This window comes from Schistocerca cancellata, chromosome 8 (assembly GCF_023864275.1).
Source record: "Schistocerca cancellata isolate TAMUIC-IGC-003103 chromosome 8, iqSchCanc2.1, whole genome shotgun sequence".
Taxonomy (NCBI): Eukaryota; Metazoa; Arthropoda; class Insecta; order Orthoptera; family Acrididae; genus Schistocerca; species Schistocerca cancellata.
In genome coordinates, this window is record NC_064633.1 from 400,694,648 (window position 1) to 400,766,736 (window position 72,089).

Genomic DNA, 72,089 nt, shown 5'->3' on the forward strand with positions numbered 1-72,089 from the left:
AGTTTCATAAATAGGCATGGCCAAAATATCGACTTAAATATATAACGAAAGGGCAGCACATAACCAGTGGTTTTTAGAACAGATGACTTTCAAATACGAGAGGTTAAGAAACACACAATTTAATAAACAAAAATGAAGTAGATTCATTCCGTATTATGATAGACTGGATTCCAACATCCGTGCCTGTCGGAATTTTATGCATCTCAATCTTCAGTTTCTTTCAGACAGTTGCCTTGTAGGTCATCAAAGGAATAACTAGTTTGCATCATGTCATCTTCTAATTCCGAAAGTGAGCTGACATTTTGTCGGCTCCAAGTGCAAACTGTGCCTCTCCTAAGTGTAGATAAACAGTAATAATTAGGCATCCTAGTGAACGCATGTGTTAACGAAATCCCTTAGAGTAAATTTGACAACGCCGCTGAACTAACATGCTGTATTCACAGTAGTAGACAAACATACACAGAACCACACGCTCGGTTCACGGAGGCGTGGGTCGTCCAGAATAATCAGTAAGCATTTACCCACGAGCAGCTACGCTGCTACAGTCGCGACTTTGTTTGTATACCACACGGCAAAACGTGCTGCACTAGTTGTCCATACTCACGTAGATCAAGGACTGTAAATACAAACTAATGACGTACTTTTTGTTCACGTAACTTACTAATTTCGCTACTAAACAGGCAGTATTTGTATATACCGAAATAACTAAATCGAAAATGTTACTTTAGTTGAATCACGTTATGAAAAAGAAAAGCGTAACTGTAACAGTTCATGGAGCAACAAATAAACCGAAATAGAAGCAATTCCGAATACACTGAGATGACTGCCAGCAATTTTAGTACTGGGTACAAGGAGCACATAAGAGCACTGGAGCTTGGGTATATCTACTCTATTTATTTAACAGAGGAAAAAATACATAAGCCACCTATAAACTGGAATAAAAAGGTACACATAATCTTATTCCCTAATAGCAGTAATACTATTATGAACACCGAATAAATTCTCAACTGCCAAGATCGCTAAAATCATTTATTCATACAGATGACCGGTTTCAGCAATTCTCTGTTGCCATCTTGTGATCTACTGTATGTTCAAAGCATTACGTAATCTCCCCCATCAGTACATTAAACTGTTCTATACAATGCATGTCCTTGTTGGGATCGTGAGCTACTCTTGAAGTTGGCATGGCAGTGTTTTGAATGTCAGCTATGTACACAACATTATTGCGCCGGTTACAATTACTAACATTGGCCACCACTGTCTGACAGCTGTAAACTGGTGGTGAATGTGAACACTTGTAATCGACGAAGTAATATGTGTATACTTACGTGTTATTTTAAAACTAACATGCCGAATTTATAGTAGCTCACGATACCAACATAGACATACATTGTGTAGCACTAATTACTGTACTGATGTAGGAGATTATGTGATGATGTTAACGTAGATCAGAAGATGGCAACAGAGAATTGCCGAAAGAGATCATTTATATGGATAAATAATTTTTAGCGATCTTGGAAGTTGACAATTAATTCAGTGTTCGTAATACTACAGCTAGTGCCGACGTTGATGATGTGAGAAGTGTATAGTAGTAACAGCGGTACAACCTTTCGGTTGTTAGGTCACGTCATATTTGTTCAATAAGATCGATGTTTCAACCACTCTACTGGGATCTTATTCAGGTTCTTGTGGTTACACGGTTTGGGACTCGATAAACTTTCTCTTGACTTGATGTGGCTTTCTACAAATAATTCCACGTGACGTAATAGAATGAGAGTACGCATAGTCTGCTACATATTTTACTTGTCACGTATGCGTCGTAACAATCATACTGTAAATATAGATTTCTTTAGGTGCTGCAACAGTTCTATGATATGCTCCCCCTCCCCCCCATTTGACTTCAATATCAATCTATAACACCAATAATTTAACACTTCCATGTTCTTGTATCTGCCATCACATTTTAGACATGTACTGGCAGAAAACTTCTTACAATTTCTAAGCTGTATGTAGTACGATTTTTTAAAGTTTAGTGATAAAGAATAGGCTAGGAATTATTTACTAATTTGTTGATGTATAGAACTTTTTGTTTCTGCGAAGCTGTCAGAATCATTGGAAAGTATACAAATTTTACAAAGATACAGTTATTTCTTAATAGCATGAATAACTCGTGAGTAGTAAAGTCATTTACTTGATTACTTTGAAGGGTTGGCTTATGTTCATAATTTTTTGTAAAAAGAGTGCCGTTTACATAGCAATCTGCTGCACCAATGTCAGTCAAATAGTCGTCTTCTAGATTTGAAATAGTGCTTTAAGAAGAAAGCAGCCCCTTCGTTCTCAGCTCAAAAACACTTGTTAGAATCTTTCCTGCAGTTAACCATCTGACTTCAGTATGAAAAATAGTAAAAGGTTGTACACTTAAAACGTACACTGTTTCAAGTTAACAGTTAGTGACAGAGTTCTTGTGAAGTTATTCACTTGGATGACCACATCAAAAGCTTTCTCAGTTTTTGAGTCATCAGTCTTTAGATCAGCTTGACGCGGCCCCTTACGAATTCCTCTCCTGTACCAACCTCTTCATCTCCGAATAGCACTCGCAACCAACGTCTAAGTTCCTCACCGGATGCATTCCAATCTCTGTTTTCCTCTACAGTTTTTACTCTCTACAGCTCCCTCTAGTATCAAGATGTCTCAACGGGTGTCCTATCATCCTACCCCTTCCTGTCAGTGTTTTCCACGCATTCCGTTCCTCGCCGATTTGGCGGAAAACCTCCTCATTCCTTTCCTTATCAGTCCATCTAAATTTCAACATACTCAGTTCTCGTCTTTTCCCGTTTCTCGACAGCCCATGTTTAACCACAATACAATGCTTTGCTTCTAACGTACATTCACAGAAATATCTTTCTCAAATTAAGGCCTATGTTTGATAGTAGTAGATTTCTCTTGGGCTGGAATGCCCTTTTTGACGGTGTTCGTCTACATTTTATGTCCTTTCTTTGTCTATCATTGATTATTTGGTTGCCTAGGTAGCAGAATTCCTTAACTTCATCATGTTAAGTTCCCCGCTGTTCTCATATCGGTTACTCCACACTCCTTTCGTCTTTCTTCGATTTACTCTCCATCCATCTACATCTACATCCATACTCGGCAAGCCACCTGACGATGTGTGGCGGAGGGTACTTTGAGTACCTCTATCGGTTCTCCCTTCTATTTCAGTCTCGTATGGTTCATGGAAAGAGGGATTGTCAGTGTTCCTCTGTGTGGGATCTGATTTTATCCTCATGGTCTCTTCACGAGATATACTTAGGAGGGAGCAATATACTACCTGACTCCTCGGTGAAGGTATGTTGTCCAAACTTCAACAAAAGCCCGTACCGAGCTACTGAGCGTCTCTCTTACAGAGTCTTCCACTGGAGTTTATCTACCATCTTCATTACGATTTCGTAGTTAATAAATGATCCTGTAATGAAGCGTGATGCTCTCCGTTGGATCTTCTCTATCTGTTCTATCAACCATACCTGGTACGGATCCCACACCGGTGAGCAGTATTCAAGCAGTGAGCGAACAAGTGTACTGTAACCTACTTCCTATGTTTTCGGACGGCATTTCCTTAGGAATCTTCCAATGACTCACAGTCTGGCATCTGCTTTACCGACGATTAATTTTATATGGTCATTCCATTTTAAATCACTCCAAATGCCTACTCCCAGGTAATTTATGGAATTATATGCTTCCAGTTGCTGACCTGCTACATTGTAGCTAAATGATAAAGAATATTTATTTCTATGCATTCGCAGCGCATTACACTTGTCTACATTGAGATTCAATTGCTATTCCTTGCACCACGCGTCAATTCGTTGCAGATCCTCCTGAATTTCAGTACAATCTTCCATTGTTACTACCTTTCGTTATATTGTGAAAACAGCAGCGGTCCTACGACATTCCCCTGCGGAAAACCTAAAATCGCTCTTACTTCGGAAGACTTCTCTCCATTGAGAAAGACATGCTGCGTTCTGTTATCTAGGAACTCTTCAATCCAATCACACAATTGGTCTGATAGTCCATATTCTCTTACTTTGTTCATTAAGTGACTGTAGGGAGCTGTATCAAACGCCTTGCGGAAGTCAAGAAACACGGCATCTACCTGGGAACATGTGTCTATGGCCCTCTGAGTCTCGCGGACGAATAGCGCGAGCTGAGTTTCACACGATCGTCTTTTCTGAAACCCATGCTGATTCCTGCAGAGCAGGTTTCTAGCCTCCAGAAAAGTCATTATACTCTAACATAATACGTGTTCCAAAATTCTACAACTGATCGACGTTAGAGGTAAAGGTCTATAGTTCTGCACATCTGTTCAACGTCCCTCCTTGAAAACGGGGATGACCTGTGCCGTTTTCCAATCTTTTGGAATGCTACGCTCTTCTAGAGACCTACGGTACACCGCTGTAAGGGGGGGGGGGGGGGGTCAAGTTCCTTCGCGTACTCTGTGTAAAATAGAACTGGTACCCCATCAGGTCCAGCGGCCTTTCCTATTTTGAGCGATTTTAATTGTTTTTCTCTCCCTCTGTCATCTGCCGGCCGCGGTGGTCTAGTGGTTCTAGGCGCGCAGTCCGGAACCGCGGGACTGCTACGGTCGCAGGTTCGAATCCTGCCTCGGGCATAGATGTGTGTGATGTCCTTAGATTAGTTAGGTTTAAGTAGTTCTAAGTTCTAGGGGACTGATGACCTCAGATGTTAAGTCCCATAGTGCTCAGAGCCATTTGAACCATTTGAACCTCTGTCATCTATTTCGATATCTACCATTTTGTCATCTGTGCTACAATCTAGAGTAGACACTATAGTTCTGTCTTCCTCTGTGAAACAACTTTGGGAAAAGACACTTAGTATTTCTTCCTTTAGTCTGTCATCTTCTGTTTCTGTACCATTTTGGTCACAGAGTGTCTGGACATTTTGTTTTGATCCACCTACCGCTTAGACATAACACCAAAATTTCTTATGATTTTCTCCCAAGTCAGTACATAGAACTTTACTTTCGAATCCGTTGAATGCCTCTCGCATATTGCTCATCACACTACATTTCGCTTCACGTAATTTTTGTTTATTTGCAAGGATTTGGCTGTGTTTATGTTTGCTGTGAGGTTCCCTTTGCTCCTGTAGCAGTTTTCTAACTCGGTTATTGCACCACTGTGGCCCTTTTCCATCCCTTACGATATTGCTTGGCACATACTCATCTAATGCATACTGTCCGATGGTTTTGAACTTTGCCCACTGATCCTCAACACTATCTATACTTGAAACAAAACTTTTTTGTTGAGCTGTCAAGTACTGTGAAATCTGCTTTTTGTCACTTTTGCTACACAGAAAAATCTTCCTACCTTTTTTAATATTTCTATTTACTGCTGAAATCACCGATGCTGTAACCGATTTATGATCGTTAATTCCCTGTTCTGCGTTAACTGTTTCAAATAGTTCGGGTCAGTTTGTCACCAGTTGGTTGCCACGAGTTGGTTTTCTGTTTAACTGCTAAAGGTAGTTTTCAAATAATACACTTAAAAAATTTCACTGGATTCTTTGTCCCTAATACCCGCCATAAACGTTTGAGTCTCCCAGTCTGTATCTGGAAAATTAAAATCTCCACCTAGAACTGTAACATGGTGGGGAAATCGACTCGAAATATTTTCCAAATTTTCCTTCAGGTGCTTTGCCACAAACGCTGCTGAACCAGTGAGCCTATAGAGACATCCAATTGTCATCTTTGAGCCTGCTTTAACCGTCACCTTCACCCAAATTATTTCCATTCGGATCTCCGTCAATTTCTTTCGATACTGCTGCACGTTTTATCGCTATAAGCACGCCTCCCCCTTCACTGTCCAGCCTGTCTCTGCGGTATACATTCCATTCTGAGTTTAGAATTTCTTTACTGTTACATCTGGTTTCAGCCAACTTCCCGTCCCTAGTACTATGTGGGCATTGTGACCGTTTATTAATGAGAGCAGTTCTGGGACCTTTCTATAGACGCTGCTGCAGTTTACTATTAGCAGATTAATATTGTTATTCCCTGTTGCGTTTTGCCTACTACCACCTTGCCGCGTCTCAGGAGGCGTCTTGTCGGACCTATGGAGGGAATTCTCTAACCTAAAAAAACCCGCATGTGCACTCCACAAGTACTCCGCTAGCCTTGTAGCCGCTTCCTGCGTGTAGTGCACGCCTGACCTATTCAGGGGGACCCTACATTTCTCCACCCGATAGCGGAGGTCGAGAAATTTGCACCCCGGATCTATCGGTTCTGGGAACGATACTACAAATTGTTTGCTCAGATTCCACCCCGCGAGCGAGGCTTTCCGCCTTCACCAATTCCGGCAACCACCTGTATGAACTGAGGATGACCTCTGAACTCAGACGGTAGGAGTCATTGGTGGCGACATAAGCAACAACTTGCAGTCGGGTGCAACCAGTGCTCTCTATCGCCGCCGGCAGGGTCTCCACCACATCTCGGATGAGACCCCCCGGCAAGCAGACAGAGTCAACACTGGCCTTCTTCCGAGACCTTTCCGCTATTTCCCTAAGGAGCTTCATCAACCGCCCAACTTTAGAGCTCCCAATCACTAATAAACCCCTCCCCCCATGTGCCTGCTCGGACCTTGTTGAAGGAGCGGCCACATGTCCACTCAGAGGCAGAGCGGGCGATGCCACACAACCAGCCTCCACACTGAACCATCGCCTCGTGCGACGCGAAAGCCGTCGAACCGGCCACTCCCCTTGGGGAGAGGGTGGCCCAACCGCGCCCGGTACCCGCGAAGATATTTCGACTGCAGGGACGGTGGGTGAAGCATGTAACACCTGGGGTGTACCATGCGACGTACCAGACTGCCGCTACACTGCGAGGCAGCAGCCTGAAGACGGCTGACCGCGGCCATCAGCACGTTCAGCTGATCGCGAACAGTGGCCAGCTCCTTTTGCGTCCGTACACAGCAGTCACACATCCTATCCATCCTAAGATATCAACAATTTACTGTAGAGTGTTAAGCAAACAACTTTTAACTAGACTACTAATTCACTAAAGGCAGTTTCTGTGGTCACTAGACATTTCTCGTTGGAAACAATGAAAATAAGCACTAACTGTCTCTGGACTGTATTCAAAACAAACACGAAATCAATGGAACACTATTACTAATACTCGAAAACTAAAGCTTCCTAAAAGGAAAAACACACGGAAAAAGAAGTGACAAGTTAGAAAAACCTAGTTAATACTTAAATTTACTTAGCTTGCTGCACAGGATTGCTTCTTCGTTATACGGATTGAACAGTACGGGTGAAAGGCAACATCCCTGCCTTAAACCTTTTGCAATCCGAGCACTTTGTTTCTGGCCTTTCTGTCTTATTGTTCCCTCTTGGCTCTTGTACATTTTGTTTATTACCAGTGTCCCAATTTTACTTGCCCTGGTTTTCTCATAATTTTGAACATCTTGACCATTTGACATTGTCGAACGGTTTCTCCAGGTTGAAAAAGCCTATGAACGTGTCTTGATTTTTATTCCCTATTCCAAAGCGAAGCTTCTCATCGTCTAGCGTATCCTCAATTTTCTTAATTCTCATGATAGTGGATATATTTTTTGCAGATCATACCTATCTATCAATCATCCAGTGGCTATAATAGTACACGGTGCACATAAAGTCCGGGAACACTTTCAATTATTTATTGCACAAGAACCAAATATTGTACAGATATCATGTATATGTAATTTTTAAGAGAAAGCCTGATTTTTTTTTCAGGCATACCACCACAGCGTAGTTTAGTAATTCGCCGATAGTCAGCGCTAGTCGCAAACATGGCGAGTTCAGGTGCGGAGCGAGTTTTCTCTGCGTTGGAGTGCGACAAAAACAAGTGTGCTACAGCTGTTCAACGGATGTTTAGAACCAAGTACGGTAAGAAGCCACCAACAAGGTAGGCCATTTACCATTGGCACAACAAATTCGTTACGACGGGTTCTTGTGGCCGGCGAGGAGAAGCGGACGTCCCAGTGTGAGTGAAGTGAATGTGGAGCGCGTACGAGAAACATTCATAAGGAGTCCAAAGAAATCGGTGCGTCGTGCATCCCTGCATCTCATAAACTAGAAATGGCTCCAATGACAGTGTGGAAAGTACTGCGACAGGAGCTGTCTATGAAACCATTCAAATTGGAGGACAACGACAAAGACAATCGTTTTGAGTTTTGTTCGCAGTTGCAACAACTGAATGGGGATGGGGATGGCATTGTTGATAGCTTAATTTTTAGCGACGAAACCTCTTTTCGCATTAATGGGAAAGTGAACAGACATAATTCTTAAATCTGGGGTGCAAAGAATCCACGCGAATACATTGAATATGAGCGTGATTCCCCGAAGGTAAATGTTCTTTGTGCCTTATCACGTCGAAAACTGTACGGCCTATTCTTCTTCGCCGAGAGCACTGTCACTGGATATTCCTACTTGGGCATGTTGCAGCAATAGCTATGGAAAGAATTCGATTACCGTATTGACATCTCTCGGGTCACTAATGGTTCCCATGTCGAATGTCCATAAAAAAAATCTTTCAGAATTTCTCTTGAAAATGCAATATTTATGACGTCTGTACAATGTTTAGTTCTTGTGCAATATATAATTGAAAGTGTTCCCAGACTTTATGTACGCCTTGTATTTGTTTCCGACATTTTCAATACACTTAACAACCTCATTACTTGTGGCACTCTTTACCTTTTCTCTGTCGATACGCTTATCGATAGAGTTGTTCATGGTGTTTTACCCTCCGCTAGAAAAAAAAATTAAGAAACGAAATATTTCAACGCTAATACCATTTGTTAGCAGGGACACGAGTGTAATAAAACGGATTTTTGTGCTGGTACCTACTGCAATTAAAACTGCGAGTCCCACTACCTCATTAGAATAATGTTTCTGACGTAACGTTGAGAGAATTGAAATGAAAAGTAACTTTGTTCTTTATACTTGTTGGTAAGCCTCTGATAGGCTGAGCTACCGTTTCGCTCGAAAGTGTGATCTCAACAATTTATTTTGTTGTTTCCTTTTTTCGTGAGAGCTTTGGCGGAATATTTAATAAGATTATTCGCAATCTCAACTGTGTGGTTTTCACAGTACGTAGTGAGTTACCTGATAGCTGACAAAGTAAGTAAAAAACGCATTTGCTTTTCCGTTCACTGCTTATGTAGTTTATTTTTAACGGTTCATCGAGTCTTCAAATGAAGAATTTAATGTTATTTAAATTCGCCGTGGACAGAGACCAAATAAGTATTTAATTGGAGCCGTAGTATTTTAAGGGGAAATTATGAAGAAAATAACTCACAGAGAATTGCCATTATCGTTCATGAGTCCTAAACATTTCTAAGGTCCATCATGCTTCCTACGCTTTTTAGTGATTGGCCTGGGTTAATTTCTTCCATTAACTGGTCTAACTTCTTTTGAGGCGATTTCATTGGTATGAATCTCATTAGTAGCATAACATCTTTAATGAAACAGATAGTTTCTGAGTGCGATTCAGAAGAATCAAAGTCTGTTGTAGAACGTTCCAGAGCGTCTTTCAAAGCCAGCTCTCCATCTCGCAACAAAATATCAGAAATAATTTTAGGATAAGAAATTCAGTGGCAGCTTCCTTTTGAAACTTAACGACACAAACGAATGTCCCCTTTTACAAAATTTGCGACGGAAGCCGAGCGGGAATCATTCGAATATATTTTAGGCAGTGAAGTATACAACGTTTATGAAGTTACGAATAAAACAGTCGATTTCTGTGTCAAACATATAGATACTCTTTTTTATGTATGCAGATTAAAATTACCAAGCATAATGTGGCTCGCCTTTCTGATAATTGTCATAGTAATAGGACTGCTGTGATATAAAAGCAGTGTGAGGGGGCGGAGAGTGTGGTTCGAATGGCCTACTACAGTTATGCCTTTTTCTGTCGTTCTATATTGCTTAATATGCTGTCTGCAAGGCTGCGTGCCATCGGGTATGTGGTAAATAGAACTCGCGCTGCGTAACTTGGCGCTTGCGCAGAAAAACATTATCGTTCTCAGCGCTCTTTGTTCCGAAGGTGTGGTCCATTTAGTTTACTGACACCTGCTGAGCTGTGTACTCTGTCTGTTAGAAGCGGTCGTCTCAGTTGTTTATGCATTGATTTTCTTATTCAGTATTCTAGTCAGAGACTATTTACTAGTAGTATTATTGGTCGTACGACCATAACCTCTTAGTAACAACATTTGCAAATTCGGAAGCTGTGGTTCATTTCTGCTTCGGAGAGGACTGTTAAACTCCACTTTTCGTACTTTATTATAGATGAATGCAAGTTATGCACCAATACCACTGTCCTCTCCCCTAGAATGCCATCTCCGCACTTACATGCGAAGTTATTTTGTGAGCTGTCTGTAGCCTTATTCACTGTCAGTGTTAAATCCGTATCAACATTCCAAATTTTTAAATGGACGCGAGGATTGTTAGTACATTTTTTTGTTTTTCGTGGCGGTGCTGTTTTTCTTAACTTGCTTCATTCGATGTTACGAAAAAGGCACATAAGTTTCGCAAAACCCCTGAGTCACCTGCATAGAAACACAAGGTACAGTGGAACACAGATTAAGAACCCTGTCCTAGTTCATTCCCCATAGGATGCATTTACCCATGGTACTTTATTGGGAAAGCAAATTTTACCTCACCAACTGTAATCTTTTGATGTGGTCCTCCTGTAAATTCCTCCACTTCCCTGAATGGAGAAACCGTTGTATTGCAATCACTGTCAGAGTGACGACGATATGATTTTTGAGCTGGAACAATTCCTGAACAGCCAATATACAGACTTTTAAAACAGAGGTCTCCAAAAAAAGTCATTCATCACATGGAAATACGTGTTGCATCGATGTGAGAATATACAGAAAAGGACTAACACCATACGAAGCTTCGTTGTATGGAGCTTGATTTGTCTCGTGATGATTTGTTAATCTTTATAAATATTCCTTGTATATACACTAGGACTGTCGATATTTTTAACAATGTCGTGAACACGATACGTCGTTTTTAAAAAGAATTGCTGTCGGCCATCGATACATCGAAAGAGGTATCGATGCACCGACGTAAAAATGTATCGACGTACCGTCCTGTAAAAATATAGTCTACACATTGTAAATATACTGCCGGTCTTAGAGCTGTATAATTAAGTTCTGCTTTATTATTACATATTCCGTACATGAAGCAGCTAGCTAGCAGCCTGCTTGTCGTCATTAGAGCGAGAACTGAAAGGAAAATGGTGCAAGTTCAGCCTTGGCGATAACCACTTTGCTAACGGTAACTAGATGGAAGTGGCACTATAAAAGGTGTTATATGGGTCCGTCCTTCAGTTTCGTCACATATCGTATTTGTCCAGATTATTTCACGTCTAATTCTCAGCTTTTTCATTTCTATAAACGCCAGCGACCTAGCAGTAGCAGTGTCACAGTTGCGTGGTGAAGTTAAACGTTGCAGTTTCTGTTGCTAGTGAGGAACGCCGAATACGTCGGCATTTCCCTTCACACGTCTCCACCCAAAGACCAGTCTTGTCATTTTTGTTCGTCACTTTCAGCATCTGTTTTTGAGGAATGCCGCGTTCGAGTTTCGGTCCGGCACACAGTTTTAATCAGCCATGGAGTTTCATATTAAGGCACACTCAACAGCAGAGTGAAAATTTCATTCTGAATAGCATACTAGTTGCGTTAAAAATTATTGTTTGACGCAGCTGGTGTGCTCTTACTTCACATTCTCCCCATTGGAATGTTTGTTATTCTATTCACATTTTCTCATTTTCCTTCCGCACCCCACCATCTCTCCCTCCCAGCCCTTCCCCCCCCCCCCTCCCCCCACCAGTGGAATCGGACTTCTTTGTGCCAAATATACTTGCTTCATGCAGTCAAAGAGAAAGATTGGACATGACGAAAGCTCGAAAACCATGAAGACAATAAAAGTAAAATTACGTTCTGCTACAATTTCGAAAGAGCAACTGAAATATTTACCGAAAAGTGGGGAAAAAATTTAATGTAAAATAAAAACATCGGCACTCGATATTCTCATTTCGACATCGATGTATCGGGTAAAAATGTATTTATTGGAAATTATTCATATTTTATTAACAGCTCTAATACACCAATGAACCAAATCATTACACCACCGCTTGAAAGCGTGACTGTCGTAAACTATGCACTACTTGTGCTTTCATATGAATTGAGTGATCTTACTGCGGGAAACAGAAATTATCTCTCTAACCTCTTCAGTCCGGAGCACATATTAAAATTCCAAGTGAGCTAAATTTGTGTTAACTGCAATCTGTTAATGCCAGTTAACAATGAATGATCCTCAAAAAATTTTTAACCATTCACAATTTTTTATAGATACCTTGGGACTCAAGCAGGGCATTTATACACACAACTATACAGTATCATTTTGGTTTATTCCAAAAAAGTTCCAGTCATAAATATTACACACATTGTTCATATTTTCTGTAGATAGCATGATAGGTGGAAACAGAAATTTGCTATCAAAATTTTTAACTATATTATGTATACAATTAAAACTATGTAAACAAAATTACCATAGCAAAATGTGTCAAATTATTGTTCCTCTTTTGGTATTATCACAAGTATCAAATGTAAATTAACAACACTTATACTAAATTTATTTTATTTTTTGTGGAATTAGTTAAAACAATTTGTGTCAGCAGTGAAGCAAAGGAACACTTTGCACAGCTCACATCGTACAAAAGTGAGACCTCTACATCCTTCTCCCCAGCATTTTGACCTGTTCTTCTGAACATGGTTCATCATTTGAGGCAAATGAAGCTTGCTTGCTTTTCTTTTTCCATTGGTGGTAGTGGGTTGAGACGTCTTGGCCTATTCCTATCTTGCAAATAATCTTCATCTTCGGAGTCTAGATCTTGCTCCACAGGTTCGATCAGTAAACTTGACCGTTGGTGAAAATATATCAAATTTTCTGCAATATCAAGCTTGAACTGATAGTATGGCACTGTATGTTTCTTTGCAATACCACTCTGCATTGTAGTCTGTATTCCAACCATGCAGCAGCAATTGCAAAATCAATAAAGTGATGTATCACTCTGATGGTCCAATTGTGGGTTTAGGCTCTCATGCCATACTTTCCTGCCATCCTATCTAACAGGTCAACACCTCCCATGTAAGTATTGCATGCCTATACTACACCTGGGTGAGGAACTTCGATGTACTTTTTCTCTTTTTTAGACCACCGAGTGCATTTTTCAATTGGCTCAATACCTGATTCTGTTGAAGCCAAATAAATTGCTCAGTTGTCAAACCATTTGATAATTGCTAGGTTCCCGTCATTCCTGCCTCTTGTTTTTCTCATTGTTGCATCTTCCTCAAACCGTATACTTCTGGGGATGCGACTCAGCATTATTGTGCCAGTGGCAGTAATGTTCCTGTCTCTCAGTAACTTGTCAAGGAGGGGAACAGAAGTAAAATATCTGTCAACATAAATTGACGACTTCTCTGTCAATGTATCACTAAATTTCAATACTAGTCTGCCTCCTACATCTAACTTCTGAGGAGGGGGCACTTTTTCAGACTGAATTTCTTTCCCTTTCCCTTCATACATACAGAAATCAAGGGGTATGCCATTAGGGTTTGCCATGACAAAATTCTTCAAACCTTCTGGGTTAGGTTTTCCCTTTACAGTCTGCTTCATTTTCACTTGTCCATGAAACGGAATCATCTGCCCATCTATAGATAGTTCTGTTCACAGATGGTTTTCTAAACATCCCTTTCTAACAGTCTCCAATATTGGTTTTATTTTCCAAAAGTAACATTGATTTTCCTGTTCACTAACGGCATTGTCGTTATCAAATTTTATATTGTTCCTCAGTACGTAAAATCTGTCTCTTGAAACATTGTCTGAAATTAGTGGGTACCTACTTTTCCTCTCCCAGCACATTCTTAGACGTGGTACACCTATAAGTGCTGCAACAATATTCACTCCCCAAAACATGTGCATTTCTTCCACAGTACAATTTAGTGATATCCTGTTTTACTGACATACCTATAATTTGTGAATTGAGACATATCCTCAAAAAATGAACCATGAAAGTATTTGCAAAAGTATTCAAATAGTTTCTTGAGTTCATCTGTGGCTACTGATGTGCTGGCAGCAATGTTGGATCGGAGGTTTTTGGAAGTGCTAAGCACCTGAAAACTAAAAAAAAAGGCAAATTAATTTTCTTAAGTAAATATCTAGTAATAGACCGTAATTTCTTTAATAACAAACTTATTCTTACACATCCGAATGCCTCCAAAACTGGTTTCTTTCTCAGATTTTAGCAAGAGGTACAGTTTCTTCATCTGATGAACTTTCGTCACTTTGATTTCTTTGTATCAAAGCGTCATCTTCATCATCAAACTTATCAAACTCTACGGCAGACTCATCTGGATCAATTCTGTTAACCAACTCAGTGATCTCTTCATCAGTCAAGCCTGAGAATCAAGCGGAAAACTAATATAACCTCACTTCCACTGACGTGAACAAAATCGGCATTGAGTCCCAGGGTATAGTATATGATACCCAAAACATTAACTTTTATAAATCCCGTATAACGTTAATTTATAGTTGACTATTGAGTGAGTATTGTCTGTAGAGCTTTCCTAAGCTGTTATAGCACGTGAAAGCACATGTAATTGATAAAATTTATGTCTTTACCTTATTTCGCCAAGACATGCTGTGCAGTTCCAGAATCCGTATTTTCCCTGTGCTGTCACCTAGTGACGCTTGGCAGAAGCACGAACAAGTGAGCTGCGGCAATCGCGGTATCTATCGTGTATGATACCACAGGCAGAAAAAGATTCCGCTGCGTACGCGCCCCAGAAAAAAAATAATACCTGGAGGTATCATATACGATACCTGGGGACTGAAGAGGCTAAACAGTTATTGGGAAAGCAAGAATACCTTTCTCTATTATGAACTTCTCTTCCTAGATTTAATAATGGAAATTGCACTTCAAATATATCCTTTATGGAATGTGAATATATTGTGACGTTAGGAATTATTATTATGAGATCATAGATATATACTACTGCTTCGGAAAATTACCTCTTGTGTGGATATTAAATATTTTTCTTTATGACTCGAAATAAATTGGAAAGTCTTTCATTCCTGAAATATTACTTCGGCGACCCGAAGTGAAAGTTAATGGAAGCTTCTGATAGTGTGGTTTTACATTAAGATAAATTTTCAATAATCAGAGATAATCGTGCTATGTTAACTGAAAATCGCACTTCGTAAATAACTTCAAAATGCAAGTTGTTCAGAATGCATAGCGCGAGAAATGAAAGAAAACTAATTTTAAGCTAGTTTTGCAATTAAATTAGAATGAAACGCGAGCTTTCACCCTCACGAAGCATTGACCACATTTACGTAAATGATAAGTGGAAGAAAATGTTTCCGTTTCAAAGTAAGAACAAATTTTTAAAATTCAACGCTGATAATTATCATTTAACGGTAATTCAACTTGCATGAATAGGCTGCAAATCTCCATTCATCGAATGACATACAGAGCCACGAGCGCGAGATACGACAAGAGCTAACTCACGAGACCTAACAAGCAAGGAAAAAGAGAGAGATAATATGATGTCTTTCCTCTATACAGTAATTCATGGCGTCTATATATGTCTACGAGAAATCTAAAGTTTCAGTACACGACTTGTGTTAAATTTTCTTTGTTAATCTCATACAACTATAATTACTTTTACTACTAATTGAAGACGTCACAGTCCACATTTGGAGCGCAATACAGAAGCAATTCTTTGTGAGATGCATACGACAAGTCTGATTTCGGTAGTTTATAGAGCCGGATCTCTGTACAAAACGCCAGTATGTTAATGGCTGATGACTGATGGTCTTTGGAGCTGGCTTCTGACAATGCGCCAAAAGTGCTCCCTCAGCTTCAGAACAGGAGAACTGGTGTCAGCTCTTCAACATTAGTTCACTGTCTTGCACTCAGACCAATGTAGTAAGGTAGTGTGGTTCTGGCATTGTGACATTCCTGCCTATGTGGAACACATAAGGATGAACAGGATAATTACGTCGACGCTTCTGAACTTGAAAATACCGGCATAGACCAATCGTGCAAGATGTAATAAATGGGAATACTTGCGAAAAACACATAGGGGTTGTCTGCTGTGGAGCCATGTGTTCACTATTTGATCTGAACGATGTGTTCCGAAACCCTTTTGCCTGTACCGGAATATGTCGTCAGACCTGTCACAGATCTCCGTCTACCCTGCCATACGAACGTGCAATTCTCCGACCTCCTACACGTTCTGCGATGGAATGTTGATGTCTATGCGTGGTTTCTCCATCCTTGAACCGAGTTTCTTACCTTGATGAAAGACGACCAGGATCACCGTGTCCGAGGTACTTCTTCCCAGGCACTGGGCGATATGAAAACTGCTAATTTCAATGGGTTTCCCCAATTTGCTGCGCATTTTTCACTAGAAATATTTCCCATTTGTCTCTGCTCCATTATGCTGAACAATTATTGAACTATATGAAAAAAACATAAATTAGTTACAAATTACGGCGTGCACACTCTTTATTCAATATGTAAACGTCACTACAGATATTCGGATTTAGGTTATGACATGTTTGATATGACTCCCATCATTGGTGATGATGTGGCGCAGACGAATAGCGAAATTCTGACTGAGCCGCTGAAGTGTCAGAACATAGATGCCGTCGATGACCTCCTGAATGGTTGTTTTCAGCTCCGCAATGTTTTTGGAGTTATTTCTGTACATCTTTTCTTCAATAAAGCCCCACAAAAACGAGTCGCATATTTTCAGATCCTGAGAATATAGTGGCCAGTCGAGGAACATGCCAGTGGCTATCCCCAAAGCGCTCCTCCAGGACATCAAACACTCCCCTGCTTCGATGGAGTCGAGCTCCGTCTTCCATGAATAACATTTTGTCGAAATCGGGGTCACTATAGATAAAGGGGATGAAAACTTCTTCCAAAACCTTTATGTACCGTTCGGAAGTCACCGTGCCGTCAATGAACATCGCACTTATTTTTCTGTGAACGGACATTGCACACAACACAGTCACCCGTTGAGCGTGAAGAGACTTCTCGATCGGGAAACGCGGATTCTCAGTGCCTCATAAGCGCCAATTTTTCTAATTGACCAACCCATCCAAATGAAAGTCGGCTCCGTCGATAAACCAAACTTGCCGGCCGCGGTGGTCTAGCGGTTCTGGCGCTGCAGTCCGGAACCGCGGGACTGCTACGGTCGCAGGTTCGAATCCTGCCTCGGGCATGGGTGTGTGTGATGTCCTTAGGTTAGTTAGGTTTAAGTAGTTCTAAGTTCTAGGGGACTTATGACCTAAGATGTTGAGTCCCATAGTGCTCAGAGCCATTGATAAACCAAACCATGCATGCGCATACTAATTCCCATCATACCCTGCGGCCAACCCTGTAGTTTGAACGTCGTAACGCAAACCGTTAAGAGGTTCTGACGATTTTATTTCATATAGTTCAATAACTGTCCCCCTGTACATCTAGGTGAATATTCAGCAAATCACCTACATATACTTGACACAGGGTTCAAAGATATACTTTAAGAGTATTTCTCGTCCGTTCCACACTCGAATAGCACGTGGGAAAAACACACACTTGAGTCTATCCGTAGGAGCTCCGATTTTCCTTCTATTGTGATGGCAGAGGTTGAAAAAACCGTGTAAGTTATATGGTACTTTTTATTTTTCAGTAGCTAAATCCTGACCCGTGCTCTTACATGCCTATCATCAGGTGTTATACTGAAAATAAGCAAGAGATCAGAGCCAATAATAGTCATTACGGCAGTAGTAAATATAAAAAACCAAAAAAGAAATTCCACATAACATTTTCGAAATCAGCGGTCAGGCTAGGTGCTGTAAAACTTAAGTCAGTGGCAAAGTGAGACCAGACAGTACTACGGACGACTGCCTGGGTAAAGAAATATGCAGTCAACACCACACACTTTGTGCTGTGACCCCGACCGCCGCGGTGGACGTTTCGAGGACGCGGCGTTATCACCAGCGAGCGCTGAGCACGGGGTAGCGTACACGAAGGGTGAAGCTAGGAAACAAACTGGTAAGCCACAGTGGCTAAAGTACTGCCTTCTGTTGACAGGAAGAAAAACTCGAGGCCAACTAGCCCGGCAGTTCATAATTTGAAATAGTGACTACGTTCAAAAGGAAAAGAAAACCAACACATATATACATCAAAAGCGTTGAAGATACAACTACTGAAAAATAAAAAGAACCTTAAAATACGCGGTGGTTTCAAGCTCTGCCATAATGCTCAATTGCGGATGTTCCTACACCACGACTGTTTATTACGATGGTCGTACCCGCCCACGTAGGAGGGAGCCAAAAAGATATTTTCACATTCAGAGGAGATAGTTGGTGACTTAATTTCGTGAAGATATCTCGCCACAAGGAAAAACGTAATTTCCACCCTAACTAGCATATTACATCCGTGACACTCCCTCCCCTGTTTCACAGTAAGGCTAAAGGAACTGCCCTTCTTTGAACTGTTTCGATTTCCTCCGTGAATTCTAACAGGTAATACTCCCGTGGTCTAGGGGTAGCGTCTTTGATTCATAATCAAAACGTCTTCGATCCCGCCACTGCCTAAATTTTGATAAATAATCAGCATTGGCGGCCGAAGACTTCCGGCATAAGAAGTCAGCCTCATTCTGCCAACGGCCTTGTCAAAGAGGGCGGAGAAGCGGATAGAGGTTCAGGGCACTCTCTTGTCCTAGGGGTGGGAAATTGCCCCTAAAGGCGGAAGAATCAGCGATGGTCAACGACATGAGGATGCAGAAGGCAATGGAAACCACTGCATTAAAGACACGTAACGTGTATCCTCAGGACATGTGGCCTGTATTTGAAGAAGTGTCATGATGATCTCTCCATTGGCAAAAGATTCCGGAATAGTCCTCCATTCGGATCTCTGGGAGGGGACTGCCAAGGGGGAGATTACCATGAGAAAAAGATTGAATAATCAACGAAAGGATAACGTTCTACGAGTCGGGGCGTGGAATGTCAGAAGCTTGAACGTGGTAGGGAAACTAGAAAATCTGAAAAGGGAAATGGAAAGACTCAATCGAGATATAGTAGTTGTCAGTGAAGTGAAGTGGAAGGAAGACAAGGATTTCTGGTCAGATTAGTATCGGGTAATATCAACAGCAGCATAAAATGGTATAACAGGTGTAGGATTCGTTATAAATAGGAAGGTAGGGCAGAGGGTGTGTTACTGTGAACAGTTCAGTGATCGGGTTGTTCTAATCAGAATCGACAGCAGACCAACACCGACAACGATAGTTCAGGTATACATGCCGACGTCGCAAGCTGAAGATGAACAGATAGAGAAAGTGTATGAGGATATTGAAAGGGTAATGCAGTGTGTAAATGGGGACGAAAATCTAATAGTCATGGGCGACTGGAATGCAGTTGTAGGGGAAGGAGTAGAAGAAAAGGTTACAGGAGAATATGGGCTTGGGACAAGGAATGAAAGAGGAGAAAGACAAATTGAGTTCTGTAACAAGTTTCAGCTAGTAATAGCGAATACCCTGTTCAAGAATCACAAGAGGAGGAGGTATACTTGGAAAAGGCCGGGAGATACGGGAAGATTTCAATTAGATTACATCATGGTCAGACAGAGATTCCGAAATCTGATACTGGATTGTAAGGCGTACCCAGGAGCAGATATAGACTCAGATCACAATATAGTAGTGACGAAGAGTAGGCTGAAGTTCAAGACATTAGTCAGGAAGAATCAATACGCAAAGAAGTGGGATACGCAAGTACTAAGGAATTACGAGATACGTTTGAAGTTCTCTAACGCTATAGATACAGCAATAAGGAATAGCGCAGTAGGCAGTAAAGTTGAAGAGGAATGGACATCTCTAAAAAGGGCCATCACAGAAGTTGGGAAGGAAAACATAGGTACAAAGAAGGTAGCTGCGTAGAAACCATGGGTAAGAGAAGAAATACTTAAGTTGATTGATGAAAGGAGGAAGTACAAACATGTTCTGGGAAAATCAGGAATACAGAAATACAAGTCGCTGAGGAATGAAATAAATAGGAAGTGCAGGGAAGCTAAGACGAAATGGCTGCAGGAAAAATGTGAAGACATCGAAAAAGATATGATTGTCGGAAGGACAGACTCAGCATACAGGAAAGTCAAAACAACCTTTGGTGACATTAAAACCAACGGTGGTAACATTAAGAGTGCAATGGGAATTCCACTGTTAAATGCAGAGGAGAGATCAGTTAGGTGGAAAAAATACATTGAAAGCCTCTATGAGGGTGCAGATCTGTCTAATGTGATAGAAGAAGAAACAGGAGTCGATTTAGAAGAGATAGGGGATCCAGTATTAGAATCGGAATTTAAAAGAGCTTTGGAGGACTTACGGTCAAATAAGGCAGAAGGGATAGATAACATTCCATCAGAATTTCTAAAATCATTGGGTGAAGTGACAACAAAACGACTATTCACGGTGGTGTGTAGAATATATGAGTCTGGCGATATACCATCTGCCTTTCGGAAAAGCATCATCCACACAATTCCGAAGACGTCAAGAGCTGACAAGTGCGAGAATTATCGCACAATCAACTTAACAGCTCATGCATCGAAGCTGCTTACAAGAATAATATACAGAAGAATGGAGAAGAAAATTGAGAATGCGCTAGGTGACGATCAGTTTGGCTTTAGGAAAAGTAGAGGGACGAGAGAGGCAATTCTGACGTTACGGCTAATAATGGAAGCAAGGCTACAGAAAAATCAAGACACTCTCATAGGATTTGTCGACCTGGAAAAAGCGTTCGACAATATAAAATGGTGCAAGCTCTTCGAGATTCTGAAAAAAGTAGGAGTAAGCTATAGGGAGAGACGGGTCATATACAATATGTACAAGAACCAAGAGGGAATAATAAGAGTGGACGATCAAGAACGAAGTGCTCGTATTAAGAAGGGTGTAAGACAAGACTGTAGCCTTTCGCCCCTACTCTTCAATCTGTACATCGAGGAAGCAATGATGGGAAAAAAAGAAACGTTCAGGAGTGGAATTAAAATTCAAGGTGAAAGGATATCAATGATACGATTCGCTGATGACATTTCTATCCTGAGTGAAAGTGAAGAAGAATTCAATGATCTGCTGAACGGAATGAACAGTCTAATGAGTACACAGTATGGTTTGAGAGTAAATCGGAGAAAGACGAAGGTAATGAGAAGTAGTAGAAATGAGAACAGCGAGAAACTTAACATCAGGATTGGTGGTCACGAAGTCAATGAAGTTAAGGAATTCTGCTACCTAGGCAGTAAAATAACCAATGACGGACGGAGCAAGGAGGACATCAAAAGCAGACTCGCTATGGCAAAAAAGGCATTTCTGGCCAAGAGAAGTCTACTAATATCAAATACCGGCCTTAATTTGAGGAAGAAATTTCTGAGGATGTACGTCTGGAGTACAGCATTGTATGGTAGTGAAACATGGACTGTGGGAAAACCGGAACAGAAGAGAATCGAAGCATTTGAGATGTGGTGCTATAGACGAATGTTGAAAATTAGGTGGACTGATAACGTAAGGAATGGGGAGGTTCTACGCAGAATCGGAGAGGAAAGGAATATGTGGAAAACACTGATAAGGAGAAGGGACAGGATGATAGGACATCTGCTAAGACATGAGGAAATGTCTTCCATGGTACTAGAGGGAGCTGTAGAGGGCAAAAACTGTAGAGGAAGACAGAGATTGGAATACGTCAAGCAAATAATTGAGGACGTAGGTTGCAAGTGCTACTCTGAGATTAAGAGGTTAGCACAGGAAAGGAATTCGTGGCGGGCCACATCAAACCAGTCAGTAGACTGATGACCAAAAAAAAAAGGTAATCCCGAACTACACAGGAGTAGACATTCTCTTTACTGGATTCGTTGGCTGTTGTAAGTATCGTGCCAGAAAAACGCTGACTTCGGATTGCCCGCCCCACAACATTTTGAATGTGACTGTTTCCAGTTAAGTTGTTCATAACTGTTGTCGCTTTGTATTATCTGAATAGACAAACTGCTGATTTGTTTGATTGAAGTTTCACAAATTTAATTGTTTAGGTCAGAGATAATTTATGTATGATTCTGTGACTCTTTTGTTATCTTCAGACGAATTTACTAGACGGTAAAACACAGCATCACCTGATTAGAATCTAAAATTGCTTCTCAGATTGCCTTTTGAATCGTTTATATTCTTTAGGAACAGCATAGGGACGTCCACCCCCGGTAGCTGAGTGATCAGCGCGACAGTATGTCAATCCTAAGGGCCGGGGTTCGATTCCCGGCTGGCTCGGAGATTTTCTCCGCTCAGGGACTGGGTGTTGTGTTGTCCTGATCATCATCGTTTCATCCCGATCGACGCGCAAGTCCCGAAGTGGCGTCAAATTGAAAGACATGCTCCCGGCGAACGGTCTACCAGACGGGAGGCCTTAATCACACGACATTTTAGCAGAGGGACTGTAAGACTTCCTTGGAGAACTCCAGACGCCGTTTTTACTTCACTCAATAGTTTCCCGTCAATTACTACGAACGGCCTTTCTGATCAGAGCTGCCGCTCGGGTTTAGCCGAGTCGTCTAAGGCGATGCAGTCACGGACTGTGCGGCTGGTCCCGGCGGAGGTTCGATTCCTCCCTCGGGCATGGATGTGTATGTTTGTCCTTAGGATAACTTAGGTTCAGTAGTGTGTAAACTTCGGGACTGATGACCTTAGCAGTTAAGTCCCATACTATTTCACACACATTAACATTAACACTGATCAGAGCTCACGAATGTTGGCGCACGAATGGGACGATAGACATGCCATTCGATTAGAAGTTGCTCGGGAAGACTATTGTCAGAAACCTCATGCAAATTTGGAAGTACAGAATCAACTTGAGGGTTCCTCTCGCTACCTCTCATTACTTCCTGCGAAAAAACAGCTATTTGTGATTTACAAGAATAACAAAAAGCATCGCAGTACAGCCGCATGCATGGTGTTCGGAAATTCCACGGTGCAGGCTTCTAGGACTTGTTGAGTGGAGCGAGTACATAATAATTTGAGTAGGAATCCATGTCCGCAAACGTACCGTTTCCGTTCTACGACCGTTTCAGATCAAGTGTGTAAAACGTCCACGTTCGATGAGGGAAACAAAATTGTCTCAGACTTGCTTGTCTTCGTATGCAATAGAGTAAACAGGCCGACGTGTACTACATCAGACGGTCACCTGATATCACTTAACGTCTGTCTATCTGCGAGACGTGTTCAATTCCTGTGCGTCTCCGATACAGTAAACATGGTTTACTATATGTTTTCGGAATACACAGACACGCTCCTTGTGTGTGGGTAAGCTCGAGGTAACGGAAGAGCTGCTACTCGGTTGTATGACGAAAGTTTTCCGTAACGTAGCACGCCATCGCACGAACTTTTTGCCCAAGATACCAGCGTCTCCGGGAAACACGTACCTTCACTGCGACGAGGCAGGCCTTTGGTTCCGCTCGCCCGAATTTGAAGATGTACTGCATCGTGTTGAAGGAATCCGTCAATGAGAACTCGAACAATTGCGCGTACAGTGGCTGTTAGTCACAGCATCGTTTCGGACATTCTGCGTGTGCAGCAATCCCCACCGTACTGCTTACAAAAGGGACACGCTATGGGTGCAGGCCATTTTCCACAGCACGTGGCCTACTGCACTTGGTTCCTCCGCCTCTTCATCGACACGCCCTTACTTCCACGTCTAGTTGTGTTCATAGATGAAAGTAAATTCATTAAGGACTGTGTTCTGAATGCGTGGAACAGCCATGTCTGGTCAGAGGAAAACTCTCGTGCCACGCATGTTAAGGGATTTCAGCACTGGTTTGATATTAAAAGGTGTGGCCAGGTATTCAGAACGGTCACGTGTGTGAGCCCTATCTCGTTCCATAAGCTTACTGGCCCTTCATACTTGGATCTTCCTACAAACGTATTGGGCCCGTTCTTGAAAGCTCTGCGGCTGAATGTCCGTCAGAAAATGTGGTTTGAGCGTGATGATGCATCACCTTACTTCTCTCGTGCTGTTCGGAGACATCTCAGCAGACGAAGTGCTGGTAGATGGATAGTCCAAGGTGGTCCAACCGCGTGGCAACGGCAGTAGACGGATTTAACCCATATGGACTACTTCTTACGGGGTCGCATGCAGAGTTTAATTTGCGAGACTGCTGTAGAGACAGAGGAACAGTTTCTGGCTGGAACTCCGGCCACTGAATACACCTGAAGAGACACTAGGTGGGATGGAGAGTGCAGACCAGAATATGCTTCATAAGGAAAATGTCTGTAAGAACGTTGGTAGTCGCCACATCGACCCGGTGTTGTAACGTATCAGTATTGTCATGTACGTACAGTATGCTGTGTTGTCTTTTGTTTTGGAATAGTGTAAACAAGTAATACTTAAGTCTTGAAACAAAAAACTGTAGTTAAATGGCAAATGGACGTTAATTTATGTTTTCTTTCGAATTGTTACCTAATAATTGTACTGCGTCAAGCCTAATTCAGTTCCATAAGCAGAGGTGGATGAGCTAAACATCGGATCTGATTCCTTCGTAGAACGGAAACGGTATTTTTCCAGAGACGGGTGCCTATTAAGAATATTACATACTTACTCCCCATTACAAGTCCGAGAAGTCTGTAACGGTAATTTCCGAACATCCTGTACAATTATGCTCTATATCGTTGGCGTCAATCTCCTGAGGGATTATGGAAAATGTTTGTTTGGAGAACGAAAATCTGCTGTGTGAAAGTGAACGTGTATTCCAGAAACAGAGATATTGCGAAACTAAGCTCTCTCTGTTTCTTTAGAGATCCACAACGATATAATAACGGTGCTCAGGTTGATGCCATCATCCTTGATTTCAGGAAGGCATTTGACACAGTTCCGCATTGCACATTAGTGAGTAAAATGGGAGATTACGGAGTATTGGATCAGATTGGCGACAGGGTGCAAAACTTTTTTGCATACAGAACTCAGTAAGTCGTTCTTCACGGAAAAAAATCGACAGATGAAAAGTTGATTTCCGTAGAACCCCGAGGAAGTATCAGATTACTGACAGTATTTGGAACATACACTCCTGGAAATGGAAAAAAGAACACATTGACACCGGTGTGTCAGACCCACCATACTTGCTCCGGACACTGCGAGAGGGCTGTACAAGCAATGATCACACGCACGGCACAGTGGACACACCAGGAACCGCGGTGTTGGCCGTCGAATGGCGCTAGCTGCAGAGCATTTGTGCACCGCCGCCGTCAGTGTCAGCCAGTTTGCCATGGCATACGGAGCTCCATCGCAGTCTTTAACACTGGTAGCATGCCGCGACAGCGTGGACGTGAACCGTATGTGCAGTTGACGGACTTTGAGCGAGGGCGTATAGTGGGCATGCGGGAGGCCGGGTGGACGTACCGCCGAATTGCTCAACACGTGGGGCGTGAGGTCTCCACAGTACATCGATGTTGTCGCCAGTGGTCAGCGGAAGGTGCACATGCCCGCCGACCTGGGACCGGACCGCAGCGACGCACGGATGCACGCCAAGGCCGTAGGATCCTACGCAGTGCCGTAGGGGACCGCACCGCCACTTCCCAGCAAATTAGGGACACTGTTGCTCCTGGGGTAACGGCGAGGACCATTCGCAACCGTCTCCATGAAGCTGGGCTACGGTCCCGCACACTGTTAGGCCGTCTTCCGCTCACGCCCCAACATCGTGCAGCCCGCCTCCAGTGGTGTCGCGACAGGCGTGAATGGAGGGACGAATGGAGACGTGTCGTCTTCAGCGGTGAGAGTCGCTTCTGCCTTATTGCCAATGATGGTCGTATGCGTGTTTGGCGCCGTGCAGGTGAGCGCCACAATCAGCACTGCATACGACCGAGGCACACAGGGCCAACACCCGGCATCATGGTGTGGGGAGCGATCTCCTACACTGGCCGTACACCACTGGTGATCGTCGAGGGGACACTGAATAGTGCACGGTACATCCAAACCGTCATCGAACCCATCGTTCTACCATTCCTAGACCGGCAAGGGAACTTGCTGTTCCAACAGGACAATGCACGTCCGCATGTATCCCGTGCCACCCAACGTGCTCTAGAAGGTGTAAGTCAACTACCCTGGCCAGCAAGATCTCCGGATCTGTCCCCCATTGAGCATGTTTGGGACTGGATGAAGCGTCGTCTCACGCGGTCTGCACGTCCAGCACGAACGCTGGTCCAACTGAGGCGCCAGGTGGAAATGGCATGACAAGCCGTTCCACAAGACTACATCCAGCATCTCTACGATCGTCTCCATGGGAGAACAGCAGCCTGCATTGCTGCGAAAGGTGGATATACACTGTACTAGTGCCGACATTGTGCATGCTCTGTTGCCTGTATCTATGTGCCTGTGGTTCTGTCAGTGGACAATGAATTCATGGTGTTCTTATTTCAATTTCCAGGAGTGTATATGAATGACCTAGCGTCAGAAGTTTCTTACGACTGTGTAAGGTTTTGAGGACAGAACAACAACTGCGAAAGCTGTAAATATTTTTGGTTTAATGTTGCTTTTACACAGTTTAGAATGTCACAATGTTACGAAAGGTGTCATTCGAACGCATCTCGTCCTCAGAAAGTGAAATAACCCTAAACATAACAATGGTAAATTTTAAAAATAGGTGTCTTTACAAAATTATTCTTACAACTGCGTCATGATGTAGGCAAGTACTACAATAAATCGTCCGATTCCGATTCAAAGTTCCGTACTATTTAGGATGACAATCAAATCTATGGAGGTTAGTTTCGTGACATGTTGAGCAAAAGAAACCCCAAAGTCGCTCGACTTTGCAGTGGACGCTGGTTGGTTAACCAATAAATTTACGACTCTGCTCGTGGTATTTACCTTAGCTGCGATGATCTGTCGTCTGTATGGCTGCTCTCGTCCTCTTAAATTCCTATAAAAACTAATTGCTGATTTTTTCAGCAGAAACTCCCCCTATGTTTCTCGTTATGCGAGAAAACATATACTCATCCCTAGTCTTGGAATATGGCGATATGCACGCTCAGGGCTGGAGCAGCGTGCACATTAAAATGCCCTCTCAGTCCTTGCAAGAATAATTAACTAACTGGCTGGTTCCTTTCTCCACAGTTGGAGGTTAACGACACTACACCTAATATCCAGCTGAATATCAGTCGCAGTGAATACCATGTTCACACATATTCCTCCTATGTGTCATACAGAGCGTTATGCACTCCGTTCTGCACTTGAAGCCAGTTCGGAGAAGAGTCCCCGAAACTTTTGCTCTTGTCTTTCTCGAAGATGAACTGTCTCCCAACTGGGTTCTTTCATTCTCCACGTCATGGTTTTTTTCGACCAATAGGAGCGTTCTTCTTATTTTTGTGGAAACTCTCTCTGCCAATCACAAGGGCCCTACCATTAATCTGCGTCGAAATCTCGGCACTTTACATCTTCCTAGTTCGTTTCCGCCAATCGGACGGTTTGTGCCCACTCCAGACGCCTTAAAGTGCCATGCATACTTCACATGTGTACCACTCACTGTTCACGTGATCAACTGCATCACTGGTTTTGTTCGTGTCCATTTGGAATTCCGAAACACAGTTTTCTAAAGCTTCCTTCTGTCCTACTTCTGGTGGCCGATCACTTGCTCTCCAGTATGCGTCACCTGTCTGGTCGCTGACTCCCGCCATGGGTCGCCCCGTAAGAGGCTTTCGTTGGGCCTCCCATGGTGCGGCCTCTGCTTCTGCCCGCGCCTACGTCCACACAAAACGTTTCCTTTCCGTGCTTGTTTCACCTTCTGCTTATTTACATGCATTATACAGCAGCAGTGTGTGAATACTGTCGATTGAGTGCCATCCGTTTTGCATTACATACTTACAGGCAAATCCGCAAATCCGCTCATTACTGCCGAAGTAAGTTAGGTGTCATATTCAACTTCCTATTATGATGTATTAAACTCTTATGTAAGGTGCGAAAGTGACCTTCATTTATTCTGCCACCTTACATTTCCTCCCCCTTCCATGTTCAGTTTTGCATTGGGTCAATCAGTGCTTGAGAAATTGACTGAAGTCAGTGCAAAATTGTTTGCAACTGCTGACTGTAGCAAGTGACTTATTTACTGACTAACTTCCTATTTTAATATCTTGTATACCTCAAACAGTTGTTCGATCTAGTTTCCTTATCGTTCTATTATACATTGTACTTGATTTCATGTTTACGAATTTGAGCTCTTAAGTGAAGTTGTTTCTGCTTTCAAAATGTAGCAGTCTTTCTAATTTTATTATTTTCTTACAATTCTATTTAATTAATCTAAGATCTTTTTCTTTCAATATCATTGCCTAAATTTTAATTTTAATTTAAATTCGAACAATTTGATGTTATCTATAAATTTTTATCATCTGTAAAAATTTTGTCTTTGAGACTGATCTCTTTTTGATTATCTAATTTATGTTACATGATGATGGATATGTACTGAAGCTGAGGAAACCTTCATGTAACATTATCCTCTCCTTTTTCAATATTTTTCACTTTATCTCTGGCTTTCATATCAATCATAATCTAAGAAAGTTTCATTTCTTACAATAAAACTTTATGATCTAATTTTATATTCCCTAAAAACGTAAAATCTATGCGTTATAGCTTTACAAAAATTTTCAAATTCCACTTTTACAAATATATTAAATTTCCAATCCTACTAGTTACTTTACAAACTTTAAACTGACGTTATGGAATACCTAAACCCATTCATATTTATATATCCTCTATTTCTGATAAAGCTATCACACATTAGAATCTTAACATCCCAAGACATTTTAATTTTAGGTTTTCTTAATTTAAACATGTTGAAAAATATGAAAGTCAAGGAAATATTATTGATATGTCAAGATTTAAGCTTTAAAAACATCGTTAATAAAGATAGGTTGCTAACACATAAAAGTCTTCAAATTCAAATACTTTATTAACACAATCATAAAAATTTTCCCTTTTTTCAGTTTGTTTGGAGAATAGTCTCACAGATAGTTCTTTGTCCTACATCTTTAACTTGGTTCATTGAAATCCTCACTTTTTTTCGTAGGTTTCGACGTGCCTCCATCGAACATGAAATGACGATCGGTCGGGTGCCTCAACGTGTCTCCGCTGTGCATGGAATGACGATTGGCATGCGTCTCGCATCGTTTCTGCTGGGCACGGAGTGACGGTCGGCAGAGAGAAAGGTTCCTGACGGTCTGAGCATGTTGTAAATGCGTGGTTGCCTTTCTTCCATTTTTCATGTGCCCATGGTGACGTTGTATTGGTGGTCCGTTTTTGGCAGCATAAAACTTTTCTTCTTTATTCGACCAATCTTTATGTCGGTTCATCGTTGGCTATTCGTCTCTAGGTATTCATACGTGTAGTCATCTCCTCTTTCTCGGTGTCTGAAGATACAATTTGCCATAAAGAATATCGGATATTTATACTGCCAGAACAGTTAAATTCGATTCCCGTTGTTAGTTAAATAAAATTATGGTCTTGTATGAGAAGGGATTTGAAATGGCATCTTGATCTCATTTGTTCCAAATCTTCTGTGTGGCATCTTCTATTCTTGGTGCATCTTGCTGTCTTCTCACTTTCGTCTTCGTTTTTCTCTGGACTGGGAATGGGGATTGAAGACCTGTTTAATCTCGTTATCGCTTAAGCCGTTATTATGGCGCATTCTTTGAAATTGTTGTGTATTCTTTTATTGTATTCGGTGGTTCATCTAGATAGATTGGACAGCCTTCCATCGTTTTCTTGTTTCGTCCCATTAGTATTCATGGGTTGTTTCGCAGTTGCTGAATGCCATAGGGTCAGATAACAAATTCAGCAATTCTGTAAGTGGAGTTAAAGAAATGTGTCTCTTCTTCTTCCTTTGGTTAATTTAAACACCCGATCGTCCTTGCTGTAATATGTCCGCCCTCGTTCCGGTTCATTGGACATCCATCATCTCTCCATATGCTGCTTCAACCAGTTCGCGATACAAGTGCCAAGTATATAACACTTTCGCAAAACCATTGTTATAACGCTTGTATGAGACTTTCATATGAATAAAGGGCGCATCAGGCTACATATTGATTGTATCCAGGATGCGTTGCAGCTCTCCAAACCTCTCCCCAGAGGGCCTCTTCTTTCGACATATCGTAAGGTGGCGTACTAGGTACTCACGCGCATTCTCATGCCTAACTGCTCTCCTCAGTCATGCCGTCGATCTGGCTTCAATGATGCTGCACCTTGTCTGCTGACTTCATAACTACTACAATGTTAGTCCCTGATCTGATTATCTTACTTCTCTTACATCCTCACCTATTCTCTGTTTCACATGATATCATTATCTGTTGTATCATGAGCCTTACTCCCTTAAATTACACTACAACTTTACAAACATTAATTTTTTAATAAACTATACAAAAGTTATCAATTACTCTATTTTTTTTCTTGTCATTGTTTTTATTTATCCATCTCTTATCCCTATTCTACTTGATTTCCTTAATACACACAGCATGGTTTCCTCATCTTCATCACGATTGATAGTAAGAGTGAAACTGATAGTGATCGCGGTTAGTAAGCTCCTGAATTCCTTTCACCATCTCATTTTATTATTCTAATTACAAGTACTTCATATTATTTTTGAAAACTTCGCACCTTCACGGCGACTCCCAGGTCTTTTTCTCTGCAATATTATTTTTGGTATTAGCTGCAACAGAACTTCAAAATATAAAATATATCTCTCCTCTTTATCTTTCCTTTCCAAAACTGTTCTCTATTGTTCTATTGCATTGTTTTAAAGCTCAAAAATATTTTGCTCAGCACTAGTTATCCCTTTCTCCTTTTTCACGATAGTAAACTTTTATGTTCCTTCGTTTCCCCATCATACTCTTCCTTATTGAAAGCTTTTCTGGGTTAATCTTACTTCCTACTGTTTACCTGCTTCCATGAAATAACATGTTTCTTCATTGGCTTCATAATTCAATTCTCTTTCCTAATTATTACCTCCTAACAGCTTCTTGTATTTATTTCCCTCATATCTTTTTTTCAGTATCAGGTTGTTGTACCTTCCACAAATCATATATGCTTCACATACTCCCCCAAAATAGCTCCTCGGTGGAACAAATCAGTAATGATTGTCTCCTTCTTATCTAATTCTGTAGTTCCTTCGTACTTCTTTACGTCCTTTCGTCCACACAAATCAACTTCCTTCTCCTTTACACCACGTCTTTAAGAGAGAATCTACTACTATTTCATCCAGCTAACCATACGCTGATCTCTATCTTACTCCTTGCTTTCTACTTTTTCTCCAGAACACATTTCATTTGCAGAAGAGTTACTTTAGTTGTTACTTTCCTGTCTTTTCTTCATAATATCATTTTGCCTTCCTATAAAATTTGTTTTGTTTATTTAACGGAGATAATACAAGTTAAAAGTTTTATCTGTGTACATTTTGTTCTCTTGTAAGGTGCCAGGACATGAGCAGTTACACGTTAGCTTACCAACATTAGTATTAATAATAAAGGGACTGGCAAGGGGATCAGATCATGACTCTATTGAATTATGATAAATATGAGGCATTCTCGAGCAGTACTGCCTGCATGTCTGCAGGATTAAATCACTAACTTAAAGCGTTGATGAAAAGTGTCGGAAGTTGAGAATTGTGGAATATAAAGACTGCAGCTGGCCGTAGCTCGCCGGGCCGCCGTGTGTGGCAGGTAGCGGTCACCGGAAACGCCGGACAATACGGCACTTTTGTGGATAGCCCGGCATCCGGAGACACCTGTGCTGGGCAAGACGTGGCGAAGACAGGAATTTCGTTTGCCTAGGGGCGATCATTGGGTAGATCACAGAAATGCCATTGGAGGCGATGTTAGAGCGTTCGACATTGGCCGAAACTGAGTGTTCTTCGCCGCGTTTTCGTACGCGTGGGAGACGGGAGAATTGTGGAGAGGTGGACTTCACTTTCAGCCATCGAGCGGTAAGGACTTGGAGACGGCGTCTTGGCCATCGCGTTCGAAGGGAGATATACGGTCCGTGCAGAGTTCTGTGGTTAGAGCTCTTTGTGTGCTCAGAAGCGAGATTTTCACCAACGCTTAACCACGTCCGACAACTTACCTAATTTTCTTGATCTGGTAGTTATCCTATCGAGGTTCCCAGTATTTCCCAACGTAGCTGCCGGTAATAGGACGCGTAATTGTAAATTGTTAATGTGCTATTCTCAGGAGTGTGTTGGTGAACAAAGAAATTCACAATTTTTTTGTAAATTTTGTCAGTTGTGGGGGATATCAAATTAAAATGCTGGTATCACTTTCGAGTTATCGACTTAATTTTAGCTAGCATTTACCCTGTCCCAGTAAGCTTTACATGTACTCTAGTCACTGCACAGCTTGCCCAGACGGGAAGGAAAGAAGGTTTGCGGTCTTCTATGTCAGCGACGGACAAATAAGATTACAATCTTTCATACCTTTTGATTTCTGTACATTTAATACAACTAAATTTTCGTGTGGGTTTACTCTTTTTTTTCTTTTGTTTACCATTTATACAATTTCAAATGACTCACATGGTGCAAACCCAATCATTTTCTGTCCTATATATGTCATCTGCCTTAGGTATCACTATTCATGCTTATCAATGGTGCTTTATCCTCTTGGCAAAAAATTTCTCTCCCCGTTTCGTATAAATTAGTTACGTATTTTACAGTTCGGTTATCCACATTTTTTGTACTACTGTCTTTATTCACCGGTAATAACTCCTATTCCTCATCATCGGTCGATTCCCAGTCAAGTGAATTCCAGCATGGTGGTGTTTGTATCCCATTACCCGTAAACCTAATTCAGAATCTTTCTGAGCAAAACTAAGTCTATTTACATGTTTAATTGCTTAATTAACTTCATTTGGATATTGAATCACTTGTGACTGATCTTCGTACCGTTCATCTCGTCAATTCTGTCTTTTATTTGATTTTCGTGGCCTCAACTCGATTTCCTGTACCAGTTTATTTCGCGTGTTTTTTCCTGCTAAAGCTTGATTTTACCAACCTTTCTGCGTTCTGGCCATTCTAATTCCACCTGAGTAACTTGGATTTTGTTGCTTAAAACCTCTAAACCTTCCTGCCTCGTTTGTGCGGTGATTCTATCTCAGATCATAGTTAGCACCGTAGTTTCTAGGACCAAATCCATTATTGTAATTCCGCGGCTCACCAAAACCATAATTATTATTCGACCTCTGTGACTTTCCAAAACCATAGTTATTATTCTTAGCCCATGGGTGATTACCATTCTTTCCTATGCGATTACCTTTCCTTACGTTATTATTGCCATTGGTAGGAAACAGTTGTTTTCTCACACTGTACGTTGTTCCTTCGCGTCTTCGCTGAAGATGAATTCAAGTTCTCTTAACATCCCTTTAAATGCTTGTATATTACCACCTGCTGTGCCAACCAATGACTGCTGATAACGTAACGGTAACTCCATTGTGCACATCCGTATCAGTTCCCCAGCTCTGTATGGATTATCTAAACACTGATTCTTTTTTGTCATTTCTTCGAAAAATCTAACTGGTTTCTTTTCTCCTGAATTTTTGGATAACTCTTTCTGTAACAATTCTTACTTTATTCTGTTTTGGGTTTCCGTGGACCGGTATCGCTCCAAGAATGAGGATTTAAAATGCTCATACGACTGACAGTTTGCAGCTACTCTTTGCATGGTTTCCGCTATTGCGCCACCCATATGCCCACAAACGTAGTCAAGTTTATGTCTAAGTGGCCAATGCTCTGGTAAACCGATCTGGAATTGATTTATAAACGTGCGTGGGTGTAAGCCGTTACCGCCTTCTTCGTAATGTTGGAAATTTCTGGCTGTCAAAAAGTGATCATTGACAAATTTTTCTGTTCCACCACACGGCGCTTGTATTTTCACATTATCCGATCCCTTCAGCTGTGTCATGTTTTCTTGTATTCGTTCTACCATATTTGGGTCCTGAGATGACAGATTTACGTCCCATCTGGCATCGTATATACGCAGTGGTGTGCAGATATCTAAACCGTGCCGTTCCTCGTGTATCGGACTGAAAGATTCGTTCAAATTTCCCGTTACTGGATCAGTGTTTTGTCTTCCTATTTGTTTCATATTGACTTGCGGTCTATAACCTGTTGTACTATAACTTCGAAATAGAGAAACTGGTACATGTGCCGTCGCAACTTGCTCTGTTCTCACGTCACTCAGGTACGTTCTGAGGGTCGGCTGCCGCGCTCTGTTGGAATGCGCGCTTTACCGTTGCTCGGTCCATTGTCTGTTGTGACCGCTTATTACCTGCTTCGCTCACCTGTGTTCACTGTTCTCTTCCCATTTGCTTCTGTTTCGGTTCGGTAATTATTGACACAACCCACTGTGGATATACGACTGAAATCTCATGACATTTGTGTTTCCGCTACTGCTACGGAAGATTGCACAACTGACTTGTTCACTACTGGATTTCTGTCCATCACTATGTTGGATGATACTACCGAATCTGTTGCAACATTACTGCTTTCTGTAGGGTTCTCGATACACTGTTTCAGTTCTGTACGAAGCTGTTATACTGATTCTGATTTTCGAGACGATGTTTCCAATGCGTGCATCTAATCTTTTTAATGCTGATCGAGTGATACGTTTTCTGACATTGAGCTGTTCCGCGATTTGTTGCGCTTTAGCAGACGTCTTCCATGCTAAATTATTAACTCTTTGATTAACATTAGACACTGCATCCTGCACCTGGTCAACGACAGAACGCAACTGGTCAGCCATGAACGACTGTGTAAGCTCGCACTAGTCTCTCGCCACTCTCCGGATTTTAGTAAACTGTTCATTAACTTCCGTTCGTTGTTTCTGCAGATCTTCGCGGACTTTTTTGAATCCAGCATAGGTTTCAAATTTGAGACTATTTAAGTCAGCATTTGTCTCGGTTTTAAATCTGCTAACTCCGGCCGATTTGGCCGAGCGGTTCTAGGCACCTCAGGCCGGAACTGCGCTGCTGCTACGGTCGCAGGTTAGAATCCTGCCTCGGACATGGATGTGTGTGATGTCCTTAGGTTAGTTATGTTTAAGTAGTTCTAAGTCTATGGGACTTATGACATCAGATGTTAAGTCCCATAGTGCTTAGAGCCATTTGAACCTTTTTTTTTTTTAAATCTGCTAACCTTGCATTTTTTCAAGTTTTGAATCTGCTAACCCCGCATTGGTTTCAAGTTTTAAGTCTGCTAACCATGCATTTGCCCGCTGTACGACCATAGAGAGGTCGTTCAATATTGCGAAGACACTATCCGACTCTTCGCCATCGTCACCTGTCATTATCTGATGTAAATTTTGCCGTTCCCGGCTTTCACGTGGCGTCTCACCGACTTCCGTATATAGTGTGGACGCACTTACACACATCCTTTTTGTTGGAAACTGTCCCATATGATTTAGAATTACTATATTTGGTTCAACGTAACGAAGTTGCTCGTCCTCTGATTCAACTTCTGACCAACTAGATCTATCAATTGTTTGTTTTGTGAATTCTCAGACTGTGATACCAGTCGCGAAACTTCCACCATTCCCTCAGCACTATCACTAAGTTCCGTTCCGTGACTAGGACTCGATACTTTTTGTTGTACATCAATCTCTGTCCTTTATAGATCTTCAGTTTTCCCTATCTGCGATAATCTCCGTTCTTCCGCCATCTCTGATCATCTAACCTCTGTCTTTCTCGAATTGCGTGAGCCTGAGCTCTCGTCAACATCACGTTCATGATCTTACACGTTTCCAAAACATCATAGAAAGTCTCTTAGACTATGTACACCTCCTTAGCAATGCAGTTCACTGTTTGTAGAATTTCAAACCAACTCAATAAGGGCGTGAATAGCTTGGCACGTGCCAGCAAGATCATGCAGAAGCTACTTTTATAAATCATAAACATTACCTTATACATTAATGCAACTTTTCTACACTTTGGATCACACATTTACTGTAAACTGACCACTATACATACACATACAATGGGTAACCTCGTCACAAAAACACAAAACAAAAAATATTTTTTTTTCGATTCAAAAATTTTAATTTCCCTTCGTAATTTGACTACTGAGATCTTGGCAGACAAATTGCCATCCTGGTAGAGTCGCCATTCTGTAAGGTTTTGAGGACCGAATAACAACTGCGTAAGCTGTAAATATTTTTAGTTTAATGTTGCAATCTTATCACATAAATACACGCTTTTACTCAGGTTACAATGTGACAATATTACGACAGTTGTCAAACGAACGCAACTCGTCCTCTGAAAGTGAAATAATCCTAAAGACAACAATGGTAAATTTTAACTAGAGGTTTCTTCACAAAATCATTCTTACAATTGCGTCATCATGTTGGCCAGTACTACAATAAATCATCTAATCCCGGCTGGAAGTTAGATACTATTTAGGAAGACAATCAAGTCTACGGAGGATAGTTAGTTTTGTGACAAGTTGAGCAAAAGATTGCCCAAAGTCGCTCGATTTTACAGTGGATGCTAGCAGGTCAACCAACAAGATTATGCCTCTGCTCGCAATGATAAGCCGTCGTCTGCATGGCTGCTCTCATCCTCTGAAATTCCTATAAAAACTAATTAAGCCTTTGCTGATTTTTCCAGCAGAAACTCGTTATGCGAGAAAATATGGGTTGGGTTGTTTCGGGTAGGAGACAAGACAGCGAGGTCATCGGTCTCATCGGATTAGGGAAGGACAGGGAAGGAAGTCGGCCGTGCCCTTTCAAACCTTGCTCGATCGAGAAAACATGTACTCATCCCTAGTCTTGGAATATGGCGATCTGCACGCTCATGGCTGCAGCAGTGTGCATATTGAAATTCCATCTCAATCCTCGCAAGAACAATTAACTAACTGGCCGGTTCGTTTCTCCACAGTTGGAGCTCAACGACACTACACCTAATATCTATCTGAATGTCAGCTGCAGTGAATGCAGTATTCACACAGATTTCTCCTCTGTGTCATACAGAGTGTTATGCACTCCGTTCTGCACTTTATGCCAGTTCAGAGAAGAGTCCCCAAAAATTTCGCTCTTGTCTTTCTCGTAGCCGAACTGTCTCCCCACCTGGGTTCTTTCATTCTCCACATCACGGCTATTTTTGACCAACAGGAGCGTTCCTCTTATTCTTGTGGATACTCTCTCTACCAATCACAAGGTTCCTACCATTAAACTGTTTCGAAATCTAGGCACTTTATTCCGTCCTAGTTCGTTTCCACCAATCGGAAGTTTTGTGTCCACTCCAGACGCCTAAAAGTTACATGCGTACATCACATGTGTACCACTCGCTGTTCACGTGATGAACTGCAGCACTGGTTTTGTTCGTATCCATTTGGAATTCCGAAACACTGTTTTCTAAAGCTTCTTTCTGTCCTACTTCTGGTGGCCTGTTACTTAGGCCTGCTCTCCAGTATGCATCACCTGTCTGGTCGCTGACTCTCGTCGTGGGATGCCCCATAAGAGGCTTTTGTGGTGTCTCCCATGGTGTGGCCTCTGCTTCTGTCCATGCCTGCTTCCACACGTAACGTCCCCTCTCAGTGCTTGTTTCACCTTCTTCTCATTGTCATGCATTATATAGGAGCGGTGTATTAATACCGTCAATTGAGTATCATCTCTTTTGCACTACATACTTATAGGCAAATCCGCTCATTACTGCCGGAGTAAGTTAGGTGTAATATTCACCTTCCCATTACGATGTGTTAAACTCTTATGTAACCTGTGAAACTGACCTTCATTCATTCTGCCACCTTACAACTGTTAGCAGATGATGCGGCTGTCTATAATAAATTAGCCATGCCAGAACACAGTACCGATTTTGAAAATGAATTTCGTACATGTGGTGAATGGTACAGGCTCTGGCAGTTGACCATCAATGTAAATAAATGTAACATATTGTGCATACATAGGAACTGAAATCCATTAATGTACAACTACGCTATTCATAAAAAAAATTGCTGGAGGCAGTCACTGCAGTAAAATGTCTGGGAGTAACTTTCCAGAGCAGCCAAAGGGGAAACAGAATCGCATATGCCCACAGTGTTACATTATGCCTACTATTGGGGAACATTTTCTCACAAACTACAAGAGCTAGAGAGACAAATTGTTACTGTGTGTGCTCTGATATTTTATAACAATACTGAAACAGCATTCTTTTGTCAAAGTAATTACTTAAATAGATATTTTATATTTACCTAAAGGTAATTTTTTCCATCACTTTTCACTACATTATCACCTCTACATGTTTTCTAAATCAAATAATAATTTGCTTGAGTATGCACAGAAATCCGCATGACTATGTTTTAAAAATTACAGACTAGTAGGTTCAAAAATAGCTGGGATAATTTTCTCAGTAGAAGTAAAAGGTAAACTTATGGGAAATGGAGAAAGAAATCAAAATATTCCTAATACATTGTTAATACCTCCTTCACAGTCTTCAGAATCAAGTCTTCTTTTTGCACCCCTAGGCACCTGCCTTCCTTTTTTTCAATAATATCATGATTGTATTGTGTGCATACCTTAGTCTGTACCGATATAAAGTTAACATAGACGTGCTGTGTGGGATCAAACACACACACCCAACTGTTGAAAGACCTGGCATTTAGTAATACTCCCAGGACTGAAGGTTACAACAGCATCATACACTCCAAAATGCACTGTATTAATTCCAACAAACACTGTTTTGCAGAGGTAATGCCATATCAGTCTATTCAAGCACGAGTTAGAGATCTGCGTTCTTCCATGACGACATTTCATCAGAAAATTTTTGCTAGGCATATCTCTGAATATGGGCTTTATTTCTTTCGTGGTGGCTGCTCGTAGACGGTGATGATGATTGTATTTCTCCCCACTTATCAGCTCTCTTCACCTCTGGGGCACAAATCGTGTTCTGTATGCTCATCTGTGAATCCGCTATGGAAATACAAAGACCATATAGCTTTCATCATTTTTTCAAGATTGCCTGTATCTTGCCTGATTGTTGGGCTATAGCAATTCTGAATGTGGTCAGTCATGGAATCAGTCAGTCTTTCTTTCCCATCCAAGGTTTTCACACCATTTACTTTCTTTTCCTGTCATTATTGATTTCACTGTTTCGAGCCCGATACCCATCCTCTTCTACACATATCCTACACATTCAAGTTTACTTATATTTACACTGTTGCCATATGATTTGTTTCCCACAATTTCTTTAAATGCTTCATAGTCAACATCTCCAAGATACTGGACATAGCGAACATTATACCACTCAGACGAGTGATAGATTTTTCACCCCACTAACCTCTATGCCACCACTACTACGATAATAACTAGAAACACGTTCATCAACATGTCCATTTTGCAGCCTGTCTTTGCATCTACAATATTTGGACATTATTGCAACATCAGCAACCTCTGCAGTATCAAGAGTAGTTGCTCTGACAACACCGCTGTTGCAGATGTGACCCACTTTTTACCATGTGCCATCAAAAGCTACTGCGATGTGACGTTATCTTCGCTTTCTTTTACTGCTTCTTCCACAGATTCCTGCATTGACTTCTGTGCTACCTCTTCCAAGCTGCAGTGGCAAGCATCAGACACCGCCACGTTCCCTTTACTTGCTGGTAGAATGACAGCATCCTCATCTTCTCTGAGGCTGTGTATCGCCCTGCGTTCCGCAGCCGAGTTGGTTTTGGGTATTCTCGCTTTGTCTAGGATTCTGCAGGTCTCCTTTCTCACCTCTTCAGCGGCTTCAGACAGCAGCCCGCATATGGCCTGTCCGATGCTGCCGATGATCTCTAGTTTTGGTAATGTACTCGGAACCAGTGGAAAGTTGCTCTTAGCGTCGGTGTTGCTAAGAGTGGCTGACTACTGGAACGAGATTGATTTGCTGCTGCAGGATCAGGCCTACAAACAAGTGGAGAACGACCCTACAAAGCTATGACTAGAAAGACCATCGGTCTTCTCAACAACTCAGGTCTGGACCAGGACCTGATAAAAAGGCTTTACGCCAGAGCTCCGGTTCCACCACGGTTATATGGCCTTCCCAATATACACAAGAGGGAGGTACCATTACGCCCGATAGTGGACACGATTAGTTCTCCTACCTATGGTATAGCCAGACACCTGACACAACTACTCAAGTCTCTCCGGTAAATGTCCCTACCACATGAAGAAGTCCACAAAGTTTGTTAAGACATTATAGCAGTGCGTCTTTATAAAAATGACATTATTGGCAGCTTTGACATTACATCTCTCTTATTAAGGTACCGCTAGAGGACTCCTTGAAACTACTGGAGAATCTTTTCGACGAAGACACAGTGGAATTGTTCCGCCATGCGCTCACGACCATGTATTTCCAGTGTGAGGGTACGTTTTACCAACAGGTGGACGGAGTCGCTATGGGATCCCCACTGGCACCATTTATGGCTAATCTTTGCATGGAATACTTAGACGATATCGCCTTGGAAACAGAACGCCTTAAGCCCAAGGTCATTTATCGGTACGTGGACGATACTTTCACGGTCTGGCGAGGACAATCTAACGGAATTTCTCAACCATCTGGACAGAATACACGAGAGCGTCAAGTTCACAATGGAATTGGAAGAAAATAGGTGCCTACCCTTCCTTGACATCCTAATAAGGAAGAAAATGGATGGCACACTGGGAAACTCGGTCTACCGAAGGAAAACACACACAAGCCTGCACCTCAACGGGAATTCATGCTCATTACCCTTGTCCACAGAGCTCATGATATATGTGACAAGAACAGTTTATCTACTGACATTCAACACCTAATTAAAACCTTTCAGAAGAGTGGATACACAAAAACGCAGATTAGACTTGACCTCAATTTGAACAAGAAGAAGAAGGAGGAGGTGGAGGACCGCCCACGGCCTAGATTGCCACGATACTGGAAAAATGGAAATGAGCGTACGGCATTGTGGGCCTGAATTCCCCCGTTCGGGGAAATTCGGCCGCCGAGGGCAAGTACTTATTGCATTCGACACCACATTGGGCGACTTGCGCGTGGGAGATGGGGATGAAATGATGATGACGACAACACAACACCCAGTCCCTGAGGGGCTAATATCTCCTGCCCCAGCGGGGAATCGAACCCAGGCCCTTTGGCGTGGCAGTCCGCTGCGCCGACCACTCAGCTAATGGCGGCGGACAGGATATTGGAAAAGATCAAGATAAAAATCATCTTCCATCCTCCAGTAAAAGTCAGAAATATGCTGGGCTCAGTGAAGGACAACTTGGGTCTAAGAACACCAGATATCTATAGCATTTCCCGTGAATGTCTGAAACAATATATTGAGCAGACCCAGCGTTGCATCACACAACGGATCTCTGAACATGTGAGAAGCTTTCACCTCGGACAAAAGAAAAAATCCGCGGTAGCGGAGAATGACCTTAGTGAAGAACACACGTTTCAGTTTGAAGAAACCAAGAGACTGTGGAGACCGAACGGTTTCTGGGACAGTGGAGATATGCGTCAGTGATAACGCAGTCTACATCTACATCTACATCTACATTAATACTAAGTAAGCTACCCAACGGTGTGTGGCGGAGGGCACTTTACGTGCCACTGTCATTACCTCCCTTACCTGTTCCAGCCGCGTATGGTTCGCGGGAAGAACGACTGCCGGAAAGCTATGTGCGCGCTCGAAGCTCTCTAAGTTTACATTCGTTATCTCCTCGGGGGGTACAAGTAGGGGAAGCAATATATTCGATACCTAATCCAGAAACGCACCCTCTCGAAACCTGGCGAGCAAGCTACACCGCGATGCAGAGTTTGCTAAACATCTCCGTAACGCTATCAGGCTTACCAAATAACCCTGTGACTAAACGCGCCGCTCTTCTTTGTATCATCTCTATCTCCTCTGGTACGGATCCCACACTGATGAGCAATACTCAAGTTTAGGTCTAACGAGTGTTTTGTAAGCCACCTCCTTTGTTGATAGACTACATTTTCTAAGAACTCTCCCAATGAATCTCAAACTGGCATCCGCCTTACCAACAATTAATTTTATATGATCATTCCACTTCAAATCGTTCCGTAGGCATACTCCCCGATATTTTACAGATGTAACTGCTATCAGTGTTTGTTCCGCTGTCATATAATCATACAAAAAGGTTCTTTCTTTCATTGTATTCGCAATATATTACATTTGTCTATGTTAAGGGTCAATTACCACTCCGTGCACCAAGTTCTTATCAGGTGCATTTCGCTGCAATTTTCTAATGCTGCAACTTCTCTGTATACTACAGCATCGCCCGCGAAAACCCACATGGAACTTCCGACACTATCTATTAGGTCATTTATATATATTAGGAAAATAAATGGTCCCATAACACTCCCCTGTGGCACACCAGAGGTTACTTTAACGTCTGTAGACGTCTCTCCATTTAGAACAACATGCTGTGTTCTGTTTGCTAAAAGCTCTTTAATCCAGCCACACATCTGGTCTCATATTCCGTAGGCTCTTACTTTGTTTATCAAGTGACAGTGCGGAACTGTATCGAAGGCCGTCCGGAAGTCAAGGAAAATGGCATCTACCTGGGAGCCTGTATCTAGTATTTTCTGGGTCTCAAGAACAAATAAAGCGACTTGGGTCTCACACGATCGCTGTTTCCGGAATCCATGTTGATTCCTGCAGAGTAGATTCTGGGTTTCCAGAAATGACACGATACGAGAGCAAAAAACATGTTCAAAAATTCTACAACAGATCGATGTCAGAGATATAGGCCTACAGATTAGCACATCCGCTCAACGACCCTTCTTGAAACCTGGAACAGACTGTGCTCTTTTCCAATCATTTGGATCCTTCCGTTCCTCTAGAGACATGTGGTACACGGCTATTAGAGGGGGGGGGGCAAGTTCTTTCGCGTACTCTGTGTAGAATCGAATTGGTATCCCGTCAGGTCCAGTGGACGTTCCTCTGTTGAGTGATTTCAGTTGCTTTTCTATTCCTTGGACACTTATTTTGATGTCAGCCATTTTTTCGTTCGTGCGAGGATATAGAGAAGGAACTTCAGTCCGGTTTTCCTCTGTGAAACAACTTTGGAAAAAGGTTGTTTCCAGAATGAGATTTTCACTCTGCAGCGGAGTGTCCGCTGATTTGAAAGCCCCTGGCAGATTAAAACTGTCTGCCGGACCGAGATTCGAACTCGGGACATTTACCTTTCGCGGGCAAGTGCTCTACCAACTGAGCAACCCAAGCACGACTTCTGTAAAGTTTGGAAGGTAGAAAACGAAATACTGGCAGAAGTAAAGCTGTGAGGACGGGACGTGAGTCGTGCTTGGGGAGCTCAGTTGGTAGAGCAATTGCCCACGAAAGGCAAAGGTCCCGAGTTCGAGTTTCGGTCCGGCACACAGTTTTAATCTGCCAGGAAGTTTCAACTTTGTAAAAAGGTGTTTAGTATTTCAGCTTTACACGTGTCATCCTCTGTTTCAATGCCATTATCATCTCAGAGTGTTTGGATATGCTGTTTCGATCCCCTTACTGATTTAACGTCAGACCAGAACTTCCTAGGATTTTCTGTCAAGTGGTACATAGACTTTTACTTTCGAATTCACTGAACGCTTAACGCATAGCCCTCCTTACGCTAACTTTGACATCGTTTAGCTTATGTTCGTCTGAGAGGTTTTGGCCGCGTTTAATTTTGCAATGAAGATCTCTTTGCTTTCGCAGTAGTTTCACAACTTTTTTGTTGACCACGGTGGGTTTTTCCTGTCCCTCACAGTTTTACTCGGCACGTACCTGCCTAAAACGCATTTTACAATTACCTTGAACTTTTCCATCAACGCTCAACATTGTCAGTGTCGGAACAGAAATTTTAATTTTTATCTGTTAGGTAGTCTGAAATCTGCCTCCTATTAAACTTGCTAAACAGATAAACCTTCCTCCCTTTTCTTATATCCGTATTTACCTCCATATTCAGGGATGCTGCAACGGCCTTATGATCACTGATTCCATGTTCTGCGCTTACAGAGTCGAAAAGTTCGGGTCTGTTTGTTATGAGTAGGTACAAGATGTTATCTCCAAGAGTCGGTTCTCTGTTTAACTGTTCAAATGTTCAAATGTGCGTGAAATCTTATGGGTCTTAATTGCTAAGGTCATCAGTCCCTAAGCTTATACACTACTGAACCTAAATTATCCTAAGGACATACACACACCCATGCCCGAGGGAGGACTCGAAGCTCTGTTTAACTGCTCGAGGTAATTTTCGGATAATGCACTCAGTATGATGTCACTCGATGCTCTGTCCCTGCGACCCGTCGTAAACATCTGAGTGTCCCAGGCTATGTCTGGTAAATTGAAATCTCCATCTAAGACTTTAACATGCTGAGGAAATTTATGTGAAATGTATTCCATATTTTCTCTCAGTTGTTCTGCCACTAATGCTGCTGAGTCGGGAGGTCAGTAAAAGGAGCCAATTATTAACCTAGCTCGGTTGATGAGTATAACCTCCACCCATTATAATTCACAGGAACTATCCACTACTATTTCACTACAGGATACACTATTACTAACAGCGAAAAACACGCCACCATCGGTTACATGCAATGTATCCTTTCTAAACACTGTCTATGCCTTTGTAAAAAATTTCGGCAGAATTTGTCTCTGGCTTCAGCCAGCTTTCCGTACCTATAACGATTTCAGCTTCGATGCTTTCTATCAGCGCTCTAAGTTCCGGTACCTTACGAACGCCGCTTCGGCAGTTTACAATTACAATACTGCTTGCTGCTTGGTCCCGGCATGTCCTGACTTTGCCCCGCACCCTCTGAGGCTGTTGCCGTTTCTGTACTTGCCCGAGGCTATCTAACCTGCCCAATCCACTCCACACAACCCCTGCTACGCTTGTAGCTGCCTGCTGTGTGTAGTGGACTCTTGACCTATCCAGCGGAACCCGAAACCCTACCACCCTATGGCGCAAGTCGAGGAATCTGCAGCCCACACGGTCCCAAAACCGTCTCAGCCTCTGATTCAGACCCTCCAGTCGGCTCTGTACCAAAGGTCCGCAGTCAGTCCTGTCGTTCGATGCTGCAGGTGGCGAGCTCTGCTTTCATCCCGCTAGTAAGACTGGCAGTCTTCACCAAATGAGATAGCCGCCGGGAGCCAGAGTGGGTTTCCTCCGATCCATAGCGACACACATCATTGGTGCCGTGCACTCTGTACCCTTCATGGCAGCCGGAAGGACCCATTCCACATCTGGAATGACTCCCCCCCAGTATGCACACGGAGTGCACATTGGTTTTCTTCCCCTCCCATCCAGCCATATCCCTAAGAGGCCCCATTACGCGCCTGACGTTGGAGCTCCCAACTACCAGTGAGCCCACCATCTGCAACCGCCCGGATCTTGCAGACTGAGGGGCAACCTCTGGAACAGGACAAGCAGCCATGTCTGGCTGAAGATCAGTATTAGCCGAAGAGAGAGCCTGAAACGGGTTCGTCAGACAAACTAGAGAAGCCATCCATTCAGCCATCCGGAATGTCTCTCGCCCCTGCCACACCTCGAGACGACCTCACTGCGGTTGAAGGGTCAGCCTCAATGTGGGCAGTATCCCGGGCAGCCACAGCCATATTCCAATTAGGAAAATGCATGGGACGAGCTGGCCGTCCCCGGCAAACGCCCGTCAGGCCCCCCAAAAGTGATGCCCATTGGCAACAGCCTCAAGCTTTGTGACTGAAGCCAACACTGCCTGAAGCTGGGAGTGAAGGGATGCCAACTCAGCCCACATCCGAATACAGCAGTCGCAGTCCCTATCCATGCTAAATACTGTTGTGCAAAGAACGTCTGACCTAATCTACAGAGAGCACAAACAATTCGACGTAAAATTTAAACGGTGATTAAAATACAAGACTGCCTAGTAAATGCAGTAATACTGCTACACTACTGGCCATTAAAATTGCTACACCAAGAAAAAATGCAGATGATAAACGGATACTTATTGGACAAATATATTATACTATATCTGACATGTGATCACATTTTCATGCAGTTTGGGTGCATAGATCCTGAGAAATCAGTACCCAGAACCACTACCTCTGGCCATAATAACAACTTTGATACACCTGGGCATTGAGTCAAACAGATCTTGGATGGCGTGTACAGGTACAGCTGCCCATGCAGCTTCAACACAATACCACAGTTAATCAAGAGTTGTGACTGGCATATTGTGACGAGCCAGTTGCTCGGCCACCATTGACCAGACGTTTTCAGTTGGTGAGAGATCTGGAGAATGTGCTGGCCAGGGCGGCAGTCGAACATTTTCTGTATCCAGAAAGGACCGTACAGGACCTGGAACGTGCGGTCGCACGTTACCCTGCTGAAATTCAGGGTTTCGCAGGGACCGAATGAAGGGTAGAGCCACGGGTCGTAACACATCTGAAATGTAACGTTCACTGTTCAAAGTACCGTCAATGTGAACAAGAGGTGATGGAGACGTGTAACCAATGGCACCCCATACCATCAGGCCGGGTGATACGCGAGTATAACGATGACGAATACACGCTTCCAATATGTGTTCACCGTGATGTCGCCAAACACGGATGCGACCCTCATGATGCTGTAAACAGAACCTGGATTCATCCGTAAAAATGACTTTTTGCCATTCGTGCAGCGATGTTCGTCGTTGAGTACACAATCGCAGGCTCCTGTCTGTGATGCAGCGTCAAGGGTAACCGCAGCCATGGTCTCCGAGCTGATAGTCCATGCTGCTGCAAACATCGTCGAACTGTTCGTGCAGATGGTTGTGGTCTTGCAAACGTCCCCATGTGTTGTTTCAGGGACCGAGACGTGGCTGCACGACCCGTTACAGCTATGCGGATAAGATGCCTGTCATCTCGACTGCTAGTGATACGAGGTCGTTGGGATCCAGCAGAGCGTTCCGTATAACCTTCCTGAACCCACCGATTCCATATTCTGCTAACAGTCATTGGATCTCGACCAACGCGAGCAGCAATGTCGCGATACTATAAACCGCAGTTGCGATAGGCTACAATCCGACCTTTATAAAAGTCGGAAACGTGATGGTAGGCATTTCTCCTTCTTAATCGAGGCATCACAAGAACGTTTCACCAGGCATCGCCGGTCAACTGCCTTTTGTGTATGAGATATCGGTTGGAAACTTTCCTCATGTCAGCACGTTATAGGTGTCGCCACCGGCGCCAACGTTGTGTGAATGCTCTGAAAAGCTAATCACTTGTATATCGAAGCATCTTCTTCCTGTCGGTTAAATTTCGCGTCTGTAGCACGTCATTTTCGTAGTGTAGTAATTTTAATGGCCAGTAGTGTACTTCCGCACTGCTGCCACACTGCTCGGCGGCAGAAGGCTATCTGTACTGTCAGTAACGTACAAAGACTATTTGAAAGAAATAAACAATTGACAGACCACTACGCGATGCCGGCTGGTGTTCAAAATGGTTCTGAGCACTATGGGACTTAACATCTGTGGTCATCAGTCCCCTAGAAGGTAGAACTACTTAAACCCAACTAACCTAAGGACACCACACGGATCCATGCCCGATGCAGGATTCGAACCTGCGACCGTAGCTGTCACACGGTTCCAGACTGAAGGGCCTAGAACCGTATGGTCCGGCTGGGTGGCCGAGCGGTTCTAGGTGCTTCAGTCTGGAACCACGTGACCGCTACGGTCGCAGGTTCGAATCCTGCCTCGGGCATGGATGTGCGTGATGTCCTTAGGTTAGTTAGGTTCAAGTAGTTCTAAGTTCTAGGGGACTGATGACCACAGATGTTAAGTCCCATAGTGCTCAGAGCCATTTGAACCATTTGAACTACGCGACTTTACACGTCACAGATATTAAAATGCAAATCTGCCCCTGCTAAATACGAAACTACACAATGATTTGGCGGATTTAACTAAACAAGTGCGCTAAGAACTCTTAAACAAATTTTCAACTTGACTACTACACTTATATGAACACTACGTAAACCACTTGCAGCTACTTGCGTACTGCTGACACACTGCTCAGCAGCAGAAGGCAACCGGGATCACGCCGCTGTGCCGATTCCGCTCGCGCCTGATTGGCCCGACCGGCGCCGAGGATGCAGAGAACCCCGCAGTCCAGTGGCTATAAACATCCGGACAAGATGTGAACCCGACACTTCGCCTGAAGATGGCAAGTAAGAAACTCTGAAACGTTGCTGAACAACAACGCATTGACTCGGATCGAGAAGATTTTATCACCACGAAGGATATCATGTGCTGCTTTGACCTTATCAACTGCTCGCTACCCATAGGTTAACCTAGTATTTACACTATAATGTGCAGTTACTAAAACAGAGCTTGGGAACTTACAGCTGTATTTACCAACATTGAATACAACGGGCATGGATGTGTTTAATTTAAAACACGGCAGTCGAGCCAGCATAGGATCCGTCTTTCATAATAACTTTTCCTTGCCCATGTTTGCAGCACACATTGTTTTCAAGAGCTCCGCGTAGTATACTCCAATCAATAGGTTCAAAAACTTCCTTCCCAGTACCAAATAAATTATATTGATCTTCCAAATCTCTCAGCTTTTTGTGAGAAGTACTGTTTTCATTTGCAATGAGTTCGTTCTCCAAATTGATGTAAGTGGGCTCACATTTTCTAGCAATGATGATGAAGAAAAGTGTAGCATTGTTAGTGAATCATCGTTTCTTTTCTTTTGTCATTTCTAGGCGCGGGAATGAATCATTAAATACGGAAGAACTTGTATAGCACACTGTTTACAAACAATCCAAAAGTCAAAGCATCAAAGAGTACCTTCATGAAACAAGCAATTTCGGACAAATAGTGTATAAATAGTAGCTGGAAATCTGGATATTTGAATTCTTGGCACATGAATATACTCTCAGGAAGTCTGTGGTCAGCCATGACAGAAATGTACCACAAAATCGCAAACCCGATTTCACAAATCTATAAAATTAAAATAGTTATAATTCTTGTAGAGCCATGTACGATTTGTCATTTAAGGAGGAAACGTCTAGGAATCTAAGAAGCCAATAAAATTCAAATCGATTTTTTGACCCAAAAGCTTATTCCATATCCCCTTAAGTGGGAAGACCACATAAAACAAACAATAGAAAAAGCGGATGTCACACTGATATTCGTAGGAGTAACCTTACAGAGAGCAAGAAGGAAGTGGCTTATAGGGTGGTTTTTCTCCAGATTCTTGAGTGTTCTTCATCAGTCTGGGATTCTTACAAAAAATGGTTCAAATGGCTATGAGCACTATGGGACTTAACTTCTGAGGTCATCAGTCCCCTAGAACTTAGAACTACTTAAACCTAACGAACCTAAGGACATCACACACATCCATGCCCGAGGCAGGACTCGAAACTGCGACCGCAGCGGCCGCGCGGTTCCAGACTATACCGCCTAGAACCGCTCGACCACTCCGGCCGGCAGGACTCTTACAGATAGCACCGATCGACGAGATAGAGAAGTCCCAATAAAGAGCTTCGCGTTTCGTCATGGAATCGTTTAGTTGCCGCGAGAGCGTTACACAAATGCTCAACGAACTCCAGGGGCAGACGCAAGAGAGGCGTTGGACATCGGAGAGGTTTACCAATGAAATTCTGAGAGAGTTCCTTCCAGGAAGAGTTGGACAACATATTACTTCTCCCACATGTATCTTGTGAAACGACCACGACGAGAACTTTCGAGAAATTTAAATCTAATGCAGAAGTTATCGACAGACATTTTCCTCACGTGCCATCTACGAGCTGAATAGGGAATGGGGGATAAGCTGGTAGTCTGTACACTCCGCCATATTCCTCAAGTGGATTGCGGAGTGCTAGTGCAGACATACATGTAGATTTAAATTTACTTTTCTGTTTTTATGTGTATGAGTGTCATCTTGAGGTGTCTATCCGAGAGCTTTTTACTGTAGTTGAGGTGTTCATTTGTTACAGGTTATTGTAGGAGTATGGTTTTCTGATCAATGAGCGGAAGCTTAATGGATTGCTTTGGAGAGTCTTTGGTGTTCTGAGTGATTTTTTTTCCTGTGCTACACTATTTAACTGTTCCTATTGCTCCATAAATAAGATTTATATGTTGGCATGGTAGTTGTGACACGCTACTAAGATTTGTTTGATCTGGAAGGAGGACTGGACTTTAAGGGACTGAACATCACTGGTAATGAATACGCCTACAAATATTTGTTTATACTGTAGTGGCAACTTCTACCACCGAACGTATCAGCACCTCCAAATGTAGCGGGAAGAGGCAGAAGGCACTGTATTAGGACTCTTCCGAGCTTTTCCAAGTGATTTATTGTTTCCAACTACAGTGCCGTGTTCCCCTTGGTCTGAGTCACCGGGTCCTGCAATGCAGAGGACTTCACTTTCCTGTCTGCGAAACGGCTTGGCGCGGAATGACTGCCTCATCGTCCCGTTCATGCACTGTGTTTTTCCCGTGTACACCAGTGGAGTTGCAGTGTCGTCAGGATGCCGGCAGTTGACTGAGCGCTCTGCATCCCTGCCGACTCACTGCCACTCTGTTTGAGCCGCAGGCAGCCAGCTGCGTGCTTCTCACCGGCGTGGCTGAGATAGTGGCGTCAGCAAACGCCCGCGCATCCCGAGGCGCCCGTTAGTCCGAATCTGCGTCCCTCGCCTTGGGATGCCTCCAGCGTGTGTTGGAAGCCAGAACGACTGCCCGCGGTAGTGAGTCGTGGAGTGGCCTGCCACGGGCTGGCTACAGACCCCACGTTCTCCTCAGAGGGTCGAACCAGTGACCTGCCATGGACTGGAACGCCGACGCCCCATCTGATGCTACGTGTAGCTGGTGGTGTGACGCACCCCACCATCCAGGAGAGCTGACACACTTGAATGAATCTCGTTAGAAACCCTCACCTACTTATACGCAGCTGTGTGCCTCTGTTTTGCCATACGTGCCACTTCGCGTCACGTAATCATAACACGTTAGGATGGCCAGTGGGTCCCTTCTGCCTGTGATTTGCGACATGCAAAACCGCTACGTACACTCTTTCAGCAATTTGATGGCCCGGTGGCCTCTATTCTACTTCGCAACTGTTGTTATGCGTAACTCACTGCAATCCAGCACGCACCTAGCTGGAACTTGTGCTCAGAATATTGCACACAACTAACTTTCCCTACCCTAAACAGTCGTGTCGCTACAATACTGTCACAATTTCGTTGTATCGTTACACCTGACTTAATTAAGAAAGTCATTTACCAAATCTGAATGTTAAGTTTCAACAATTAAGGAAACAATTTTACAACACAAGCAAATGACTAGCTTATTTGTGTCCCTTCTTTTCTCTTCATTCAAAAAACCAATGAAATAAAACAAAGTGAAGTTAACCTGAAAATTTGCAACCTCTTAAAATTTCACAAGTACAACAGAAACTTTGTGAACTTTGAAATATCAGTCGACTGAATCAAATTAATTCCTCGCAAAATTTTCAATGAACATGACAATTTAAATGACGACAGTAAAATTTGAGGCGAATGTTACAAAAAATAAATGTACTGAAGAGGAAGGTATCTGCCCCAAATAGAAGTATCAGCTCGATGTCACCGGAAAATTTTGGGCCGCCTTGACAACACGGGCAATCTTGAAGAACTGGAAGCTCCCACTTTTAAAGCACAAGGTCAAATATCCTTTAAATCACTTGCATTTTAATAGAAAAGGCCAATGGAAATGTAACACAAACGAAGCACATATTATTTACAAAACTAAAGGATTTCTTTAGATCCCACTTAAGTTTAAACAACACGACTACAGCTAAAGATAAATGGTACAAGCTGATTTCCTCTTTAAAATATGCTTAACAATGGGCCCAAATAACGAAACGCTTTCCACTGAATGACAACAGTATTTTAATCCATTACACAAAAAGGAAGTGTATCAAAAACCTTTGATGAAAATAGCTTTTTAGAGCAAAATGTCAATTGGGCCCCAGCGATAGAAAAGAATTCAACAATTACCAGATCCAATTTAATCAGCAACGACAGCTTAGAAACATTAATAACTTTTACTATTTAGACGTCCCTCAAGACCAAGTGATGCAGGCTAATCAAACGACATGCTGAGCAGAGTATCAATCTTTGACTGTCTGTTTCAGCACAACACAAGATAACACCGGGAAAAGTTGTGCAAGGTAACGCAGCACTAAAACCACTACAAAGGCCAAATAAATGCCGGATAGGCTAAAATCACGTGTTCCCGAATATTTTGAGATGGCTAAAGAGCTTCCAAAACACCAGCAGTACATTAAGATCCACTAAATAATGATGAGAGGCTGCGTCGATGCTCGAACATACAAGTCAGGGCGGAACCGAGCCCTCCTCGCTTACCCAAGACGTGGTCCTCAAGCGTAGACTCACTAGGAGACTCCGGACGAGCTACTGCAGGGACCACACAGCCGATTCACCGACCACCCCATATCCAGGCCAGCCTCCGTCCCTCCCTCCTCCAAACATGCAATTGAGGGCCACCATACCTGCATGCTGTCTCACACCACTTCCGCCTCGCTTAAGCAAACAGGTCATTTAGGGCGCTACACGACTATCGATGGTCTTTGCACGACTCAGCACTCACTCTACAATTTCGTAGCTGTCAGTAGAAGAGATGAAACTTGACTAGCCTCAGAACAGAACTGTCATAACCGTGCTATTCAACGTAAATGGAGGAACTGTGACGGAACTGTCTCTGCTGACAGAAGGATCTCCATCTGCGCCCTATTTCGCAGTTGTCAGCATTCTCTGTGGCCACTGGCAACACTGTCATCAGCTAGAGATGACGTGATGATTAAGCTATAGCGGAAGCAGAAGTGTGTCCCAATTGCCGAGCGGCATCTAGAAGCTGCTGTTCAGGACTGGGGAGTCGTCTGGTAAGATTGTGCCTGTGCGATAGCGCCCTCTCTTGATATCGCTGTATATCTCTTCAGCTACACACACAGCATCACTCTCAGGGGAGGAAGAAAACTATTAGAGCCAGCTGGTTTCATTAGAGCCCCGCTTCCTCATTTGCTGCAGTGCGATTTTAGTGGGAACAACCGCGCTGATTCCACGACGAGGGAGTGCTCGATCAAGTGTCAGCCAATTCAGTGTCCATAAGCTACTCTGAGATGTGTGGCACGGCATCCAGTCCCAACGGTTCGTTGCTGTCTGGCTGCTTCTTCGCTCCACTGGTCGCTGTGCTGACTGGGGTAGCTGCTGGCTGCTTCGGAAGTCATTTTCGTGGTTTGCTTCTTACCGGGCTGCTGATTCTGTAACACAAAACATACTATGTGTTCTGCATATATGCACATGTGTAACATGTGGCCTGACCGATTTTATGGCATATTGTGATTCCATGTGAACATTTAACTTTAAACATTACATTACTGAGGAACTCTATGGCTAGGCGTGGTACCCATGTCTTTTTCCCATATTTCTAGAATGTAAGAAGTACTGGATCTTTCAGTTAAAAAAGGGTTTCGATTATTCTGAGATCCTAGCTTCTGGATGCACGAATGACTGTACAAGTGACGTTCATGTGTGTTCCATCCAAGTTTCCCTTGTGTCAACAGCACTGAAATAAATATACTTTTGTCGTCTTTTAATCATCTAGGCAATCCTTTTACCTTCGTACATGAACCCCTTAATTTCGTGCCCTTCGTGTTTGATTTCATTTAATTTTCGAAATCCATTGAATGTTGTCTCGGAGTGTGTGGCGGTCTCATTAGAAATTTGCCTTTTATGTGATGTCAAAATAATCTCTTGAGATCACTACAATTTATGGCGCCTAACGTGGTGCGATCTCATTGGTAATTTTAAGGGGGGTAGGACGTCAAACGGTCCGACTTGCAGCAGGAGAGGCACCACACGACATTTTAATTTCCACTGTCTATACTTTTACAAATAAATTCATACAACTTTGTCAGAATGACCAGGAAGGATTCAAAATTCACACTCATAGCAGTGGAAGTTCGAAAACGTAACGAAGTAATGTTTTTTACATGTGGAATTTCATCATTTCTTTCACTTAGTAATGGCAGCATTTGTTGCTATAGCTGCACTTTTCTTCATAAGTAAGAGAGATTCTTCGATGAATTTTGCACAGCATACAAACTATACTTAAAGGTGTATGAAACTCTAGAATTTTCCAAACCTATTAAAAACTGTGGTCAAAAATTCAGGTACTTAACTATAAAATTTGTGTTTTTTCTGAACACGAAATTTAAAATATAACAGTTCATTCGTTTTGTCATAAATTAAATAAATTCTAGAGCTCCACACACCTGTCAGTATGGTACGTACGCTGTGCAAAATTCATCAAAGAATCTCTCTAACTTATGAAGAAAGGTGTACCTATGGCAACAAATGCAGCCATTAGTAAGTGAAAAAATTATGAAATATCGCACGTAAAAAAATTTGTTTTGTTATGTTTTCGAACTCCCACTGCAATGGGTGTGAATTCCGAATCCTTCCTGGTGATGCTGTCAAAGTTTCATGAATTAAGTCGGCACGTTTGACGTCTTACCCCCCTTAATGTTACAGGATGTCATAAACAACATTCGAGTTCATCACATTTTGGCGCCCCATGTCGGGAGATTTGATTGATTACTTCCATGTTATGTGATCTCGCAAAATAATTTCTCGAGATCCCAACATTTTATGGCGCCCAATGTGGGGCAATGTCATTAGCCATCTGCTCGTAATTTTATATCCGACAGCAGACAAGAATTCTCAGTACACCACACTAGTGTGCAATAATCAGGAAGAGTATCTTTCAAACTATTCATAATTTCTCAATACTCTAGGTGCTTTTCACCATGTACGGTCCGTATTAGTATAACAGGGGAGAGTGAAGCAGATTATGAAGTAAGGAATCATCCGTTCAAAATCGAAACACTGCTATCGACGTTAGAACGTTTCCAAAGAACGGCCATAAACAGCTAAAGGCCTCATCCATTCAGAAATAGGTTCTCTAACAGAATCAGGACGTCTGGGCGCCAGTGAGCTGTCCCACGGAAATTCGGAGGAAGCTCAAAAATGTCTTGTCAGCTTGCTGCCTAATAAGCGCCCATCCTCTGCTTTATTGCCAAGTCTTCAATGCGCTACCCCTTGCAGCGGCGACTTCTCGGCGCTAGTCAGTACACTTAGACGCAGCTGCCAACCTACTGGTGCAACCCAATATGTCTGTACAATGAGACCAAGGAACTCGGCACTTCGGAAATGTTGTCACCCAGGTTCCGCAGAAAAAACGCTCCCCTGAGCCCTACGCTTTTACAGCAGTCGTCTAACTTGACACCTTATTCCTTTGAAGGCAGGTAAGGCATACCACTATTTCTTCACTAGAGCACACAAGCAAGAGCGTTAACCACTGCCCACCATTTCATCCTGCTGTATGGAGTCAGCTCGTAATAAAGATCATCTTCCCCAAGAACATTAAGTGGTGTGACACTGAATCAAAAGTGAGATTGCCCTGCAATCTCTCATCTGTATTATAAGGACCTGGGTAGAGTCTCCAGTTGTGCTGCTAATCTGAAGTAAGGAAAAGTCACCTTTATCAACAATAATGAAAACTATTCCAAGATATTAAAAATGACCAATTATTACACAGAATGGACTAAGATTCTCGAAAGTAGTTACACTCAGAACCAAAATTTCCGTAAATGCTATCAACAAGATAGTAAGTTTCTGAACGACGAGTCTTTCCTTAACAAAAAGTACAGTTGAATTAACATATGTAATGTTATCTCCCACTTCCGTGAGATAAACGCTCAATTACAGTGAAATAGCACCTGTGTTCAGCATCAGTGTCGTACCAGAACAATCATCTTTGACTCCAGATTAAACATAGTGACGTAGAACTATTACCGACACTATCGTTTTGGATTAGTGGTATATGTGACAGAAATTGAAATTTATTTTCATACCGTACATACATATTAGTTCATGTGAATCAGTGTGTTGCATGCCATGTTAAATAAAAAAAATTATGTTTGATCACAATCGGTAATAAATTTCTCAGCAGAACCTCCCACTGTCATACATCAGAACTGGATATCGTTTCTGTGACATATGTAGTCTTACAAGGTAGTGTTTAATTAACAGATAAGCCCCGGCCGAAGTGGCCGTGCGGTTAAAGGCGCTGCAGTCTGGAACCGCAAGTCCTCTACGGTCGCAGGTTCGAATCCTGCCTCGGGCATGGATGTTTGTGATGTCCTTAGGTTAGTTAGGTTTAACTAGTTCTAAGTGCTAGGGGACTTACGACCTCAGCAGTTGAGTCCCATAGTGCTCAGAGCCATTTGATCCATTTTTAACAGATGTTGCCGAAAGGCGTCACGCTAAGATAAATATTGTTATCAGACATGACTGAAATATAAACTGTGTTGGTTAGGAACTAGACATCTACATGATTACTCTGCAATTCACAATTAAGTTTTAGCTTCTGTGGGTATTCCTCTGCCTGAAACGTCATTGATCTGATCTGTGTGTGTAACCCTCACACACTGACGACCTATGATAATGTCTGAGGTAGCCCGTACTTTCATTCGATGCATGTCTTGGAATTATTTTGCTACTTGGTTCCAATAATTTTTCTTTGCATAATGTGATTTCTGGCGTGCACAGGGAGATTATAATTACAAACTTTCAAAACGCTGTAGAAATAACACCACTGGTCAGAATGACGTCAAATTGCAACGTAATATTATCGGAAAAGGGAGAAAACGTATGGCAGAAGAAGAAAAGATTGTTTGAAAACTGATCAATAGATGGCGCTGTATGTGTCAGAATACGTAAATGAAAATACCTGTCATGCCCACGACCCACTGAAGACAGTATAAACATGTCGCGGACACGGCTTTTCATCCTTTTGTGTCTGCGACGTTCGCGATGACTGTCTACCTGTCTCCTGCCTCTTGGTGCACCCGCTGGCGCCACTACTCTTTTCATCCCGCCCCCTCCCCTGCTGCACCATGCTCTCCCATCCTTTTCCATTCTCTCAGGCCTCTCCCTAGGCAAGCCCCTCCTGGCAGTTTTATTCATCATCGTGTGTGTTCCAAGTGGGTTTAAAGTGTGTTGTTCTGGAGTGTTTTTAATACTGTGGCAAACGTTTGACTGGTGCGTGCGACTTCAGTGTCTTTTAGGTGTTCTATGAATCGCCAACTGCATTTTTTAACTTTATGTCGACTGTTTTAATGGTCTCCCTATGAACGTACCCATGTCAGTATATTTTTACCTTCATAATATCCCCTTACTCTGTTTTATGTCCCCTTTTTTTGTCGCCTTATATGTAACATTTTCTTCTTGTATTACTTGTCATGTCACTCGGCTGAAGAGCGGCGGATTATGCCCATATGGGGCAGGGGAATGAAATCACAATAAAAAAAAGATGACTGTCTCAATGCAGGATCGCGCTCTGCTCGTAAAGCTGTATTGCCAGAATGATGATTGGAAATGTCACTCGGCAGAAGTTCCGGACAATGAGGGGTTTGAAAAAGGCGTTGGTCCGATGATTGCCGTGGGTCTGGAGAAAATGATTCGGAAATTCGAAAAGACGAATTTTTTTGGTGTGCAACCTGGTAGAGCGAGCAATCGAATTGATTCGACGTAAGTGAAAGCAGTGGTCACAGAAATGCAAGAGGGGGCGAATGGTGTATTGCAAAAAATAAAAAAGGCTCATGTGGCTCTGAACACTATGGGACTTTACATCTGAGGTCATCAGTCACCTGGAACTTACTACTTAAACCTAACTAACCTAAGGACCTCACACACATCCATGCCCGAGGCAGGATCGAACCTGCAACCGTAGCGGTCGCATGGGTCCAGACTGAAGCGCCTATAACTGCTCGGCCACACCGGCCGGCAGGTGTATTGCACAGAGGATTGCCTGAAAACTGGATGTACCCGTGAGCATGGTGCGTAAAATCCCACTTTGCTATCCATCCAAAAATACCCGTGTGCACGAGTTACTTCCAGTTGACCTGCCAGCAGGAGAGACCTTTGCTGTAGAATATCTTGCTCGCACGGAAGTGGGCAATGATTGGCCGTGGAAGATTTTGTGAATAGACGAAGCCCACTTCCATCCGACAGGAATTGTCGAATACACAGAGTTGTCGAATATGGGCAATGGAAAATCCATACATGAATCAACCAGTACCACTTCATCCTGAAAAGGTCACTGCATGGTGCGGTTTTACGGCGTAATTTATCATAGGGCCATATTTTTTCGAAGAGACATTTACTTCCGGTCCTGTTGACTGTACCATCACTGGTAAGCGCTGTGAATGTCATTTGTGTGGCCGTGTGGATCATCCAACAGCGTGGATCATTTTTATGCAAGATGGCGCACCTCGGTACATTGCAAATTCAATTAAGCAGCTGCTGAAGCGCCATTTGGTAATTGCTAGAATTATCAACCACAATTTCCCTGCAGTATGGCCGTCCCAATCACCTGATCTTAATCCGTGTGAGCCGAGCGGTTCTAAGCGCTACAGTCTGGAACCGCGCCACCGCTACCGTCACAGGTTCGATATTGCCTCGGGCATGGATGTGTGTGATGTCCTTAGGTTAGTTAGGTTTAAGTGGTTATAAGTTCTAGGGGACTGATGACCTCAGACGTTAAGACCCATAGTGCTCAGAGACATTTGAATCATTTTTTAATCCGTGTGACTTCTGACTGTGGGGCTGTCTGAAAGATGTTTTCAGTGTTCCGATTGCCAACTTAGCTTTATTGAAGGCACGCATTGAGCAATACATTCTGAATATGAGCCCGGAAACACGTCAGTCAGTTGTGGAACATGGTGTTTCATGATTTCAACTTGTTGCAGAAAACGGTGGACAGCACACTGAACATGTTTTGCGCCAATCACACGGAAATTAATAATCCGATTTGATTTTGACTAATGCTTTTTATGCGGTTTTCGGCCTCAGAACAGTTAAAAACAGATGCAATTGATGCTTTTTATACGGTTTTGGGCCTCATGACAATTAAAAACCGATGTGACTGGTGCCTTTTATACGGTTTTTGGCGTCAGAACAATTACAAACAGTTTTTTCCCATCCGATGCGAGATGACCTTGCTGTGGTGGATGGCGTTACGTACCTAACAATGTCACACCTGCACACTCATGCACACTGAGTAATACAGTTTCTTTAATGTCAAACGTACAGCTTAGCATTGTTGTATGATTCATTTGTCATTTTTAATCGAACACTATTAAATTATCATGCTTACAGTGCCATCTATGATACGTTTTGTAAATATTTATTTTCCTCCTGCCGTATGTTTTCCCACTTCTCCGATAATATTCCGGTCCAATTTCACGTTTCTATGACCAGTGGTGTTATTTCTACAGCGGTTTGAAAGTTAGACTTTAATAAAGGAGCTAGTTGTGTTTCACAAGAATGATATATTCTGAATTAAGATGCATATACACGGCTTTGAGAAGGATGTTTTCTCATTTTTCTGTGTGGAATATTGTTGCAATGAATTTTAAGTGTACACCGTTTTTAATATTGGTTCCTATTATCAACCCCAAACTAAGTTGGAGGATCCACCCGTGGTGTAGAGGTAACGGATTTGATTCTTTACATCTACGTGATTACTCTGCTATTCCCAATAAAGTGCCTGGTAGAGGGATGAATGAGCCACCTTGAAGCTGTCGTTCTACCCTTCCACTCTGGAATCGCATTGCAGGAAAAATGAGCACTTAATTTTTCTGTGCAAGCCATAATTTCTCTTATTTTATTGTAATGATCATTTCTCCCTGTGTAGGTGTGTACCATGTAAGGTGTCAGGCAAATCCAACGCCTTCCATGAAAACCCTGACATGATAAGCAAATCCAGTATTATGTCATATAGCTCCGAATAAATCGTGACATTCAGTTAACCAAAGTAATACGTGTAACGAGTCAGCACATGAAATACCACAGACTAACAAAAGAATGCCTAAATTCATGTCATATCTTCCCTCCGTGAGACAGACGCAGTTTCGAGGGGAGAAACGAGAACAGAAGCCGAGAGCAGAGCCGTGTTAAGCTGGAAGGCCCTACGATAAGGGACGGACACCCACGTCGCCAGCTAACCGCTAGGACCACCCCCAGCCCCTGTTAAAAGCTAGAGCAGTCCAGAAGAACAGTATAGATCTTACGATAACACAAAAAGGGCCACACCCAGCCGAAAGTTTTAGCGTGAATCGTTTTCGCGTCTCTGTTACGTCAGGACCACCCCCCATCCCATGTTAAAAGATAGAGCCCTCTAGAAGAACAGTATAGATCTTACAATAACACTAAAAGGCTGCAAGTTTTAGCGTGAGACTTTTTCGCGTCTCTGTTACGTTGCAAACTTTAAAAACATTGCCCCACCACGAAAAGTATAACGTTTCTCATTGGACAGACAGAGTTTTTGTAGGCGGAGCTTAACGTTAACATTGAGACCCTGATTGGTCAGATGAAAACACAGCCAGATAGTTTTTTTTTTTAAAATCAACTTCGGTAAATTTTAGTAAGAAGTTAGAGGAGAGTTGCATCCGAGACGGCGAGGTGAGCGGAGCTGTGCTGCTCGCCGCCCCCTGACGAACACCGCCAAGGTAATGAACGCACACGATGCCGCATAACAGCACATAGAGCTTCACTCAGAACTGCAGAAGTCTCATCTGTTACACCCCCTTTTTGCGTAATACTAGTGTCGATCGTCAATTAAAGCTCATGGTGTTCACATTTGCCACTTGAAGTAAAAATCTGAAATGCGATGATTTTTCTGTTATATAGTTATTGAGAAGCCAAATCAGCTACTGTAATTTACGCAAGTTAGATAAGTAATTAAAGATAATTGAGGGTCACTGTGGACCATTTTGATAGTTTTCTCTCTTGTGTAACTTAATTGAAACCTAGATTATAGATGTGATATGGCATAGGTCATCCTTCGATCCATTGTAGAACTTGGAAACCCATTCAGGGAATACTCGTTCACATTTTTGTTGAACGCAGTTGATTTTTACCATCCTGTATTAAAACATTTCCTTTTATCAATAGTGCAATTTATAAACAATGTTTTGTGAGTAGAATAAAATTTCCAATGGTGAACTTAACTGATTTTTCGACGTTATTTTACCAGATAATTAAAAATAGGAAAGCCTAGAACCCCTTCCACTAAATTTAGTTGGTATTAAGATTCTTTTACAGAGAGTGCAGTGGAGCTGACGCAGAAATCATTACGTATTTGGTTATATCATCGCTAGTCTCACTGAACTCTTCTGAGCTCTACATGTCATGTGTGGTCTGGCGTCTCCTTACCAGCAACAGGTCCCAGGTTCAAACTAGTCAATTCCCTAAAAATCACGCTCAGAGCATCGTTGCGTGAAAGTGGTAGGGAGACACGATATAGAACAAACAGACACCACGCAGAATGTTAGGACCAACAGAATGTTTTCGCAATCGGAGGAGGAAACTGTGATTGAAATTTCATGAGAAGATCCCGTCGCAACGAAGAACGCCTTTGTTTTAGTGCTTGCCACTCCAATTCACGTATCATGTCGTGGTGCTATCTTCCGTATTTCGCGATAATACAAAACGAGTTTTCTATAGGCACATAGTTTGGTTAGAAGACGATTGTGAGGAACAGTGTCGAAAATCTTCTGGAAATCTAAAAATATGGAGTCAATTTGACATCCCTTGTTGGTAGGACCCATTACTTCCAGAGTACAAAGAGCTAGTTGTGTTTCACAAGAATTATATTTTTGTGAATCATTGCTGACTATGTGTCATTTCTTCGAAGTAATTCATAATTTTCGAAAACAGCATATGTTCCAAAACCATACTGCAAATCGACGGTAGGGATATGGGCCTGTAATTCAGCGGATTACTCTTATTTCCCCTTTTCAGTATTGGTATGACCTGATCAATTTTTCCGTCCTTAGGTACAGTCTTTCTGTGTGCTAGTGGTTGTATATACACTAGTTGCTAAATATGGAGCTATTGTATCAGCATACTCTTAAAGGAACCTGACAGGTATACAATCTGGACCGCAGGCTTTGCCTTTATTAAGTGATTTAAGCTGCTTTGCTACACCGAGGATGTCTACTTCTATGTTTCTCATCTTTGCATTTGTTCTTTATTGTAATTCAGGAATATTTACTGCTTCTTCTTTGGTGAAGGTGTTTCGGAAAACCGTATTTAATAACTCTGCTTTATCGACACTGTCATCAGTGACTTCACCGTTGTTATCGCGAAGTGAAAGTATTGGTTGCGTCTTGCAGCTGGTGTGCTTCATGAATAACCGGGATCTCTGTGAGTTTTCTGCGAGATTCCGAGACAGAGTTTCGTTGTGGAAATTATTAAAAACATCTCACGTTGGAGTAATCTCTATATATCGAACATCTGCCAAACTTTGCCAATCTTAGCGATTTTGCGTTCTTGTAAATTTGCCATGCTTTTTTTGTTGCTTCTGCAACAGCGATCTGACCTATTTTGTGTACCATTGGCGATCATTACCATCACTTATTAATTTATTTCCTATATATCTCTCAATTCTCGTCAATAGTATCTCTTTGAAATCGTTCCATATCTTTTCAACGCTTACATGATCAAATCTTAAGGAGTGGAGACTGTCTCTTAAAAAGGCGTTAATAGCATTTCCATCAGGTTTTTTACATAGACATACATTGCGTTTGTTGGTTTTAGGTGTTACGGTATTTAGCCTAGCAACAGAAACTACCTTATGTTCGCTAATCCCTGTTTTCGTCACGATACTCTCTATTTGTCCAGGATTATTTGTTGCGAAGAGGTCAAGTACGCTTTCGCAACCATTTACGCATCGAGTGGACTCATGAACTAACTGTTCAAAATAATTTTCTGAGAAAGCATTCATAACAATTTCGGATGACGTTTTATGCCTGCCGCCGGCTCTGAACGTATAATTCTTCCAGTATATCTAGGGTACATTGAGGTCACCACTGACTACAATTGTATGAGTGGGGTACGTATTTGGAATGAGACTCCAGTTTTCTTGAACTGTTCAGCAACAATATCTCAAGAGTCGGGGGGGGTGCGTAAAACGATCCAATTAATAGTTTAGACCGATTGTCGATTATAATCTCTACCCATACTATTGCGCAGGAACTATCCACTTTAATTTGACTACAAACGAACTACTTGTGACACCACCAACTGTATTTAATCTACCATTTAGAAATGGTAGGTTGTCTGAAAATATTTCGGCTGAACTTGTTTCTGGTTTTAGCGACCTTTCCGTATCTACAACTATTTGAGCTGCAATGCCTTCCATTAGCGCTAGGAGCTACAGTTCTTTCCCAGCACAGCTACGGCAATTTACAACTACAATACCGATTGTTTCTACAACTGCCACCTTTTAAACGGACGCCCTTTCTGTGGTTTACTGATACCCTCTAACCTAAAAACCCACCCACTCCCTTCCACACAGTCCCCGCTATTCGTGTAGTGGACTCCTGACCTCTTAAGCGGAACCCGCAAACCTACCACCCGATGGCGCAAGTCAAGGTATCTGCAGATTACACGGTCCAGAGAGAATCTGATCCAGTCCAAAGCGACACACGACATTGGGACCGAAATGAGCCACCACCTGCAGTTGGCTGCACCCTGTACTCTTCATAGCGTCTGGAAGCACCCTTTTCACATCCGGATTGACTCCCCCCGGTGTACACATGGAGTGCACACTTGCTACCTTCCCCTCCTTGGCAGCCATTTTCCTAAGGGGCCACATTACGCGCCTAACGTTGCAGCTCCCAGCTTCAAGCAAACCAACCTCCTGTGAATCCCCAGACCTTGCGGGCCGAATAGCTTCCTCTGGAACAGGGTCAACGACTGCGTCCAGCTTATTGACTTCGTCAGCCACAGATAACGCCCGAAATCCGTTCGTCAAACGAACTGTGGCGGTCCTACGATCTGCTCCTCGGAAAGTCTTTCGCTGCCTGCCAGACTTCTTCCACTCGACCATGGGTGAGGAGTCAACCTCAGTGAAGGCAGTGGACCAGTCGGGGGACACGTGGGACATACTCGACGTCCTTCGCATCCCTGCATCCGACATCCGGCAGTGATGCCCCTTGGCAGCAGCCTCAAGCGGTGTAACGGAAGCCGACACCGCCTGAAGGTTTGAGCGAAGGGTCACCAACTCACCTCGCATCTATGCACAACAAACACAATTCTTATCCTTTACTGAAGTAGCTCATGTCTGAAGCTCGTAAAAGTATGTAACAAACGAACAGTGTACTCGGCTTATTAGCAGCCGGAACTCGAGGTGCTCTGTCATTGATGGTCTAACCGACACTGAGCTGTTCTAACGAAAACAAACAAAAGCCTGTACGATACGCGGTACTGTACGCTGCACTGCTATTAAAATAAAAGATTGTGCCTAGTAAGCTCTTAAACATGTCCAACGAACGAATGGTCTATCTAAACGTCCTTGCTCCCGGGCACCAAACAGCTCACCCCTTAAATTTTGATTAAGAATAACCACTGGCTGCCAAAGACTTCCGACAAAAGATGTCACATCATCCTGACAACGGCCTTGTCCAAGAGGGCAGAGCAGCGGACGGAGGTTCAGGGAGCTCTCTTGTCCTTGAGGTGAGAAACTGCCTCTAAAGGCGGAATAATCAGCAATGTTCAGCGCCATGAGAATGCAGAAGGCAATAGAAACCATTGCATTAAAGACACGTAGTGCGTATTCACAGGACACGTGGTTTGTAATTGAAAATGTGTCATGATGATCTCACCATTGGCAAATGACTGCGGAATAGTTCCCCATCCGGATCTCCGGAACTCCCAAATGGGAGGTGACCATGAGAAAAGACTGAATAATCAACGAAAGGATAACGTTCTAAAAGTCCAGGCGTGGAATTTAAGAAGCTTGAACGTGGTAGGGAAACTAGAAAATCTGAAAAGGGAAATGCAAAGTCTCAGTATAGATATAATAGAGTTCAGTGAAGTGAAATGGAAAGAAAACAAGAATTTCTGCTCAGATGAGTACAGGGTAATATCAACATAAGCAGAAAATTATATAATGGGAGTAGGACTGCTATGAATAGAACGGTAGGGCAAATAGCGTGTTAGTGAACAGTTTAGTGATAGCGTTGTACTTGCCAGAATCGACAGCAAACCAACACCGACAACGATACTTCAGATATACATGTCGACGTCCCTAGCCGAAGATGAAGAAATAGAGAAAGTATATGTTACTGAAAGTGTAATTAAGTACATAAAGAGAGATGAAAATCTAATAGTCAATGGGGACTGGAATGCAGCTGTAGGGGAAGGACTAGAAGAAAAGGTTACAGGAGAATATGGGCTTGGGGCAAGGAACGAGAGAGGACAAAGATTAATTGAGTTCTGTAAGAAATTTCAGCAAGTAATAGCGAATACTCTATTCAAGAATCACAAGAGGTGAAGGTATACTTGGAAAAGACTGGATGGTTCAAATGGCTCTGAGCACCATGGGACTTAACATCTGATGTCATCTGTCCCCTAGACGTGGAACTATTTAAACCTAACTAACCCAAGGACATCACACACACCCATGCCCGAGGTAAGATTCGAACCTGCGACCGTAGCAGCAGTACGGCTCCGGACTGAAGGGCCTAGAACCGCTCGGTCACAGCGGCCTGTGAAAGACCGGATGATACGGGAAGGTTTCTATTAGATTACATCGTGGTTCGACAGAGATTCCGAAATCAGATACTGGATTGTAAGACGTACTCAGGAGCAGATAAAGACTGAGATTACAATGTACTGCTGAGGAGTAGGCTGAATTGAAGCTATTAGTCAGGAAGAATCAATACACAAAGAAGAGGGATACGGAATTACTTAGGAATGACGAGATACGCTTGAAGTTCTCTGAAGCTATGGATACAGCATTAAGGAATAGCTCAGTTCAAAAATGGTTCAAATGGCTCTGAGCACTATGGGACTTAACATCTGAGCTCATCAGTCCCCTAGAACCTAGGACTACTTAAACCTAACTAACCTAAAGACATCACACACATCCATGCCCCAGGGAGGATTCGAACTTGCGACCGTAGCGGTCGCGCGGTTCCAGACTGAAGCGCCTAGAACCGCTCGGCCACCTCGGCAGTACAGTTAACGAGGAATGGACATCTCTAAAACGGGCAATTACAGAAGCTGGAAAGACAAACGTAGGTATAAGAAAAGTAACTGCGTAGAAACCATGGGTAAGAGAAGATATACTTCACTTGATCCATGAGAGAAGGAAGTACAAAAATGTTCAGGGAAATTCAGGAATAAGGAAAGAAAAGTCGTTGAGGAATGAAATAAAAAGGAAGTGCAGGGAAGCTAAGACGAAATGGCTGCATGAAAAATGTGAAGAAATCAAATAAGAAATTATTGTTGCAAGGAGTGACTCAGCATACAGGAATGTCAAAACAACTTTCGGAGACGTCAAAGCAAGTGTGGTAACATTAAGAGTGCAACGGGAATTCCGCTGTTAAATGTGGAGGAGAAAGCGGATAAGTAGAAAGAATACATTGAAAGCCTCTATGATGAGGAAGATGTGTCTGATGTGATAGAAGAAGAAACTGGAGCCAATCTAGAAGAGATCGGTGATCCAGTATTAGAATCACAATTTAAGAGAGCTTTGCAAGACTTAAGATTGAACGAGGCAGAAGTGATAGATAACATGCCATCACAGTTTGCAAAATCATTGGAGGAATTTGGCAAAAACCGGCTATTCACATTGGTGTGTAGAATATATGAGTCTGGCGACATACCATCAGACTCTCGGAAAAATATTATCCATACAATTTCGAAGACTGCAAGAATCGACATGTGCGAGAATTATCGTACTATCAGCTAAACAGCTAATATACAGAAGAATGGAAAGGAAATTGAGGATGTGATAGATGACGATCAACTTGGCTTTAGGAAAGGTAGAAGCACCATAAAGGTATTCGGATTATGCAGTTGATAATGGAAGCAAGGCAAAAGAAAGATGAAGACATCAAAATAGGATTTGCCGACCGTCAAAAAGCGTTCGACAACGCCAACTGGTGTAAGATGTTCGAAATTCTAAGGAAAATATGGTTAAGGTATAGGGAAAGACGGATAATATACAACATGTGTAAGAACAAAGAGGGAATAAAATGTTTGGGAGACCAAGAACGAAGTGCTCGGATTAAAAAGTGTGTAACACATGGATGTAGTCTTCCACTCCAACTGTTCAATCTCTATATCGGAGAAGCAATGATTGCAATGAAACAAAGGTTGGAGACTGGAATTAAAATTCAAGATGAAGTGATTTGAGTGATGAGATTCGCTGATGACATTTCCATCCCCAGTGGATGTCAAAAAGAATTACAGGATGTGCTGAATGGAAGGAACCGTCTAATGAGTACAGAAACATGGATTGAGAGTAAATCGAAGAAAGACGAAAGTAATGAGAAGCAGCTGAAATGGAACAGTGAGAAACTAAACATCAGAATCTATGGTCACGAAGTAGATGAAGTTAAGGATTTTTACCAACTAGGCAGCAAAATAACCAATGACGGACTGAGCAAGGAGGACATGAGAAGCAGACTAGCACTGACCAAAAGCGCATTCCTGGCTAAGATAAGTCTATTAGTATCAAACAAAGGCCTTATTTGAGGTAGAAATTTCTGTCGAATGTACGTTTGGAGCACAGCACGGTAGTGAAACATGGTCTGCAGAGAATCGAAGCATTTGGGTTGTGGTGCTACAGGACAATGTTGAAAATTAGGTGGGCTGGGATGGTAAGGTATGAGGAGGTTCTGCGCAGAATCGGAGAGGAAAAGGATATGTGGAAAACACTGATCAGAAGAAGGGACAGGATGATAGGACATCTGTTACGACGTGAGGGAATGACTTCCATGATAGTAGAGGGAACTGTAGAGAACAAATACTGTAGAGGAAGACAGAGATTGGAATACATCCAACAAATAATTCAGGACGTAGGTTGCAAGTACTACTCTGAGATGAAGAGGTTGACACAGGAGAGGAACTGGTGGCAGGCCGCATCAAACCTGTCAGGAGACCGATGAAAAACTAATAAATAAATGAATAAAATAAAATAAAACTAAAAGAAACTGGTGTTAGACAGGGTGATGGTTTTCCCCTTTACCGTTTAATTGTGTTCAAGAAAAAATTGTAAGGATCTGAAATTCGGAGCTAAAAGTATCACAAACTTGAACCAATAACTCTGGGAATGAAAACAAATGAAATTAAGGTAAACGACTCGGCTTTTTCGAATGATTTTGCAATACTTTCATAAAATCTGACAGAAGCAGTTCTTCAAATAAACTTTCGGGAAAAAAGGCAAATAGAATTGGTCTCAAAAATTTCAGCTCAAAAAACAAAATTCATGACAAATATAAAAAATGCGCCAAAATTCATAGGAACAACAAGTAGGTAATATATAGCGAGTAAATAAATTTAAATATCTTGGAGAAATTATATAACAGAATGGACTAGAAAAATCTGCAATAGATGTAAGAATTAACAAACTGGAAAGAGCATATGGTTTAACCAAAAATATTTACAATAAGAAATGTATATATAGAAAAACAATACTAAAACACTACACTACAGTCGTACAACCAGAATGTTTATATGGACCTGAATTCCTAACGATGAAAAATGAGATGGACAAACTAGAGGAACTGGAAAGAAGGATTATTAGAAAAATAGTGGGTGCAATAAAAACTGCAGATGGCTTGGAAAATAAGAAGTAATGATGAGATCTACAAAAATATAGAGAAAATATCTGAAGTAATGGCCAAACGAAGATTAACCACATCCATGTCCGAGGCGGGATTCGAACCTGCGACCGTAGCAGCAGCGCGGTTCCGGACTGAAGCGCCTTGAACCGCTCAGCCTTACGGCTCGGGTACTGGAAGAATTTCTTGTCACACAGCTGAGTGGCCAAATCAAGACCATTAAAAATTTATTAATTTCTATTTATCTTCGTCTTTTATAGGTATGACGTAATTCGAGAAGGAAGGCAGTTATTTCATTGCTTCAAGACTGAACACCGATGGTATTACTTGCGTGGTGTCCATTGTGACTAGCGCCGCACTCGTTGGTGGTGTGTTGACGTCACCCCGTTCATCAGGCGCACGCAGCTGTTGCACCTATTCACCTTGGCAGTGAGTGATTAGTCACGGGCGAGACAGCGCGCTCGATGAGTCACTGCTAGGTGGGCCGATGGCGGGGGAAGAGTAGGGGAGGAGTACAGGCTGTTGCTGTTGTCATAACACTGCGCCGCGCTGATTGAATTACGAGATACGTCAGCTGCGCTCGCTAATGAGAGCCGTGTCACTGCTGGAGGTGTAGTCAGTTCCCGGGACGCGCTCTACGTCCGCATAATTGCCTGTCAGTCAAGCCACCACTTATCCGCCTTACAAAGCGGGTCGGATCCAAGTGGGCTGCGCGCGTAGCCTCTTACCGCAGTCCATTCATGCGAATGCCGTAGCTGTGCTCCTACTCTTGACACTATGACTGTAGAGTTGCAAACGGACAATAAACTACACTGTAGAACACATATCCGATAACTGTGCGTAGCGTCATTCATACACAGTCCAGTCTCATTAATATCAGCACCTGCCCGTATCATGCATAATGACCTTTTGGAGTGCGGACGTGCCTGGTGAGAGTCAGTGAGGTTCTGGAAGGTATCGACAGGGATGCAGGCACATTTTATTCCCTATACCGCGGCGAGCTTCGCAAGGTTTCTCTGCTGAGTGTCCATGGCACGAACAGCCTGATCGAGGTGTCCCACATATCCTCAGCTGAGTCTGGTGCACTGGGGAGTACACTAAACTGATCCTGCTGCTCCTCGGAAAATTCACGTACACTACTAGCTGCAGGTAGATGGCATACTGTGGATAAAAGACAAACTGCGTGTAGCCGTGGACATGGCCCCCTAGTACAAAAAAATGGTTCAAATGGCTCTGAGCACAATGGGACTTAACTTCTGAGGTCATCAGTCCCCTAGAACTTACAACTACTTAAACCTAACTAACCTAAGGACATCACACACATCCATGCCCGAGGCAGGATTCGAACCAGAGACCGTAGCTTTCGCGCGGTTCCAGACTGTAGCTCCTAGAACCGCTCCGCCACTCCGGCCGGCCCCCAAGTACATATACTTTTATTGATTCGTTGTACGTTGTACAATGACGAGCTCACACAGGGAACAATACGAGAACACTCCCAAGACCATAACGCTCCCTTCTCCGACCTGGAAACTTTCGACGGTTGTTGCAGAGTTTTTGCTTCCAGACGTTACACGGCTATTGGTTATCTGACAAGGCTGCCTGTCACTGCTCAATGGAGTTCCTATTGCTTTACTGATGTGCAAATTTCAGTCTTCCGCGCTGATGGAAACCAGCCACCACGTATGCATGAACCGAGTGTCTGCTTCGGAAATCGACACGCAACAACGTTCGCAGAACGGTCGTTGAGGAGAACGGTTGGTACCCACTTGGTTCATCTGGGCGGTCATTTGCTCAACACTTGTACGTCTTTTCGCTCGTGCACGTTTCCGCAGCCGTCGTCCGCGCCTGTCACCTGTGGCCCGTTGTGCAGCGCAGTTTCTAGGCTTGGTTTTGGATAGCGCCATTTTGTCGTACACGGAGTTTTATGTTACCAACTGCGGGACGCGATTGGCTAACAAACTGAGCCGTCAACCCTTGACCGAGAAGGTAACGATCCTGCCCTATTGGACGTGAGATAAATCGCTTCGTTTATGCATTACGACAATGACTGCACTGTTTTCCATGTCCCGCCGAAGCAATTTATGTACCTTCCACTGCTAGTGCTGGCACGTGCCATATGTGAGTAGTTATTGTACGTGGACATCGAACATAGGCAGTGGTCACATTAATATTACTGAACCGTGTATCTATGTCAGTAAACCGCTATCCCAGAATTTTTATCAGATATAGGTTGCCTACCTAGTGGCTTCCAGGGGGAACAAAAGTAGTATTTTCAATATTTCGCGTTATTATTCACCGAATTTAAAAATTTAAAATGCTGTCACAAGCCACTCATCAAGCGATTTAATCTTGAATTAAAAGTGTAACACAATAAGGCAAGTATTACAGTTAGGAATTGTTTTTTTGTCTTGAGGCAAAGTAAATGACAGTGTGCAAACTCTCGGATTATATCCGTCCGATATTAGACCATGAGGCCAACGGCCTTGCCGCAGTGGTAACAACGGTTCTCTTCATATCACTGAAGTTAATTGCTGCCGGGCTTAGCTAGCACGTGCATGAGTGACCATCCGGTCTGCGAGGCGCTGCTGGCAAGAGGGGTGCACTCAGCCCTTGCGAGGCAAATTCAGGAGCTACTCGATGGAGAAGTAGCGGCAGCGGCCACGAGAAGTGACAACGGCTGGGAGAGCGATGTGTGGTGGCCACACGAGCCTCCAGATCAACGTCCAGTGACGCCTATAGGCTGAGGATGATACGGCGGTCGGTCAGTACCGTTAGGGCCTTCCGAGACCTGTTCGGACGGAGAGTTCAGTATTTGATAATGAGAGACCTTTGAGACTTCTAAGGAACTTTACTCGTAGTTCTAATTCCTTACGAAACATTTTCTGGTTGACAGCCCACCATAAAATGATGAAAGGAAAAATGTACATCGCTCACAGTTCAGCATCAGGCATGTTGTTTTAATTTATTATTTCTTTACTAGTAACTCTATTCGCAACACATTTTGCACACTGTGCCCACGTACACCATTGAATATACCCTCAAAATTACGTCGCAGCCTGACACACGATGCAGGACACACGACGTCATGACAACTGAGACGCGTGGAAAGCGAGCTATGCACAGAATGGAGCGCAAATTACCGTCACTTTTTTCGTAACGGGAGTACTTAACAATTGCAGTCCAACTTTAAACGTGATTTCAAATGTTTCCTGAACTTTTCTCGTACATCCTTACAGTCAAATATTTAACACATTAACTTATCTTTAAAGTATCAAAC